The 72,089-nt window shown below is 33.3% G+C and overlaps 3 protein-coding genes and 1 pseudogene across 5 annotated transcripts; 2 read left to right on the plus strand and 2 right to left on the minus strand.

The window, feature by feature from the left end:
• Window positions 1-17,057: 17,057 nt before the first annotated feature.
• On the minus strand, window positions 17,058-19,044 carry LOC107891714 (F-box protein SKP2A-like; annotated as a pseudogene).
• Window positions 19,045-23,262: 4,218 nt separating this feature from the next.
• LOC107891713 (nuclear poly(A) polymerase 4) lies at window positions 23,263-28,105 on the plus strand. Of its 3 annotated transcripts, none has more exons than XM_041100465.1 (12): window positions 23,263-23,755; window positions 23,872-23,949; window positions 24,121-24,228; window positions 24,453-24,515; window positions 24,600-24,761; window positions 25,287-25,400; window positions 25,519-25,581; window positions 25,665-25,994; window positions 26,082-26,246; window positions 26,365-27,129; window positions 27,381-27,460; window positions 27,569-28,105. In XM_041100465.1, the coding sequence occupies exons 1-12, from the start codon at window positions 23,621-23,623 to the stop codon at window positions 27,591-27,593; spliced, it is 2,088 nt and encodes a 695-aa protein (XP_040956399.1). In that variant the 5' UTR covers window positions 23,263-23,620; the 3' UTR covers window positions 27,594-28,105. The 3 variants fall into 3 exon arrangements, with proteins under 3 accessions (XP_040956399.1, XP_040956400.1, XP_040956398.1); XM_041100466.1 differs by having other exon boundaries at window positions 27,589-28,105; XM_041100464.1 differs by having other exon boundaries at window positions 27,381-28,105.
• A 7,938-nt stretch (window positions 28,106-36,043) lies between these two features.
• LOC107891712 (hexokinase-1) lies at window positions 36,044-41,342 on the plus strand. Its single transcript, XM_016816579.2, has 9 exons — window positions 36,044-36,635; window positions 37,756-37,906; window positions 37,992-38,174; window positions 38,980-39,054; window positions 39,186-39,341; window positions 39,581-39,679; window positions 39,774-39,901; window positions 40,112-40,193; window positions 40,726-41,342. The coding sequence occupies exons 1-9, from the start codon at window positions 36,364-36,366 to the stop codon at window positions 41,068-41,070; spliced, it is 1,491 nt and encodes a 496-aa protein (XP_016672068.1). The 5' UTR covers window positions 36,044-36,363; the 3' UTR covers window positions 41,071-41,342.
• Window positions 41,343-41,953: 611 nt separating this feature from the next.
• LOC107891711 (protein PAF1 homolog) lies at window positions 41,954-48,427 on the minus strand. The gene is made up of 12 exons (XM_016816578.2): window positions 46,223-48,427; window positions 45,599-45,667; window positions 45,212-45,319; window positions 44,940-45,120; window positions 44,776-44,852; window positions 44,547-44,666; window positions 43,565-43,670; window positions 43,063-43,149; window positions 42,876-42,944; window positions 42,713-42,784; window positions 42,477-42,620; window positions 41,954-42,381 (listed from the first exon to the last, which is right to left on the minus strand). Exons 1-12 carry the CDS (start codon window positions 47,047-47,049, stop codon window positions 42,238-42,240), a joined length of 2,004 nt encoding a protein of 667 aa, XP_016672067.2. The 5' UTR covers window positions 47,050-48,427; the 3' UTR covers window positions 41,954-42,237.
• Between the last annotated feature and the right edge of the window lie 23,662 nt (window positions 48,428-72,089).

The following is a 72,089-nucleotide window of genomic DNA, read 5'->3' on the forward strand; positions in this document are numbered from 1 at the left end:
GAGACAAAAAATCCGAGTCTGAAAAATATTTTAATATTATTTTCTGTGTTAAATATGTGTGAAATTATATGTGTGAAAGTTTCGTGAAATAATTTTATTATTTGTGTGCTTAATTTGAGAAAATGACTTAATCGCGTAAAGTAAAAATTTGAGGGTTAAATATGAAAGTGCTTAATTGTTGTTGTCTTTATAAAATGGAGGTTTTATGTGACAATTAGGCCATTTTAATGTTAGTGGGTGGCAATGGTCAAAATTAGCCTTATGTTATAAATATTTATTACTAAAAGGTTAATTTTGTAACTTAGTTAATAAATTAAGTTATAATAAAATAAAACATAAAAGAGGGCTATTTTCATCTTTGTTGGCCGAATGGAGAAAAGAAAGAAACCATCCATGTTTTCTTTAGGTTTCGGCATTATCTAGCTTGATTCAAGGTATGTTTTACTTTAGTTTTTGATAATTTTTATGTTTTTGAGATTGTTGCTTCGTGTTCTTTAAAACTCATGCCTTAATTTTGTGAATTGATGGTGATTTTGAAATGTGCGATTGATGAATTTTTGAGATTTTTGTTGTTTGATGATGAAATATTAAATTTATGTGTTAAATTATCATGTTTTGTCTTTGGATTTTTGATGAATTTGAGTAAATTGGACTAAATTGTGAAAATAAATTTTTGAGGGTCTAAAATGTGAAATAAATGAAATGTATGGACTTAGATGAGCTAGAGTGATATTCGGCCAAGCATGGGTATTATGAAATTTTGTGTATTTTGTGTTTTATGCAATAGGGACTAAAGTTTATAAGCAAATAGACGTTGTTAATTTTAATTAAATGTGAATTATATGTGCTGAAGTGAATATGTGAATAAATATATGTATTAGCCGAATGTGTACAAGCTTGGCAGCTATGTTTATGAATTCGTTTCGACTGAGTTACAACGTCCGAAAGCCCCGTATAAGCCTTAGGAATAGTTAGAATACATATGTCATGACATAGGATTTCGATACGTGTTTTCGTGTAAGACTACGTCTGGGACGTTGGCATCGACTTGTGTTTACGTGTAAGACCATGTCTGGGACATTGGCATCGTATTTGATTTGTGTAAGACCCTGTCTGGGACAGTGGCATCGATATGTGATTACATGTAAGACCACGTCTGGGACGTTGGCATTGTACGAGTCTTCTAACTATCCGAGTATCCTTTTTAATTCCGAATGGTTCAACGGGCAAAGATAAGTTGTGTACGAATGTATAAATTAGGCTAAGTGACCAAGTATGTGATAGTTGATTACCTATTTGAAAATAAGGTAAGTTGTATACTTGAATTGATGATATGAAGTTATATGAAAAATGAATTATGTGATTGCATATTTGAATATATATGTATTCGACCTTTGATGTATATGTGCATTAAGGAAAGTGATAATTGGTTATATTAATGTTCAATTGATTATTCGGTAAAAAGGGAAGTTATTACAAATTATATAAGTTTTGATATATAAGTTGATAAATTGAATTATATCCAAAATTATAATGGTTTATTACTAATTTTCTAGCTTAATTTACGTAAATGATTAAATGTTTATTTGCTTATGACTTACTAAACTTTAATAGCTTACTGTGTGTAATTGCTTTCAATTTTATAGATTTGGAAGTTGGTTAAGAGCACGGGGATCGTCAGAGAAGTCTATCACACTATCGACTGTTTTCGGTATTTTACTAAGTTTGAATTTAAACTTATGGCATGTATAGTCTAGTTAATATGTTTGATTTTTGGGTTGTAAATATGAGTCATGCGAAAATGGCTTATTTATTTTGTTAAGCATGGTTTTTATGCTTTTGATCAAGTGATAGATATGTTGATTTTGGTATTTTGGCTATGGCATATTTATTTATGTGAATTATGTTTGATATGTTTTGTTAAGAAGGTGGTAAATAATTCGGCATAGGTGAGCTTAGTTAAAGCATATAACTGAAGTGAGTTTGGTATATATGTTATGGTGTTTTAGTCATGTGCTTCGGTAATGAGGTAAATGATATTCAAGCTTAATTAATATTGGTTATGTGTTATATATATATAATATGTGTGATATGTTTGGTTTTGGTCTTGGTGTTTCGGCTATGGTTTATTTATAAGTAAATATATGTGAATCTTGTTTGATATGCTTTGTTAAGGTATTGTTATGTAATTTAGTAATTAAGTGAACTCGGTTATGGCATATAGGTGAAATGCTAAGTAAATCATAGATGAAATGACAGTTAAATTTGGTTTGTAAGAGTATATTTGCATTAATAAATTGATTTGAAAGAAACTAGTAATGTGCATATGTATGTACGGTTATAAGGTATGGAAGAATATGTGTATATTTGGTCATGACCTAGACCTGTTTTGGAAGTGTGTTTTATGCTATAAATTGGTGTATGGATATAGGTTTGGAAAATGTGAATTGATATGTATGATTTTATTATTTGAATCAATATGGTTTGATTAGGAAATGACATATTTTGACTTATGATTTAATGGCTAAATCTTGTACAATTTATGAGGTTATTTATGGATGTCAAATTGTTATGAAATAAATTAGGAATGTGGAGCATTTAATAAAGTTACGATTTGCTTATGCAAGTGGACTTAATATTCGATTTTATATTTGTAAAATTATATGAATTGTATGGATTTTTTGATATGGCTAAAATGGTGTATTCATATGCGCAAACTTGTAATAGATAAATATGCATGTTTTTGGTATTTTAAATGATATATATATAAATGATTTTAAAGTAGGCTTAAAATTTATGAATAAGATACATACAAATTCGGGTAAGGATAGTTAAGTGAGTAATACAAGTTTGAATTTAGCTTTTATAAATTTATTGGATTAGTCGATTAAAGGATAAGTTGATTTGTATTGAGCGTGTATAGTTTATGATTGAATGATTTCATTGAAATGGTCATATGTGTATAATATAATGACATCAAAGGTATGTACGGCCATAATATAATGTTACTAATGTTGTATATGTGATTGGACATTAAGTTGTATACATATTGATTTCATTATGTACATATACAGAAGTTATGAAATGTAATGTTTGATATTTAGATAGTGAAATTATGTACAAACATATTTTCTGTATATGAAAAGTAAAGATATATGGTTGAATATGATTTAATTATGAAAATATCATTAATACGATGGATTTAGGGAAATCGAATATTGAAAGTATTATATAACTTAATATGACTCTGATGTATACAAGTTTGGTTCGAATTTGTTAATTATAGAATATGTTCGATTGAGCTTTGATGTATGTTTAAATTGAATTAGTTTGAATTTTGAAATGTTTTTATTTGTGATACATGCTTAGTAAGGTATGATTCATTTGAATTGTAATTATCATTTATATATTTGAATTTAAAATAAGTGAATTGAGGATATTCAAGTTTGATAATGTTATAAATGTATCGTTATTCTTTGGTGTATGAAAGGTGATAAATGACTGTGCTAAACTGTGTCTTATTCGGTAATACCTCGTAACCCTAATCCGGTGACGGATACGAGTTATGGGTGTTACATTACCGACCCTACGATAGACCCATAGTCGATCAGAATGACCAGTGTGACTCTAGAGAAAATTTTAGAATCTTGGGCCCACACGCCCAAATTGGCCTTACTCGTGTGGCTCACACGGCCTGACCCAAAACCCACACGCCTGAAAATCAACATGACACGCTCCCACAATCAGTTTTAATTCTCAATTAAACCAAACCAACAATACCGAAAATGGTGCAATTTAAGTGTTCAACACTTACCCACTTCCCTAAACGATTCCAACTACGATTCCACAGGGGGAGACCCTTATTCTTCACAATCACTACTGCCAAAACCCAAAAATCAAACTAACGAAAAACAATATCGACAAAGATTATCATTAACCGCTGCCTCTAAAATGAGGAATAACTCACCACCTTCACTTACCCAAACACACGAAGAGACCAAAGGTTCGTATCACAGTGATTTTGAAACAAAAGATTTTGACAGAACAAAGGAAAAGAAATAAAAAACTTTTGATAGGGAAAAAAACACAGAGAACGTTAGAGACCTCAGGGCAAGCTAATACCTTACCACTCAAACCAGCAGGCTCATTTTGATATGGGTTTACAAAGAATATTACCTAAGCCTACCCAGCAGGGATAATGCTAGGATAAAAAATAATAGAATTTTCCAAAAGTGGGACTTGAACCCAAGACCTCACACACACACCCAGAACACTTAGCTACTAAAACAGATACACATTTGTGTCAAATTTCACAAAAATAGGATTAAATTAATCGAGTGTTACATACACTGTCAATCGATAACTTGTTATTACCTTTTGAACCTCGAAACTAACTTTTGGCTAGAACAAGGTAGGGTTTCCATTATCAATGACACGATTAGAATGGTTTTAATCCCATATTAGTGGTGGTACTCTTAACCAAATCCCTTGACAAACCTTCTGTCAATAGATCTGCTAAATTATCAATTGATTTAACATAGGTAACAATTATCACACCGTCCCTAATCAATTGTCTCAAACTTATATGTCTAGACTTTCCATTGTACACCTTATTGTATACTCGAGATATGGTGGATTCACTATCACAATATACAGAAATGGTGAACCTATGTTATGGCCATAACTTTATATCTAGCAAGAGATCTCTTAGCCATTCCACTTCCTTACCAGTAGCCGCTAAGGCTATAAATTCAGCCTCCATAGTTGAATGAGATATGCAAGTTTGTTTCTTAGAGGCCCAACTAATGGCTCCATCTCCAATCGTAAAAATCCATCATGATGTAGACTTATTGTCACTTAGACTTGTAATCTAACTTGCATCCAAGTAACCTTCTAGTACCGCGAGATAACCACTATAGAATAATCCCAATTTTTTTGTTTTCTTAAGATAGCCAAAAATCCTACAAATTAGCCAAAAATCCTACAAATTCCTTTCCAATGATCAGTATTAGGACAATTTGTATATCTCGTCAATTTGTACACAGCAAATGTGATATTGGGTCTAGTGTAATGCATTACATACATTAGACTTCCAATTGCACTAGCGTACTCAAGTTGCACTATAGCTATGCCATTATTCTTACTTAACTTAAAGTTTGAATTATATGGAGTGTTCAAATCCTTGATATTCAAGTGTTTGAAATTTTCCAATACTTTCTCAATATAGTGAGATTGGCTTAGTGCAAAACCCTTTTCATACTTTTTCACATTTATACCTAGAATTGTATCTACTTCGTTGAGATCCTTCATCTTATTCGAGGCTAGATACTTTTTGGTCTCACAAACACCTTCCATGTTTGTATAAAAAAATCAACAAATCATCTACATAGAGACAAATACTTACACCATATCTATTGGTGAATTTAGAGTAAATACATTTATTTGCACCATTATGTAAAAAACCATATGACAATATAACCGAGTCAAATGTCTCATGCCATTGTTTAGGCGATTGTTTTAAACCATATAATGACTTGATCAACTTATACACCTTATGTTCATTCCCAGAAAGCATAAAGCCTTCTAGTTGCTCCATGTAGACTTCTTCTTCGAGATCACCATTCAAAAAAAACCGTCTTAACATCCATTTAATGTACATGTAACTTATGGATAGATGCAAGTGCTATAAGAATTCAAATGGAGGTCATCCTAGCCACTGGTGCATAAGTGTCAAAATAATCTAGGCTTTCATTTTGCCTAAATCCTTTAGCCACCAACCTAGCTTTAAAAGTTGAACCTCCTATTGGAGTATTCTTCCTTTTAAACACCCATTTACACCTGATAGGCTTTGATCCTTGAGGAAGATCAACTAGAATCCAAGTATTGTTGGATAATATTGAATCCATTTAATCATTAATCGCCTATTTCTAAAATGTTGCATCCCTAGAAGTCATGGCTTCACCATAGAATTATGGATCACCATCCACATTAAACATTATGGGGATCTTTCTAATTACGGATTCTCTATTTTCCTCAACAAGGAATGCTAGAGATTGCGAGGAAATAAAATCAGGACCAAAGTCTTTTACTTTTCTCACTCTTTGACTTTTCCTCGGCTCTATATCCTTATTGTCACAAAGACTTCTTTTGGTTTGATCACTTGAGATCATTAGTTGATATTCTTTTTCTAAATTTGTTGAATTATTGAAAACCTTATTTTCAATGAATACATCTTTTTTTTTCAATTATCGTATTTCACACTAAATCAAGAACGCAATAAGCTTTTGAGTGTTGGGCATATCCAACGAATGCACCATCGACAACTCTTGGACTTAACTTTGTTCTCCTTTGGGCGAGAACTCTATAGTAAGCCAAACACCTCTACACTTTGAAATAATCTAAGTTTCGCATCCGACCCTTCCATAACTCATATGAAGATATTTTAAATTTTCTCGATGGTATTCTATTAAGAATATAACACGCAGTCAATAATGCTTCACCCCATAGATTATATAGAAGTTTAGCATTTAACAACATTGAGTTAACCATATCTACTAAAGTATAGTTCTTTCTTTTCACCAAACCATTTTGTTGCAGAGTATAAAGCGCGGAACACTCATGTACCACACCTTGGTCCTCACAAAATATATTAAATTCATTTGAAAAATATTCACCACTTCTATCGCTACAAAGCACTTTGATTTTCTTACTAAACAAATTCTCAACCTCATTTTTAAAACGTTTAAACATATCAAATGCCTCGTCTTTACTTCTTATGAGATACACATAAGTAAATCTACAGAAGTCATCTATAAAAGTGATAAAATATCGTTTTCCACCTCTTGTTAGAGTTCTATTTAATTCACAAACATCCGAATGAATTAAATCTAACACTTATTAGGAAACGACTTCTTGGTAATTTTTGATTGAATACAAATTTCACATTTATCCATAAACTCATCATTACTTAAACTTATATAACCATTCTTTTGCATATATTGTAAAGTTTTAAAATTAAAATGTGCTAGACGTGCATGCCACAAAGGATGAGATTCAACAATATAAGCAGAAGAATTAACTTTATTCATATCAATGCTCAACTTAAACATACCCTCGTTTCAATATCCTTTTCCTACATACATATCACCCTTAAGCAAGACAAACTTATCGGATTCTAAGATAATCATGAACCTCTTGTTACATAGAATACTCACTGACAGTAAATTATTTCTCACATCGGGAACATGCAACACATTGGCCAAAGTCAATTTCTTCCCAGATGTGAAGTTAAGTTCCATCTTCCCTTGGCCGAGCACCTTAACCAATTGATAGTTGTCGATAAGCACTTCATGGTTTGCCACTAGTTCATAACTCTTGAATTGTTGTCAGTCATTACACACATGGATAGTAGAGCCACCAATTACAAGATTTATTAGTCATGGCTATGTTGAGTTTAGTAATCATACCAATCCCCAAACTCTTGATCCCTTCCGTAACCATGGCCACTAAGTCCATGTCCTCCACCATATTGGCTTTGTAAGCTGTGGCATCTTGTTTCTTTTTAAGAAGTCTGCAATCCTTAATATAGTGTCATTTCTTATTGCAATTATAATAATTGCGAGATTTTTTCTTCTTGTCTTGCACGTCCTTAGTCTCAGATGTGGCCTTTCGCTTACCATTTCGAGAGTCATTAAACTCGCTCACATTGTTCACTTTAGAACTTTGGGGAAGATACATCGCATCACACTTCTGAGTTTCCTCTTCAATACGCAAATACCTAAGTATTTTCTTCACAGTGAAGTCCTCTACCATATACAGAAGTTTCTTCCAATAATTGTTCCAAGACAAGGGCGATTTTCAGATAATATCCCCGACTTGTAACAATTATGGAATAACAACTTTCTAGTCACGAAGCCTACTTACAAATACTTATAATTCATGGACTTGATCCATGATCGTGATACTATCGAGCATTTTGAATTTGAAATACTTCTTCATTAAAAATCTTGTCGCTTGGTATTGTATTTCTCTTCAAGAGCTTTCTATAATTCCACCAAGGATTGCATCGACATGTAGAGATTATACAATCGATCAAACAAGGTGTTGAACATGTTTCCTTGACATGTGAAATTGTCTTTTTCACGCTTCTTCTTGAGTTCGACCAGTTTCACAATTTTTTCGGGGTTTTCATTAGGGGCGGGATACTCTACGGGTTGTAGGTTTGGATCCAAAACGTACGTCACATTTAAGACAATAAGAAGGAACAACATATTGTCCTTCCAATGATTAAAGTTTGAACCATCAAATCAATCAAGTTTCACAAACTCTTGGTTCATCATTTTGAATGTAGTGGTAGCCTCCGTTGCCATCTCTAAATTAGTTCTCTTTGATTGTTGAATAATTTGAGTGGAGACGATAGAACTAGAGATTTATATGGAAATAAATAGTAAATTTCGAGGCGCGGGTGACGCTTTTCAAAGAGAACTATTTGCCACTGCACAAAGTTGTTAGAGGTTAAGACAAAGGTCCTCCTAGAATACAACGAAGTTTTTAATTTCATTTGATTAGCAAAATCAAAGAACTCCCTAACTCTTATTCTAATTTTTGAAATTGAATTGTTTGTAATGTAATTTGTGAGCACCATAGTCCCTCTATTGATATACATGTACGGGCTCAATTTTACCTAGGCCTTGAACTCAAAACACAAAATAATAAACAAAATTAAAACAAAATCCATGGCCCAAATAAAAACACAACAGAGGCCCAAAATGGCAAAACCCTAGCCCAATTCAGCACCACGACCAGCAGCCTCAGTGTGCCGTACATCTCCTCGTGCCTTCACAGCGCACTCGACGCCCGAAGCACGACCGGTTTTGCACCAAAATGGTCTGGGTTGTCCTTCCAACGCCCGTTGACCTTGCCCAAAACCTGCAAATGTGACAAAATGATAGAAGAAAGCAGGGACAGAAGAGCAGTAGAATACAGTAAAAAAAGAAAAAAAACAACGTAATCGGCTATAAAAGCCGAACCTAATGTAATTCAAAGGAGGTTTTTTTTTTCCTCTGAAATATTTATGAACAAGAAAACAGAAATCAAAAGGTTTAGATTTATCCATTTACACTCCTTTTTAATCTTTTTTTTTGTGTTCATTATTTACATGCAAAAGTAGAAACGGAAAGAAAAGGGGATCATCGGACAAAAGCAAATCTAAAAATCTAAGAAAATGGGCTGATTCCAATTCTTTTTCTATTCGTTTTTTTATTTTTTATTTTTATTTTTATTTTTTTTCTGTTGTTTTCATTACTCTTTTCAAACAAAGAAACTAGGAAAAGAACGAAAAACAAAAGGGAGAGTACCTTCCGGTTTCGAAAGCCCGTCGCCGGAGATCTTCTCGGTGTTGGAATCGGACCGAAGAGGGTACGAAAAATCCCTCCTTTTTTTGGCTTATTGGGTCTAAAGGACATTTTTTAAGGATCGAGAATGGGGCTTTAAAACCCGACTTTTGAGTGACTCCGGCCACCGTCCACGGCGAGACCGGTGACGGTCTCTCGCCGGATTCTGGGCAGCTTTCGGAGAAGGCAGAGAGGAGGAGGGAGAGCCTTCTGAAATTTTTGTAAAAAATAAAGGGGAAGTGTTTTTTTTTGGGTATTTTTTCTATTTATAGGGTATCAAAACGGTACCGTTTTGGGAGGGTTCAGAAGAGTCCCAAAACGACGTCGTTTCGGGGCCATCCGACCGACCCGACCCAGACCGTCTAGGATTCGCGTGTTTCTGCGGTGAGGGGATATTTGTGCGCGAGATCCTTCCTCTTTTGCGCCCAGTGCAATCTGGTCCCTTTTTTGTTTTTTAATTTAGCCGTAACTTTACTTTTGTTCCATTTTAGTCCCGCTCAAAGTGAGGCGTTTTGGAGGGAGGGATATTTACTGTTCTGGTCCCCCACCCTTTGCGCGCGTCACAATTTGATCATTTTCTTTGTTTCCAATTTCGATTTCAGCCTTAAGGTTTCGCTTAGTTTCAATTTAATCCTCTGCTGGATATTTTAGTTATTTATCGTTAAATTGATCATTTTAATATATTATTATTAGTATTATTGCTTGTTATTGTTAGTTTTATTTTCTTTCCATTTATGTATTCATTATCTTATTATTCCATGAGTTAACATTATTTCATTTGTTTATTTTATATGTATATATAATTTTGATCATTTATTATTTATTTCAAGTTTTTTTTTATACTTTCAAACTTTTCTTATTATTATCATTACTATTATTATTATTATTATCATATTAATCTTTATATTTGTTTATCGTTTTCATATATTATTTTATTTTATTATGTGCCATTATTTAAACTCTTTTATTATATATTATATTCCATAATATATTAATCTATGATTTTATATTACTTCAATACTGTCTATATCTATATAAATTGTAATAAACTTTTATTCCAATACACGTTCCTGATATACATATACTTATATCTTTTATATTACTTTATAATTTGTACACGCCCATATCTACATACATGTTACTTCCGTAAATATATATACATCTATATATATTCTTTACATTTTAAGATATACCCTTTTTTTTGCATACATAGTTTTTATGTCTTGTATATACATACATACATATTTTTATAGATTTTATAATTGATATACGCATATATATATCCACATACATATTTTATACTTCATAATTTTAACACGCATATAAATATGTGCTTCATATTCCTATGAATTTTATTTTATTTGTTTATTTACTTTTATTTTAAAAGAATATTGCAATTTTATTTGTTTATACTTGCTATTTTGCAATTGTCTCTTTTATCTATTCATTTTGATTACTCGTATTATTTCATTATCGCATTCAATATCACTTTCTATACATATTAACCTCGTGTTTTATTTCTACCGTTAATTTATTTCGATGCATAAGTTTCGACTTTCAAATAAGCAACATTTCGTGTTTAGATTCAAGAAGATTGTACCCTAACTTACTGGGTTTCGATTTTCACGATAAATCTAAATGCACGAATCTTTTTAAACTCAAATTTTAAATGACCTCGAGATTAAAAAAATCACGTCCTAACTTACTGGTCGTGATCTCATTTTTAAATTCGAGATGGCTAAAATATCTTTTAAATAAGCATTTTTCATTCGCGTATCGGGAATTTGAGATATCGTATTCTAACTTACTGGATAAGATTCTCTTTCTCGATTAACGTGAAATATACTTCTTTTTCCAAAAATTTTCATTTTAATACAAGGATTGTATTTTTAATTCTTTCAAGTTCTCAATTTTCGACATCAAGACACTAGATAATCAACTAGGTACCAATTTCTGGGCGTTACGAGGGTGCTAATCCTTCCTCGTACGTAACCGACTCCCGAACCTGTTTTCTAGATTTCATAGACCAAAATCGTTGTTTTAATAAAATCAAATTATTTATTAAAAACAACCTCTTTCCAAGGTGACCCAATTACACCTCAAAAAGGATTGGTGGCGACTCCCTTTTTCATTTTCAAAACCCAAGTCGACCCTGTTTTTCAATCAAAAAATGGTGTCAACAATACACTCAATGAATACAATTTTTAAGAGCCACAACCTTTCATTTTAGACATACTTCTTGAAAGAAACATGTTCCATGGAAATGTATTCATTGGATGATAAATCATCAGTTTTAATTTGGAATAGTGCTTATGAAAAATTAATTAAGATGATAAATCATCACTTTTAATTTGAATAGTGCACATGAATAATTAATTTGCAATCTATAATTTCCAACAAAAAAAGCTAGAAGAATTGTTTTGAGTGAAAATGAATAAAAAAATTTAGAGTGACAAAGTATAATTTTATCATTATATTAACTTATGATTTCCTAAAAGTTAAAGGGATTATATAAAGAATTTTCCATTTGAGTGGGGATAAAGGCCACTTCTTGAGTTCTTTTCATTTAACTTGATAGATGTAGAAATTTAATTTCTCGATTTGTGAAGGATTATTTGTGAAGGATTATTTTAGTGTATTTTTTAAAATTTTAGTGCAAATAAAGTTATCAAAGTATCCTACAGTTGGGTTAAACACTATGGATTCTCTAACATGAAGGCAACTAAGTGGGCTTTGCAAATATCATCACCACTTTTGACCTTAGACAATAATTGGATTCGCCTAAGACCTGATGGTGTCATTAAAGAGGGTATTGGTTTTGCTGCAGTTGCGGGTGTTATGAGGGATCAGAATGAAATATGGACCCTAGGCTACAACAGGTATTTGGGCTTTTGCCCTGTTATGGAATTTGAACTGTGGGACATCTTGGATGGATTAACGCTTCTTTTAGAGCGGAATTATGACAGCGTGTTGATTCAAATTGATAGCTTGGAGGCAGTTCTAGCTATCTAAAACCGGGCTCCTAATGAGTTAGTCTCAACTCTGGTTAGGAGAATTCTCCAAAATTTGGCCAAGTAAGACATTGGGACATTTAACATATTCCTAGGGAGGAGAATGAAGAGGCCAATGGAATCACAAAACTAGTTCAAGAGAGGAGAGAAAATCTTCAAGTGTTTGACGTTTCCTGTTGAGGAACTAATTGTATTTGATTGTAATTTTTTTTCAAGTTCTTGTCTTTTCACCAAAAAAAAATTGTAAAGAAGATTAAACATTAGTTTCCATGTATATAAAATCAGTGGTGAAAGTGTTTATTCCTTTCAGTCATTAAATTAAATGTTAAAAAATGGTAATTTTTATATTTAAAATGAATAGAATTGATTGATTGAATATAATTTTTATGGCTTGATATTTAATTATTAATTTAATGTTAAATAAATAATTAATAAAAAATTAAGTTATGAAACATTTAATATTTCAAAAGATAAATAGTAATTTTTTTTTCAAAAAGTAAGAGTTTATCAATTGAATAATGATAATAAAGTCAAATTTTGACAATAAAAAAGAAAGTATGAATAGCGAAAGTTCAATAAAGATTAGATTGAAAATTTATGAAAAAGAGCTAAAGTGCAAATTTACTATTCTAGAAAAAAGGGAAAAAAATTAAGGAATATTTTTGTATGAATATGACATGGATATGAATTGATAGATAGAGTCGAAAAATTGAGATGTGGACTAGATTCGAAAGTGGTGAAAAGTATAAGGACTATACAATTTTACCATTTTACAAAAAAAACTTAATTGCAATTATACCATAAATAAATAATATCTACATAAGTAATTATTACTTAGGAATCATAAGTATGTCATGTGTCAAACAAATGAGTGATGGAAAAGGGTAAAATATCTATTTAACCCTTATGTCTTAAATATGTCAAAATGTTTTAAAGGGCAATTTGGTTATTTTGTCATTAAATATTAATTTTCAATTTTAAATTTAAAAGATGTGATACTTTTATGAGGAAAATTATAACCATTACATTAAAATCATGTGATTAAATGTGAACCCTTGATAAAAATTAATTAAATATTAAACAAAGATAAACAAAGAAAATTCTAGAAATAGAAGAGAAATAATTCTCTTCTATAAATACCCTAATACAGGGTGCATGGAAAAAAGGAGAGAATGAGAAGAGAGGAAAAAGAAATTACATTTAATACAATTTGATCATTTTCTTGTTCAAGCATATTACTAACAAAAAAAATTCTTTGAAATTAAAGTGAGATATCAAATCTAATTCTAATTCAAGAGTGTCCGTTCATATCAAACTAACCATGAAGGCTTGAAAATGAAGATGGAAGTGAGAGAAATCATGGGTAAGTTTTTTAAATTATTATGTTATATTTACTAATTGTATAATTTGATGTGAAATTGTAAGAATTAAGTTTGCAAAATTATTTTCTATATTTAAGTGATGAAAGTATTATGTTTACATATGAAGTAAATGGTGAATGATATTATAAATAATTCGATGAATGGTTTTATGTGAATAGTTGAAAGTAAGAAGGTGTGGGTGATTTTACCATGAATATTTAAAATTGAAAATAGTTATTTTGAATGATGAAATTATGTATTTATTATGTCGAAAGTGACATATTTATTTTGTACATTGTTTGAAGGAGCCCCCTGCACCTCAATACCTTCCACATCTCTTGCTTCGTGGTACTATATTTGTACATACCACTAACAACCAATTTATCCACTACCTTTTCATATTCTGGGTTTCCCCCTTTGAACTCGACGCCACGGTGGTGGGCCTATCTTCCACAACAATGAACCTGTTTCCCATGACTGATCCTTAGTAGAACTCCTTCCCTTTGAAACTCCTGATCTTTAGTTCCTAGACATGGTTAAATCCTTACAACAACAACAACAAATGAAATAAGGAGAAAAAAATGTCTACAGAAACTTTGATGATGAACACAAGAAAGCCTTTGACTCTAATAACCAAAGAAGAACCTCAGACAATTGAAAATACATAGGAAAAACCTTGAAAATCGAATATAGCAAAAAAGGTTTCAAAGACAACCAAATCTAAGATTTATAGATTTTCTCAAAGGTCTTCACAAACACACCAATGGCATTTGACCACATGCACCGTGTCAAACACCCTTCATCATTTCCATTACCCCCTAAGTGAAGTCGGATGAAACTTGGCATTTATGGCAAACTTTCTAGAAGAATTAAAACAATTTTTCATCTTTCTCGACGAAAATGAACATTTTTTCCATCTCAAAACATGTGAGCAAAGAAATGTCTCACGAAAGGTCACTTTGTAACCTACCATTCAAGTTAGGGGGAGATTGTTAACCCCTCCTCAACCTATACATGTGTCAGCAGAAAAGATGGCTTTGACCTCCTAATTGATTTCGCCCAATGTTGTGACCTAACTAGCCGTTCGCCTTGGCTAAAGAAGTATAGACCTTTCGGTAGCATACCATCCGACCAAAATGATCCCTCAACTAATCCTACTGCTCTTAGAAATAGGGTAAGTTCTACTTTTTAGGAATAGATACTCCTCAAGTGTGAATGAACCTCCAATGATAAGTGGTCCCCACTAGAGAATAACAACAACCTTGTACTGCTTAAACCACTATGTCCACACCTGATACATGCACTGATGTGGTGAAAGTTATTAAATTTCATTCATTGAAGGTGTCAATTTTCAAGTTTGGAAAACTAGTCAACTTGTGACAACTTTTTGGATGGAATCCATGCATTTTTGGGTTAATATGTCTTCATGGTGTTCTAAGATCTAACTAGCCAACTTGTGATGACTTTTTGGATAGAATTCAGACATTTCTGGGTTAACATGTCTTCATGTTGTTCTAAGATCTACATCTTATCTTCGAAATGCACTTTGAATCACTTAATTTCAAGTTCGGAAACTCAAGTTATAATCGTTTTAGTGAAAACTGTGTGAGCAGAATTTTTAGATAGGATTATTACAAAAATTACAAGTTTCAGGCTTTTAATTCAAGTTTAAATCCTATTGGGTTCGATTTTTAGGCTTAATTTTTATATATAAGTCCAATATTGTATTTATTAGGTATTATTATTTTATTAGTTATTTATTCCGAATTTTGGATTTATTTAAGTATTTCAAGTTATTTAGGAGTTTTATATTTCTTAGTCAACAAGAACGTTTGGTTTAAAACTACTTGTTTAGATTAATTAGAGTTTTATTTGGATGTACTTAGCTAACTTATATAAAGGTCTCTTTATTTTTCATTAGAGACACAATTGTTTTCTACTCTAGGAGTTAGTTTCTTTATGTAAATTTCTTTCTTGTGATTATTAGAAGTAGTTTTCTTCTCGATTTTCTTTATGGAGTTGTGGGAATTCACTCTTATCCTTCAACTCACTAAGGATAATTTCTTGGAGGGTTGATTAGAGCCGTTCATTGAGTTTGTTGGGAGTTATATCTCAAAGGGTTCAATTTGACACTTATCCATCTATCAATCGGTTTATTCGATCCATCTTCTACTTTTATGTTATTTTTTCATTTTTTTCATTTATTGTTTTGAATATTTCTTAAATTTCTTATTTTAGTTATTTATGTTTTTGTTGTTTTCCTAAATTTATTTGGTGTTTTTTTTTCATGTCAAATTCAAATCTTTATTTATCGAGTCAAATAATTTGAATACGATCTTGGTTCACTATTTTTTATCAACACCTCACGTACACCATGTTTGTATGCTCACAATAATACCACGTCACACTACAGGACAAAAAGATCTCTCTTATAAATACCCTTTCAAAAATAGAAAAGAGATTAACCCCTTAAGCCCCGAATCCGTTCCTCTTTTCCATTCTCAACTCTTGGTCTCTCCAGATGAACTAACCCTTTAACCTCTTGTCTCTCTCTCCTTATCTCCACCTTATCTCTTCTTACTTCTTCCCTTGTTTAACAATTTTATTTCATTTTCATCCGTCCATTATTTCTACTTTTCAATTTCTTAGGGCCAGTTATTTATTGTTTTTGAGAAGTGCTTTTGAGAAATTTGAGTGTTTGGTATTGCTGTCAAAAAGTGCTTTTGAAGAATAAAATGTCCATTTTAGACATGATATTATAAAGTAACAAATATGTATTTAAATAATGTTCAAATTAGTTAATATTATGATATTTTAGCAAAAATATAAAAAAATAATTTATTATGACTTATTGTTAATATTTTAATATATAATATTAATTTTAAATATTTATAAGTAATTAATATTAATTATTTATAAAATTTAATTAGAATATATAAACTATATTTAAATATTTAAATATAAAAATTAAATATTTGTAATTAGATATTGACACAATTGTATTATTATAAAAATTATTTTTTATTTTTAATTAATGCTTTTAACATATTTGTATTATTTTATTTTAAAATGTATTTGAATATATAACTCATATTATTTTAAAATAAACACTTCATAAAAATAGTTATAAATTATTTTATTTATTACTTAAATAAAGTGAAGATTCCATATAAATTTGTTTAAATGTTGTGATTCTCGTATTCAATTTCATCTAAATTTCAATGCATTATTTTCAATCAGTGTCCGTCAACAGAAATAAAAGAAATTGATTTGCAGTTCATGCATTTATCATGTGTTTTAACTAATTTTATATTTACGATTGAGAAAGTACCAAATTCATCATTAAGACCATAAGCAATGTGAAAACGGCAAAGTTTGGCTTCCGAAAGAGAAACATTGCATACTTCACAACTCAACAGACCAGATCACAACGCCTGAAGATTTCTAAGACCTTGTAGTACATTTACTTACAATATCAACATTAGATTTAACGTCCCCTTTCAATGAGCTGTATGGAGAATACTGTTTAGTGTGCGTTGTGATTGGACCGCACAAGCGCAATGCACGTACGTTAAGTTCAAGCAGCCGCTCATGACGAGGGAATGCCTTCCAGAGCAGGTGTGAAGAGCGGGGAACGTGTCACATAATGCTGAACAGCTGAAGGAGTCAGTGCAGTATACTGGCTTATATTCAGACTTCTAAGACCTTCCTCATCATATCTACCCATCATCGGCTGCCAAATTGAAGCCTTGTTCTTCACTCGGCTGTGAGCCAGTGAGTACATTGCCCTGTCTGTGATATTCCGGCAATAGTACAGACCAAGCGACCTCAAATAGAGACATCCACTCGCCAAAGCAATCACGCTATCATTTGCAATACAATGTAAAAGCTAATCAGTCCTCATCTTTAAAGCATGCAATGTTTGCCTTCCGTTCTTGAAAGTGAAAATGGTAAACAAGCTTAGTTATTCAAAGACTGAACATCAACCTGCTTCAGAAGCTAGAAATGACGCTAAAATTTTCTTGATATTGTAGTCCACTCTCATGCAAACTTCACATATGTTTTAAACTGGATTATAGGGAAGCCAATTTAAAGTCAATAAATAGATGGTATCCACATTCGAGAATACGAATGCATATTTTTAAATTGTGTCTGCCGACAACCATTAGCACTAGGTGCTGCCAGACTTCACTAGATATACGTGGAAGCAAAATGCCATGTCAAATTTCAAAAGGGGATGAATTAGGCTAGAGTGTTGGAATTTGGAACTGAAACAATATGTTGAATTTCAATGTCAAAGCAGTAAGTTATACTACATTGCAAATACCGAATATGAACCCAATGAAAGCAATACCTGTTATGCGGACACAGCCACACAAGTCAAGGCATCTGAGATCAGGGCATCCATATGCTAGACTCGTAACTCTTAGATCACCAACGTTGTCACACCATCCTAGATTTAAAGAGTGCAACATATTGCAGTTCTGTCCAATAGCCTATACCAATATTTCTGACTCAAGTAAGTCAATTTTCTAATCAGCAAGTAAATAATAGTATTGTTCATACCTGCAATGCGCAGTCAGTTGCAGCTTTAACGCATCCACAGAGATTTAATATTTTTAGTTTTCGACAAAATTTAGTCAAATATTCAAGACCTTCATCACTGAATGATGTGCAGCCACTGATGTTAAGTTTTGTAAGATTACGACAACCATGGGACAAAGCATACAATGAGCGATCACCAAGCTTGAAACTTTTGCTGAGGTCCAGATCCTACAGATCATGACAGAATTTATCAATCGTCTCAACAACAGTGTCCTCAAGATGCGGATTTTCTTGGCGTAGCACGAGAGTTAGCAATTTGGTAAATTTAGGAGTAAGGGATAGAACCAAGTTGTTCATGTTCTTCCAGCACCTGCAGCAAGATACCACACAACCCAATTTTAGCGAGGAAGTAAACTACCACAAATAAAATGACAAATCTAAATGCAGCCAAGCATAATATGAAAAAGTTTCCAACCAATAAGGTAGATATAAGATATTTCAACATCTCCACATCAAACAAGCTTTAACCATTACTACTAAGATTAAATTTTAAGCAAGTTAATAAGCATCAGGGGGGACAAAAATACTACCATAACCACCAATATACATTGATAAATATATTTAAGAATTGATAAACCCGACTAGGAGAGTGTTTTCAAAGTCATGCATTATTTTATCCTACCTATCAGAAACTAACGTACTAGGTGCTACAAACTTGGAGAACACTGAATACATCTTCCTAAATCAACCAAATACTTTCTTCAAGATTCATAAAAGGGAACAATGGCAAATATATTATTTGTAAACTCGTATCATTTATGAAGGTTCAAAAATCAAAAGCATAGCCAATTGAATGGTACTTCAACAAAAAATCATGCAAGTTTGCTGGTTAATTATAGTTAAAACAGAAAGTGACACGGGCAATTGTAAAGGCAATAATCAAGGGCTAACTGAAAATGGAACTTTATGAGGTTAACCCAGACATCTCAAGATGGGTAGGAAATGCAGGTTCAATCAAAGGGAATTACATCTTAAAGAAAAAGAAGATGAAGCTTCGCTAGTCATAATTTCAGACAAAGAAAACGCAAAAACTAAATCAAATCGGAAAAACACGATCTTAATCTTAGACATAAATTATGCAACAAATCGCTGAAAACATTGAAGAGCTAGGCATGTCACGTTTGCATCTAAAAATATCCAACTCTAAGAGCTCAAATAATTGAAATCAATGAGCCGACCAAGAAAGGTCAACGAATAAAGAAGATGAGGAAAAAAATGAAAGAAACATTTAAAGCGATAAAAATCATGAGCCAAAACAATCAATGAAATGAAATGAATTCTCAAAAAAAAAAAGATAAAGCAGTTTCGTAAATTCATAAATAGGATGCAAAAAGGTTTTACATATTTAGGTTAGACTATAGCCTTTCCAGCAGAACTGGGGAGCACAGGTTTTACAAATTGGGGAGCATCAAAAACAACTATGTATTTAAACAAACCAACATACCTTCTCCTGGGTATCTTTTAAGCTCTTAAGCACTGGAGGGTTGCCTCAAAGCAGTAGCAGCTATCCTGAATGAGAAATCAAATTTCTGTTCTTTTCAGCCAAAAGCACGTTTGTGGGAGAAGACAATTCCAAAGAACCAGCAGAGGAGGGGAAAGAAAGTTTGTTGGAGAAGACGACATGTTAATTTGGTCAATTTTCAGCCAAAAACATTTTAAGCTGAAGAAAAAGAGAAATTTATAGCTTTTCATCTGGAGAGAAGTCCTTTTCTAATGGTGAAATTTTCTGAAGAAAATAAGGCTATTCTTCATTCCTTTGAAGGGAAAAGGACTTTTTTAGCCAAAAGTCCTTCTAAAACGTGCAGAAGAATGGGGCCTTAATCTACCTCATTTCCCTTAGTATTATTTTACGTGGAAACCTTTATGCTTTATTACATTATAATTTCATTTTTCTATTTAAATTTTTTTATCATCATCTTGAAATCATTACAAACTTCTGCTCTAATTTCACATCAATATTTAATTCCAAGGTATGAGGTTTTAAGCATCACAAACTTCTTGGTTCTTGGACAGTTGGACTAATGTCCTTTTCAATTTTTACCACATATTTCTTCTAATTTGAAGCTAAATGCCTCATTGGACGTAAAACTTGCTGCTAAAATATTTTATATTAAAAATTATAAATTGAATTAAACCAAATAATTTTCATAATTTGAAGTAAATCGGTATTCACAAATATAGAAAACAATTATAAATGGATGAAATATATTTAAATTATTTCCCCTTTTAAAATTTTCTCATTTTCCCACAAATTTTAAATGTTAATAGTAAACCTTAAATATGCTATTTGTTTTTAAATTAATTTTAAATGACAAGTTATTATAATTACATAAATTAAAGCAATTATCAAATCAAATATTTTGATTATATAATTATCTTTTATAACGATCACGATTAAAAATTTAATTGTTTTAATCTTTACATTATTTTTAAAATGTCGGAAATCTTCTCTTTTTTTTTATTTCTTAAAATTATCTTTTAATCTTCAAAAGATGTAGTCATAATCTATCAATTTCCAAATTGCATTCCAAATATTTAAAAATCAAATAACTTTTGATTGAGTCTTAGTTTGATGAGTAATATTGTCAATAAAGAGGATGTGAGTTTAGATGCGTTAAAGCGCATTATCCTCGGGAGAGACTATAGATAATTCTAAACATTGTGTAAAAAAAAGAGATATGATCAGAACCTGTAATAAAATTATTTAAAAAAAAACCAAATAACTATATTTCTTATATTCTTTTGAAATAAACATTTACTCCAAAATCTTTTTGTTGTGTGATGCTTTTTAAATACATTTCATACCATTTCAAACCATATTTGAATCCATTTTGTAATCTATTAGCCAAGTTCATACATCAACTTTTTAAACCAAAAGTTTATATAAACATAGTTTTGTATTAAATTTGACTCAACCTAGGTACATGCAATCCTTAACACCAAAACAAAAATTATACAAACTTTGTTGATTCGAGGGTTGCTTCTGAGATGTTGGATCAATTGCTCGAACTACTGGGACTTTGCTATACGTGTGCACCGAGAAAATAAACCGCATGCTGAGCAAATACACTCAATGATAATTCTATGATTCAAGACAAATAATGAAAGCTTAAACATATACACACATTTCATTTAAACCTATTCCCATATCATTCGTGCTATCATTTCCATATATATTTGCATTAGACAAAATTTGCATCTATTCATATCATAGCTACCATTATCTCGTAACATACCCAAAATTCATTTCATGCTTCATAACATCACATAAGCATCCAAAATATACCATATATGTTATTCATCAATTAAGGTACCATTTCTCTCTTTTATAACATACCAATTGATATTACTACATCAACATTTATATATATTCAAATTCGTACATGCTCTTTACCTATTTCTAAGCCTATTGGCTCTCTCGTTCGCATTTGGCCCTTAGGGCTTGTTTTCGCATATTATCACATATTGTATCTTAATTTCATTTAACATTTCATATATCGTTTAATCACTTCATGTGTTTATAACCTTATTAACGAAACCCAGACTTGAAACGAATACGTGAATTTGTCACCTCGAGTTGCCCGGTAACGATGACGCTATACATATACATATTACCACCCCAGATTGCCCGACAATAATGGTTTTCTCAATCTGATTAATCTGTCACCACGGATTGCTAGAAACAACGACTCATTGTATACAATCTACCACCTCGGGTTTCCAAACAATTATGATTTTCAATCAATAATCTAACCCTATGACATGCCAACTAAATTCGACTCAGCTCAAACAACTAATAGGGTAACCAAATTTTCGATTCATTAAATTCAAATCATATTTAATCATATTCAAATAATCCATAAAATCATTAAATCATCATGAAAGCAACATATTTCAACTCAATTTCATACCAATTATCACATATCAATCAATTCATACAAATTTCTATTATATTCAATTTAGTCCTTGTCTCGATATTGAATCTAAACCGTAGCAATTCAATTCAATAATCCAATGACAATTATTGGTTATATTTTTTATTAATAATTGAATTAAAAATTAAAAATTGATATTTTTAAATTTTAAATAACAAAAATTAATTTTCAATTAAAAAAATGTGGACGGAGATATGGTATTTAATTAATTTCACCGCCCTATCAGCTTTTATTTTTAATTACTATAAAATGTTTAAAAATAAAATCTATATTACTTAATTATTTTTAAAATTAATTAACATGATTGAAACATTAAAGAAATAATTGTAAAACTATTTAAAAAGATGATTATATTTTAAAATGAGCTTTTGCATGTAAAATAAAATTATAAATAAGGTTAAAATATTATTAAATGATATTAAATTAAAAATATATAAATTATATATAAATGTTGTATTATAAAAAATATAAAAAAATTATAAAATGATTTAAGTTGAAACATGACATAGCTAATTAAATTTTAGAATTCTACTTTTATGTTAGCATTATTACAAGATTTGAATAGTTTGAATAAAAAATTGGCGTAAATACTCTTTAGGTCCCTGATAATTTTGAAAATAAGTAAATTAATCTCTCTCTCAACAAAAATTACAAAAAAAAATCAAAATAATTTTTAAAATTCAAAATATTTAAAAAAAATTTAAAATTTATATTTTTAAGAAAAATTCTAAAAATATATAAAAAATTTAAAATTTTAAAAAAAATTAAAATAATAATTTGAAGACGATTGAAATTTAAAAACTATAAAAGATATTATAATTGTATTAAAATATAAAAATAAATATACAACTTATCCAGAATACAAGAAGTAAGTAGAAATCGAGTAGGGTATAGACTCCTTTACGAGTTAGAAATATATTATATATTATATATTATATATTATACACATATATAAGATAAAAGATATTTAAACCAATTAATCTACCCATTTTTATTATTTCTTCTTAGGTTTACAAATTCTCCCCGAAAAATCATCCCTTCCATCGTTGCCGACCTCTCTCAATTTTCTCCTTTTTTTTTTCATTCTCCTTTTGTTTTTTTTTCTTGGCTTCAATTTTGCCTTTTGAGAAACTTTCCCTTTTTTTTTCCTTCAAAATTTTCCCTTTCTTTCCCATAATTTCCTTGTGGTTTTTGCGTCTTCTTTGATTTACTCGATCGAAGAAATTTTCTTTTTGGGCAACGATTGGTTTCTGCTTTGAGTCGGAAATTCTAGGGTTTTCATTTTTTGGCGGTAAACGGTTATCTATTGATCAGAGATGGTGAGTTCAGAGGGATTATGTGGTTCGCAGCCGCCGATAGCAGCGCCAGTGACGCAGTATGGTGTGACAGAGCCGATTTCCATGGCGGGCCCCACCGCAGCCGACATACAAAGAAGTCGTGATTTGGAAAAGGTATATGTAGGGAAATATCTGTCTTTTTTTTGGGGGGGGGGTTGGGGGTATTGTTTATTTTATTTATTTATCCATTCATGTTCTTTTGTTTGTTTTGTATGGAAATTTGTTTACAGTTTTTGGTGCAAGCTGGGCTATATGAGAGTAAAGAGGAAGCATCAAAGAGAGAAGAAGTTCTTGGTCAAATTCAAGAGGTAATTGCCTGCAATATTTTTCTCCCTCTAGAGATAGTGTTAGTGCTATGTTACCTACAATTAGATTGTTTAAGTAATGGGAAGCTATTATTGTTACTTTGGTTTGAAATATGTTGAACTTTTTGTTCAATGTAGCCTAGTTTTGGTGATATCTCTCTTCACTGTGTTCAGATTGTGACAAATTGGGTTAAGCAACTTACTCGTTTGAGGGGTTACACTGATCAGATGGTTGAGGATGCAAAGGCAGTCATTTTTACTTTTGGTTCTTATCGACTTGGGGTGAGTGTCTTATGTTTTTCTTTCTTGTTGTATGGCGCTTATGGTATTCACACTTGAATAACTATGCTGGCTATAACATAACTTCAATGTTGACTGATGGAGTTGAAAGCTTGCTGATGTTACTAGGAACTTCTTTTTATTGTTTTTTGTTACACATTTATGATATGTTTCCCTGTAATTATGTTCTGTGTGAAGATATATTGGTTAAGTTTTATTGTGTGTAGGTTCATGGACCTGGATCTGACATAGACGCTCTATGTGTGGGACCATCTTATGTGAGCCGAGAGGTAAATACTTAATCCATTAGTGACTCTTTGAATGATTTGCAAACACGAATAATTTATTCACCCCTTGATTGGTGTCTTAACCAGGAAGATTTCTTCTTTGTACTGCACAACATCCTGGCAGAAAGGGAAGAAGTTACAGAGTTACAACCAGTTCCGGATGCTCATGTCCCTGTATTGAGATTCAAGTTTAGTGGAATACCAATTGATCTTCTTTATGCAAGCATCTCTCATTTGGTTGTCCCTCATGTGAGTCTGAACCACCTTTTACTTTAAAAATTCTATTTGAAATAAGCACCTGTTTATGCTACTGTACATTAATTTCTAGTGTCTTGTTGTTGGATATTGCTCATCAGTGCTTGCTCAATTTTAAGAATTGTATTGAAGGTTATGAATGTGCTACACTTCTCTCCATATCCCATCTTTATTTTGTCTTCAAGCATCTAAAGTTGTGCCCTTTCTCTCTTTGTTGGTGTTCGTATCTGCCTATGTTCACCTCCCTTCAGTCCTTCACATTGCTTCTTTTAAGAAGTCTGCTAATATGACTTAATATGTTTCATGTGTTAGAATATACCATTTTTTCCCACTCTTATTTGTTTGATTGTTTTTCCTTTCTAAGAATTATGTAGTCAAAATGTGTTCTAGGTAGTTATTTTGCTTCTCACTCCCGTCTAGTTGTTTGAGCTTCTATGCTTTGTGATGAACAAGTAGGTGAAGACTATCTTGATTTTTATGTGGTTAGCATATATTTGATAAATGCTTGCTTGGGGCCAGGATCTGGACATCTCGGACATTTCAGTACTGTACAATGTTGATGAGCCTACTGTTCGAAGTCTTAATGGCTGCAGGGTTGCAGATCAAATTCTGAAACTGGTGCCGAATGTTGAGGTGAAGTGCTGCTAATCAAATACTTGATCTTCAAAATTTAGTTTATTTTCCTGTCTTATATTATAATTGTTGATGGTCTATATCATCTACTAAGCTGCATGTTCTTTTAATGTTGTAGCATTTTCGCACAACACTCCGATGTCTGAAGTTTTGGGCTAAAAGGCGTGGTGTTTATTCCAATGTAAGTCTTCTTCTCCTTCATACTCTTCTAATTTTATTCAGTCTATTGTCTCTATTTATTTTAACATAAATCTCCATTTTCAGGTGACTGGATTTCTCGGGGGTGTTAACTGGGCGCTTCTTGTAGCTCGAATTTGCCAACTTTATCCTAATGCAGCTCCAAGTATGCTTGTTTCACGATTTTTTAGGGTCTTTACCCAGTGGCGATGGCCAAACCCAGTTATGCTTTGTGCAATTGAAGAAGATAGACTCGGATTTTCTGTTTGGGATCCTCGTAAAAACCCTCGTGATAGGACTCATCATATGCCAATTATCACACCTGCCTATCCATGCATGAATTCTAGTTATAATGTGTCTACAAGTACGCTTCGAGTCATGATGGAGCAGTTCCAATATGGTAACAACGTGTGTGAGGTGAGATAATGGAGAACCAATTCCTCTTTACTGATAATTTTGGCCAAACAATTATACTGATCCTTATCCTTTCAAATTCAAATCCAGAATATTGAGCTGAATAAAGCAAAGTGGAGTGCTTTGTTTGAGCCTTACTTGTTCTTCCAAAGCTACACCAACTATCTGCAGGTGGACATTCTTGCAGCTGATGCTGATGACTTACGTTCTTGGAAAGGCTGGGTGGAATCCCGTCTGAGGCAGCTGACTTTGATGGTAATTTTTGTGCCTTTATAGCATGGTTTTTAAATTTTGTGATCCTTCATGAAACAAAGACATCATTGTTGATGTTTCTGTTTTTATCTCATCTGTATTTTATGTGTATTGTTCACAGATTGAGCGAGACACTTATGGAAAGTTGCAGTGCCATCCTTATGCTCAGGATTATGTAGATGCCTCCAAGCCATGTGCCCATTGTGCATTTTTTATGGGTTTACAAAGGAAACATGGAGAAATAGTTCAAGAAGGTCAACAGTTTGATATTCGTGGGTCAGTTGATGAGTTCCGCCATTCAATAAGTATGTACATGTTTTGGAAGCCTGGGATGGAAATCTATGTATCCCATGTCCGTAGAAAGCAGCTTCCGGCTTATGTTTACCCAGATGGCTGTAAACGTTCTCGGAATCTACACCTTACTCCCCAGCAGCCTTCTTACAAAATATCTCGCAACAATGGTGTTGCATATCAAGCTGAATCTGGTGAGAAATGCCTTAAAAGGAAGAAGGATCCCGATGGAGAAAATAGTGAGCAAAGTAGGCTGGATAAACGGAGGAGTCCTGATAGGAATCAATCAGTTTCTCCCGAGATTGTTAGTCGCAAGCTTGGCAGCGCTTGCACAGGTTGTTCTACATCAGATCTAGATGAAATGAATAGATTAGCTGAAGCCAATACATCATCAAATTCGAGTGGTATCAGCTCTTGTTCACATGAGGATATTGGGAATGAATCTACAGCAGGTAGTAGTGAAGGGAGCAATGTAGGTGACAATAACCCATCGTCTTCTCAGAGTGATTCCAGTGACGAACTAAAATCTTCTGTGGAGGACGAACATGCTGATCAGAACAAAGTGTTCCAAGATGGATTGCCGAAAGATTTAGAGGTTTTGGATTGAAGTTCCATAAATTTCCTTAATGAAAATTATGTTTTTTCTGCTCCATAATTTTTATGTTTGTTGCCATAGTAGTATATAAACTTCAAGTTGGGCACTACATGATCCTCGAGATGAACGACTCTTACTAGTTCAAGCTTCAAATAACCTATTGTCTCCCTCCTCGTGCTATATTTTGATCCGTTGAGTCAACTTCTTTACCTAAGCTATATGTTTTTGTTTGTTGTTTTTCTGTTGTGAAGCCAAAAACTGTGGTTGGCGTGGTTCTTAAGTCCATGAACGGAGTTGTTGATTCAGAATCTGTGCAGAATCCTGTGATAAGGTTTGTATTCGAAATCTTAATAGACTTCTTTTTTTGTGTTCCATGTGCAATGTTTTTCTTTATACTGCTTTCTTTTGGTGTTTCTTTTGTTGTTGCTTTGTATAACAGGTTGAGTTTGGCATCAACAGCATGATGCAAGGATCTCGAGTTTAGATCGGTGTGTCATCTATGCAACCATTGTTGATCCGACAAGAAAAAAAACCCGACAGAGAAAGCCAGCAGTTTGGTAAGTAGTATTTTAGGTACCGGCGTTTGTTTCTTACTTTTAGGCACACGTCCCTTGGCAGAACCTGAAGATCTTTTGGGATATGGGTACCTTTTTTTTCCTTGTCTGCACAGCTTTTTTCACTTGACATTTGTTTTCACAAAAAAAAAAAGGAGAAAAAAAGGGAAAAAAATCAATGATCATTTAAAAGAAAAAAAAGAGGTTTTGATCTAGTTTTTTTACTTTCTTTTATGGAAGAAAAGGTTGCAGGGTTTTAGAGGAAAGGTTGAGATGTGTAAATTGTATAAAAAAAGGTGTAGGTGAGGTTGAAGGGTGAAGGTCTAGTTTTTAGTTTGGGTAGAGAGGTGATTGTTCTTGCTGCCATGTATTGTAATAAACCATATTTTTTTAATATAATATTATAACATTGTTAGATGGGATTTTGGATTGTATGGAAGGTTATTATTATTACTAACATTTGTACATAATGTGAATACGAAATTCCATCATGGATAAATGGCAAAACTAATTCAATTTGGTTATATGGTTAACACTGGTTATCACAAGACATGAATCGAAATATTTGAACTTAATAATTTACAAACTCTCGTGGTTGGCTTATTTATTAGAAATTTTGGATGGATCAAAGATATTAACTAAAAAGTAATGTATTTGAACTTTGTTGTTAAAATAATAATACTAAATTAGCTAATTTGAATTAAACTTGGTACTTAATACATGTATTTCCATTGAAGTAGAATCATTTCTTGGTTTTATTATTTAATGTTTAATAATAGTAGTGATTTTGATTGCAGAGGATGGAAAAAGTGGGTAGGATTTTGTTAGTGCTACTACTTCGAATCAATAAAACGAAGTAGCCTATTTTCTTCTTCTCATGTTAAGGTGAACTTATTGTATTTGTGTCTTAAATTTTAGGAAAATCAATTTCCATAAGAAAACTACTTGTACTTATTTCAATCCCATTTTTAATTTTTATAATATTAAATTCTAATCATTACAAATATTTCATTACTAACCTGTTATTGGATATATTTTAAAAAATAAATATAATTGGATATAAACTTGCTCAAATTGAGAGAGTTTGGGAAAAAGATAAAATCTGAATTGCATTTTTATTCTAATAATATTATTATTCAAAGCAATGTCTTATTATTTAAATTATTTCTTACTTTACGTATTAATATATTAAGAATAACAATATATTGAATAGATAGTCTTCCCATAATATATTCATATTGAATCACATTTTATTATAATTTAGACTATTCAAGTCTATAAATAAATAATATAATTTTATCTTAAATTATTTCTTACTAGTTTTAGGTAAATTTTTTCTTACTTAAAACATATGAAAATATTATCATATTAAAACTAACAATTTTAATAGATAAAGTTTGATCAATATTAATTACATGTTATATCATCTTGAATTATGTTGGGTTAAATTCGGGTTATGCAATGAACACGAATGAGAACTGAAGAAATTGGACACAAATATTTACGTAAAAAAAAATCTCTTCAAAGAAGACAAAAAAATCACAGATAAATAAAATTTCACTAAAAACCAAAAAGGGGTACAAGATGGAGAAACAAAGAAACCCCAAACTTGAGTTACAAAATTTTCTCAAAATTCCCACGAACTCTCTTAATTTTGTTGTTGTTATTCTAACTCTCTAGGAATGCTAAAAGCCCTATTCATAGGCTAAAATTCGTGACTAATCTGATTAGAATATCCTAGAGCTATTAGAGTTTAATTGAAAAAAGATAACAGAGTTTAATTATGAGAAGAAATCCAATTTAGTGGGTAACACGTTGCCTTGTCGGGATGTCATTCATTGCGTCGTCGAGATGTGGTTAATCTTCTTGTTGAGACATCGACTCTTCCTCACCCCCACATCAACCTTATTTCGTCCGAAATGTAAGGCACACTCCATAAATTACAATAAATTGTTTATTTATACACTAAGAAAATATTTTATATATAATTAACCATGTATATTTAAATAAAAATTACTTACATTAATGAAATTTAATTTAATTAAATTATTTAATCGTAACAAATGCATATGTAACATATGTGATATAAGAAACTAGTTGTATAAAAAATAAACATTATCTCTCACTCTACCTCTAACCTTTGTCTCCAACCTAAATTTATTTAAAAATTTAACCACTCAAAAAAAAATTACTTAATCCCCATTTATGTTGAAATATTACATATTTTTTAATAAAACACATATTATAGAAAATCTAATTAGAAAATCTAAAATAGTTAAAATGTTGTAAAATCATATAAAATTTTAAACTTTCAATTAAAATATATAAAATTAATTATAAAAATTAAAAGATGAGTACATTGATAATTTTTCAGGCGAAGCAGTACGAGTTTTATCTAAACTCAATCTCGACTTAATCTCGAAATTTTTAATTAAAAGAGCACATCTTTGTTATATATACATATATATATATATTTTTTAAGCTTCATACCTTCATTCAAGGTAGTTAGTATTATATCAATGGACATACCGATCTTCTATTGATATTGGTATGCATCAGTACCAATCTGTTTCGGTATACCATTTCATATTTATTTTTATTTTTATTTATGTATATAAAAATTATTTACAAAAATTAAATAATGAGATTAAATAAATTTGAAATATAACATATTCATCAATAATAAAACTTTTAGTTGAAGTTGCAAATAAAAGATTTTAAATGGGAGAATTAGGAAAGTATGTCATTTTAAGATAAAAATTAAGATTTTAAGCGGTTTTTCTCAAAATTTAGGGAAATAAGCCATTTTTTTAAACGCACTTTCAATCTCTATGTTGCCACCTCAGCTAAAAATGTCTCCTGCAGGAGGCGTTTTTGTCCCAATGGTAAGTTCCCAAAGGTCAATTTTTGTTTTGAAACGGCTACTTTTTCTCAATATATACCCTACGTATTCTCTCTCTCTCTCTCTCTCTCTCTCTCTTTTCCACTCAATCCTATTATCTCAATTCTCTCAACTATTTTATTCTCAATTTTTTCATTCGATTTTTCTCAAATTCTTCTTGTCTCAATTTTCTATTTTGTAATTTTTTGATTTTATTTTATTTTCATAATTTTAAAAATGTTAATGCCTCTAATTCATTTGGATCACAAACACATTTCCGATGTCCAATTACAAATGGTAAGAAGATATTGTTACATTCTTTCTTTTAAATAATATAATTATTAAGTTATTAATATTATTAATATGTTTAAATTTTTTATGTTTATATAAGTAAACCAAAGATCGGATTATCGAGACATATATACACAATTTAAGCGCAATGGCACCATGTGTTATTGAACACTTGGAAGAGGCAGGATTCTTGCACGTGTCTCGTATGCTCGGGGAGACTAAATTGGAGCCTACACTTATTAGTGCTTTGTTGGAAAGATAGAGGCCGGAGACATACATATTTTATTTTCTATGTAGTGAGTGTGCAATTACACTCGAGGATGTAGTATTACAACTCGATTTATCGGTTGATAAGTCAGCTGTTACGAGGGTAGTGTGCGTTGGAGATTGGAATGCAATTTAACATGAACTATTAGGCAATGTGTCGGACAAGTTTTGTGGTAGTTGAATAGAAATGAAATGGTTAGAAGATAATTTATGAAAATAATATAAAGCGTATGAATTACCTTTAACAACTCTACAGAAGTAGCAAGTTTATTAGGGTTGCATAATAGAAAAAATATAAGCCATTTACAAAATTAAACCACACGAGTTTTTTTTGTGCTTCTTATCAAACAACAATTGATTAATACAAATGAGGTCCATAGAAATGCCAATGGCCAAATTAATATAACAATTTCAATTTTTAAATTTACAAAAATGTTTCCAACCAAAATAATTCAAGAATTAAAAATGAAAGTGATTAAACTTGAAATTTTATAATAGAATCAACCCAAAAATCAATTTAGACATTCCTCAAAATTTTCTTTAGAACATGCATGTATTAATATTGAAAAATTTCAAATTGTATAACCAAATTAAGAAGAGACATTAGAGGAACATAATCTATATTTGAACTAAATCAAATATGAACAATAATAAAATTCATTAGTTTACCAATACAATTTTGCCTACAAAATATATTTTAGTCAAATATTTTATTTAATTATAGGACCTATTATAGCGACATAAATAAGTCAATCAATATTCATTTTCATGAAAAAATAATATACTTAAAAAAACAAACAGTCCATAGAATCAAAACTTAAAAAGGAATACCATCTCAAATATTTAAATCATATACCAAGTCAATTTGATATTTAAAAGAATGAATTTGGAGGTTTGAAGAGTTATATGTGTTGGGAATTGACCCAATTGAGCAACGAATAAGTTTAAAAAATAGCGGAAAAAATTGAGAAATTGAACACACAAATTTAACATGAAAAAAATCCTCCAAAAAGGATAAAAAGAAAACCTAGAGTAAAGATAATTTTACTATAATGACAAAAGAACGAATAGTACAAAAGATGGAGATAAAAACTAAACTCCGATACTCGAAAATAAATAACCCTTAAAACGTAAACACAAAATTCTCCAAAAGTGTTATGAATTCTAATCTTTAATGGGTGTATTTTTTAAGGTTGTGAAAGAGACTATTTATAAGCTAAATTCTTAGGTCAAATAGTAATAAAATAATCTAGACTAATTAGAGTTCGATTGAAACAAATAAACAGAATTTAACTGGGAGATTATCTCTTGAATTTGACTGAAATATGAGGCATACTCAACAAATCTCCACATTGACTCGTATTTTTACAACGCCATCTTTGCCAAAGCCTATTACGGGCCTATCTTGAACTATGTAGGGAGTTAATTGAGTTGAATCTGTGCTTAGAAGTTGGAAGACTTCAAGCCTTCGACTTGTGCACTGCCAAATCAAAACTAATACGGGTTTGATTTTCACGAACATAGTGCTCTAACTTTTCAAAACTTGCATCCAAAAGAGAATATCTCTTCAACGAAATAGTCATACCTTTTCCCCTCTTATGACCAAGTTACTTCCACTCCAAACGAGTTGACTTCAACTTTGTAGCGAATGAGAGACATTCGATTTTACCGGTCACTGTATAACCTTCCAAAATATAAAGACTATTGGTCCTTTTACCTTTTAACAAAACGAGAGCCCCACTAGACACTTTAATGCCGCTCGACTCGATATTGATTCTGCAACCTTTCGAGTCTAAAATACTCAAGAAGATAAGATTCTTTAGTAAATCAAGTACATACCTATCATCTAAGAGTGTCCTAATCGTCCCATTGTGCATCCTAATTTTAACAGTACCAATATCGATTACCTTACTGGATGAATCGTTTCCTATGTGCACACCTCCACCTTCAACCGAACGGTATGTGGAGAACCATTCTCTGTTGAGACACATATAGAAAGAACATCTCGAATCTAGGATTCACTCGGATGTAAGCTTGGAGCTATTGCTCGTTGACACTAACAGGAAATCATCACTGCTTTCGTCGGTCAAATTAGCACCAGCTACATTTTCCTCGTTACTCTTAGCAGTCTTTTTATTTCGCAGTTTATAACATCTGCTTTGACGTAACCTGACTTCTTACAATAGCGACACCTTTTGTCTCACTTCTTTGATGCTACCAAAACGGAAACTTGTCTATCTACCTTACTATCCGAACCAAACTCATTGTCGAGTTTGTATTTACTCAACAAATGACCCTTCACATCCTCGAATGAGAGTTTGTCTCTGCCATAAATCATAGTCTCTCTGAAAGACTTGTATGAAGAGGGTAAAGAGTACAATAATAGCATAGCGTGATCTTCATCGTCAATCTTAACCTCAACATTCTTTAAATCATTCAAAAAAGAAATAAATTGACTAATGTGATCTCTAAGAAGCTCACATTCATTTATGCGAAACATAAATAGACGTTGTTTCAACACTAAACAGTTAGCCAGAGACTTAGTCGCATAAAGAGTTTCTAACTTTTTCCAGAAGGCGGATGAGGTTTTCTCCATCAATACCTCCTGCAATACCCTATTCGCGAGGCACAACTGGATTATTAACAAGGCCTTTTCATCAAGTTCTTCCAATTCTATCTTATCTATATTTTCAGGTTTTTTTCCCGATAACGACTTTTTTCAAGTCAGTCTGAACTAAAATTGTCATCATCCGAACTTGCCACAGATTGAAATTTGTGACACCATCGAACTTCTCAATGTCAAACCTTGTTGTTGTCATCTCTGAACAGGTTGATTTACGAAAATTGAAATAGCTCTGATATCATTTGTTGGGAATCAACCCGATTAAGCAACGAACAAGTTTAAAAAATAGCGGAAGAAATTCATAAATTGAACACACAAATTTAACGTGGAAAAACCTTTTCAAAGAGGATAAAAAACCACGAGTAAATATAATTTTACCATAATGGCAAAGGAACGAAGAGTATAAAAGATGGAGATAAAAACTAAACCCCAAAACCTAAAAATAAATAATCCTTAAAACGTAAACACAAAATTCTCCAAAAGTGTTATGAGTTCTAATATTTAATGAGTGTATTTTTTAAGGTTGTAAAAAAGCCTATTTATAGGCTAAATTCATAGGACAAATAATAATAAAATAACCTAGACTAATCAGAGTTCAACTGAAATAAATAAACAAAGTTTAACTGGAAGTTTATCTCTCAAATTTGACTGAAATATGAGACATACTCAACAATATGAGCATCAATTTATCAATAGATTTATAACAATTAAAAATTATTTATATTAAAAAACACTACCATAAATATAATAAATATTTTATTTTTTAAATATAATTTTAAAATTTTATATTTTAGGTAATGAGTTTAATTGTTTTTGGGTTAGTGATTATAAATATAAATATATATAATTATTATTTAACATATGTAAATAATATAATATTTTTATTAGATAATATATATACGGGTCAGGTCGGGTTGGATTTAGGTAAAAAAATCTAGCCCAAGACCCGACCCATATAAAAACTAGCCTTAAATTTTATCTAAGCCCATTTTTCGGGTAGATCTTCGGGCTTGGGCGGGTGACCTGATCCATGAGCAGGTCTACTATATATATAACAATATACAATTTAACAAATCTAAAATAAATAATAAATAATAAATATTTTTGGTACAAATAAATAATATAAAATAAATCTAAATCTAAAATATGTTTTAAAATTATCTTTACCGGTACCGATTGGTACACCATATTATGATTGATAAAGGTGAAATTAACTAGTACGTATTGGTACAGCCGAAACCAATCGAAATTTGCAGCATAACGAAATCTGAAATTTGTTATTTCGGTTTACTCTTGAAATGAAGCGTTCCGCCCGATACAAGTAGTATTGGAACGGTATCGACTACAAATGTCACTTGTACAGAAATAATATAATTACAAGTAGAAATGACAAATTTAATTAAATCCAGTGTAAAATCTATTCAATACAATGCATTGTGAATGAAAAACCTAACAAAAGCTAAACTAATGTAAAAAAATTCGGATAAAATCCACGACACAAAATGAGAAAAAAAAACTCCACAAATTACGATCAGAGTCATACCCGAATAAATCCAAATTTTATTCTTAGAAAATCTAATCTAAATCATTGAATTTCTATCATTGCCTTCTCTCTCTATATATCTACACGCACACAAATGTATGAATTTCATTGGTGAAGTTAAGTTTTGGGTTTAATCACTTTTAGGGCCTGAACTTTTCTTTTTATCAAAGTTAGGCCCTAAACTTAAAAATTTTCTTACATTGAGGCCTGGACTTTTTCTTTATCCAAATTAGTCTTTAAACTTGAAATTATTCTCACATTGGGCTTGAAATCTTTTTGTTTGAGTTAGTCCTTGATATTTCGTTAAACAAATGAGAACAATTGTCAAGTTCAATGACTAACTTAGATAAAAAAAGTTTAAACTCTAATGTGTGAATAGCTGCCAAGTTCAAGTCCCAATATGAAAAGAATTACCAAGTTTAAGTCTCAATGTGAGAATAATTATCAAGTTTAGACCCGATATGAGAATAATTGTCAAGTTCAATGACTAACTTTAATAAAAAAAAGTTCAAATCCCAATGCGAAAATAATTAAGTAGAACAATTATCAATTTTAAAGATTAATTTAGAAAAAAATTCAAATTTTGATATGAGAGTTATTACCAAATTTAGGCAACTAATAGTGATTTAACCTTCCAACTTAGAATTATTGCCAAATTTAGGCACCTAATAGTAATTTAACCTTCAAACTTTAAAGTGAGCTAAGTGGACCATCATAGAAAGACTATAAAAACCTTTGCAAACAAAAACTAACCCAAAAGAACACTTACCAAGAGCTTGACACCAAGTCCCTTATATTGTGCTCTCTCCCTCTCTCTTTCATCTCTCCATTCTCCAAAACAAAGCAAGATCCTTGCTTTCTGTTTACTTTTGATTTGTTTATTTTTAACTTTCTTTTTCTTCTCACAAAGCTCTAATCTTAAGATTCAACCACCATTCATTATTCAAATCTCGTAACTCCAAACTCCCATTTGTGATTAGATCACACACAAAAAAGGGTTCCTTTTATTTTTGCAAGATCTTTTCTTTTTTTAGGGGACCACAGGAAAAAAATCCCTTTTTTTTTTGGTGAGAAAATGGGGAAGGTGACAGTTTGTGTGGCGGTGGTATGTGGGGTGGCGGTGACAGCGGCAGCAGCGGTGGTGATTCATCGGAAAATGAAGAAGTCAGGGAAGTGGGTCAAAGCAATGGAGATAGTGAAAGAGTTTGAAGAAAGCTGTAGGACTCCGATTTCTAAGCTGAAACAAGTGGCTGATGCCATGACTGTTGAGATGCATGCTGGCCTTGCCTCTGAAGGTGGCAGTAAACTCAAGATGCTCATCACCTATGTCGACAGTTTGCCTACTGGGTATTTCAATGTTATTCCCTTTGTTTTAAAGCATATATATATTATGTATTTACAATTTACTTGATCCGAAATGTTTGGCTTTTGATTTGATGTTTTGTCGCTTATGTCTAAGATTAATTAAAAGATCAATGCCCATTCATGTATTGCTAATGTAAGTGTTTGTGCAGTGCAAAAACCAAACCATTATGTTTGTTTGGATTTGTATGTTGATGTTTTCTTTAAAAGATCAATGCTTATTCATATTTGCTAATACTGCGTTTTTGCAATGTAAAAACCAGATCACCATGTATTAATCTCAATATTTGTTTGGATTTTATGTTAATGTTTCGTCACTTATGTCCAAGATTCATTAAAAGATCAATGTCCATTCATGTATTGCTAATATAAGTGTCTGTGCAGTATAAAAACCAATCTACCATCTCAACATATTTGTTTGGATTTTATGTTGGTTTTTTTGTCACTTATGTCTGTGATTCATTACAAGATCAATGTTTATTCATACATTGCTAATATAAGCGTCCTTGCAGTGTAAAAACCAAACCACCGTGCATTAATCTCAATATATTTGTTTTGATTTTTATGTTGATGTTTTATTAATTATGTCTAAGATTCACTAAAAGATCAATTTTTATTCAAATATTTCTAGTATAAGTGTCTGTGCAGTGTAAAAAACCAAGCCATCATGTATTTATCTCAATATGTTTGTTTGGATTTTTATGTTGATAGTTTTGTCAGTTATGTCTAACATTCATTAAAAGAGATCAATGCTCATTCATATTTGCTAATATTGCGTTTTCGCAATGTAAAAAGCAGAACACCATGTAATAATCTCAATGTGTTTGGATTTTATGTTGATGTTTTTATCATTTATGTCTAACATTCATACAAAGATCAATGTTCATTCATATGTGTTTTGTCTTGAATGCCTTTCGTTGATGTATGTACGCATTTTGGATTGGCGACAACATAGGTGAATTTTTGGTTTAACATATCTTTGGAATGGTTAACAATGATCTCCACATCGACTAGTTTTTGCTTATTGGTTCATATATGTATAGGTTGTCCATTAGAGATTCTAGTTGATTACAATTTAATCTTTTTTTCTCTTTTCTGGTTTTAGGGATGAGAAGGGATTATTTTATGCATTAGACCTTGGTGGCACTAACTTCCGTGTATTACGAGTGCTATTGGGGGGGAAAGATGGTGGTATCCTCAAACAACAATTCAAGGAGGTCTCAATTCCTCCGAATAAGATGACAGGGAGTTCAGCTGTAAGTGCTTTTGCTTCTCAAGAAATGACTGGAAAAAGGTCAAGCCATAAGATCTCTAATGTCTAACAGGTGATTTTTATTTCAGGCACTATTCGACTACATTGCTGCAGAACTCGCTAAATTTGTAGCTCAAGAAGAAGATGATTTTAAATCAACTTCTGGTAGGCCGAGGGAGCTTGGTTTTACCTTCTCATTCCCCGTGATGCAAACATCCATTGCTTCGGGAACCCTACTTAGGTGGACGAAAGGCTTCTCCATAGATGAAACAGTCAGTGATAATGGCTCACCCTTTGTTTTCATGCTTATTATGAATTCCGTAGACTTGTTCATAGGTCGGGTTATCCGCTCAAGCCTAAAGGCTTGGCCAAAATTTGAAGGGTTTTGACAAAAATATTAGGCCCGAAAAACGAGCTTAGGCAAAAAAAAATTAGGTCCCGTTTAAAATATGGATCAGGCTCGAGCTCGAACACTCAAGGCCCAAGTCTAGCCCGGCCGGTTTTCTATGTTTATAATATATTTTGTTATGTTATTTTTATATATATGGGATAATTTATAACACATAAAAACTAAATCTCTAGTAATATATATTATTATAGTGTAAACATTAAATAAATGTTAAAATGCCTATATATATAAATTTAATAAATAAAAAAACAAAATATGAAATTAAAAATAATATAAATATTTTTTAAAAAATTAAAAAAAAATATGGATGGGCTTAAATTGGGCTTGGGTTAGTTATTTACAAATAAAGGTGGGTTTGAGCAAAATATTAACCCATATATCGGGTTAGGTTGTGCTTGGACAAACATAAAGTGTATTAATATCAAACTTAAGGGTGGCTCATGAATACCTGTATGCATTAGTTCCCCCTAAAGTTGATTTAACTAAGGCAATAATTTATTTAAAAGAAGTTTTCAAATATTTTATTTTTGAAGAAATATATATATATATATGCCAGAACGCATTGCTGCTCTTCGGGTTCTTTGTTATTATTAATGCAACTTGTCATATCATTTGCTCTTTTGTCCCCAACGTTTATCTCCTTACTGTTCTCGGTACCAAATTAACAGGTTGGCCAAGACGTGGTAGCAGAATTGACTAAAGCCTTGGAAAGACAAGGCCTTGAAATGCGGGTCTCGGCTTTGGTAAGCTTATGTTATGGACTTCTTTTGTCAACAGTTTATGATATACTTCAATTGACCTTCGAACTTGATACGGTATAATTATCTTGCTTTTCATTATATTGTTATTCTTATTGAACCGATTTTGAAACCAGGTCAATGACACCGTCGGAACGCTAGCTGGAGGCAAGTATGCCAACAATGATGTTGTTGTTGCTGTGATCCTTGGTACCGGATCAAATGCGGCATACGTGGAACGTGCACAAGCAATTCCGAAATGGCATGGTCTACTTCCCAAGTCAGGAGAGATGGTTAGCTCTCTTTTAATTGCTATTAGTAAACTATGTTACTTGGAGTCAGCTGTGAGTGTCGGACACTACTATGTGTCCAACATGGTGTATTCATCTTCTTTTAAGTTTTCTTGCATTTGGAGAATCCTTAGAGGATCGTATTCTATACTTGTGTCCAATCATGTGTCGGATATGGGTGTCGGACTCGATAAAGATATCCGTGTACGTTTGAAATAGAACTATTTAATATTTTGCTGTAGGTTATCAATATGGAGTGGGGTAACTTTAGGTCATCACATCTTCCATTAACGGAGTATGACCAAGCACTCGATGCAGAGAGTTTAAACCCTGGTGAACAAGTAAGTGCACAGTGTTGTACTGTGCGGTACCTTTAGCTTTGCCTTATTGTCTCTTTAACATATATTTAGCTTATATTCTTTTGTTTTGTCACAGATTTACGAGAAGGTAATATCTGGTATGTATTTGGGAGAAATTTTTCGCAGAGTTCTGTGTAGGATGGCTAAGGAAGCATTTTTTGGTGACATCGTTCCACCAAAACTCAAAGAGCCATTCATATTGGGGTAATAAATTTTCTAAGCTCAGGGTATTTCCTTTTCTTTTTTTTCTTTTGTAAATTCACTAGCCTTGTATTTCTTGTCCATGGCACAGTGAACATTCGGTTCTTCTCATTATATTTTTAAATTTTCTCGGTTATTTTTTTCCTGCACCTTTCTATTGTTTTCTTCGAGCCCTGCAGAAAAGTAAAATTTTGAGCTTTGTTCACAATCCAGGACGCCTGTTATGTCCGCAATGCATCATGACACTTCACCTGATCTCAAAGTGGTAGCGAATAACTTGAAAGACATTCTCGAGGTATACTTTGATCTTGTAAATCTTAGTTCTTTTTCCGTCATTATTATTTTCTTGCCGAATTTCTTGTTTTTCCTTCACATTCTCTTCGTGGATTTTTGTCTATGTTATTTGGAATTGCATTTAAATTTCGATATGGGTATTTTTAAAACTTCCCATTCATTTCGAATATTTGGAGTCCTTGGAGGATCATGTCCATATACTGGTCTCGGACAAAGAAAGATGAAGAATCAGATTAACATAGTTGTTTCATGATTTTGGTTAAACCGAAATCACTTTGAAGTTGATTTTACAACAGGACCTTTCATTTCCTACAAAAATCAATGGCCCGAAAGCTTCTTTGCAACTTATGTTACTCTGACTCTTTTAACTCTCTCCAAAATATTTATTTCTAGTACTCGGAATTGACATTTAGATATAGGTATTGGATTACGACCCTGGGAAAAAAATTGAGTATATCTGGGTTATAAACATATTTGTATCCGACACATTTGAATCTTTGGAATGGGAACTGAGTCATTGTTTTCTATTTCAGATATCAAATACCTCTCTGAAGATGAGAACAGTAATTGTTCAGCTTTGTGACATTGTCGCAACACGCGGTGCTCGTCTTTCGGCTGCCGGGCTACTTGGCATTCTGAAGAAAATGGGAAGAGACACGATCAAGGAAGGGGAGAAACAAAAGACGGTAATAGCTATGGACGGTGGACTATACGAACATTACGAGGAATACCGTAACAGCTTAGAGAACTGCCTAAAGGAATTGCTTGGAGAAGAAGTATTCAAAACCATCAAAATCGAGCATTCGAATGATGGTTCCGGAATCGGAGCTGCACTTCTTGCTGCTTCGCATTCACAGTATCTCGAAGACGAGTCCTGAAAGAGTTATATGTGAGAAAATGAATGCGCCAGTTTTTTATCAGCAAAATTTATTTATTTTTAACCTGGGGGATTAGCATTTTTTTTCTTCATATTTTCCGGGAAATTCTAATAAAATTCTTAAATAATTGAAAAATAGGTTGGATTAAATGTATAAAAGCAGGAGATGGAAGCCTGTGACGTTGTTCATTAATTCTTTTTCAATCTTTGTGGTGATTGCCAGTGTTGACTGATTAGCCATGAAAATAAGATTGCTAACCCTTTTCTTTCTCACATTCCTATAATTTGTTTTTACGGTTGGGTTGGGTTGGTTTGAAATTTCAAAGCCAAGTAACTGACAAATAGTGAACCCATAAATGAAAAAACTGCACAAACTGAAATCCACAAACATGAGTATGCTTATCTCAAAAATTTTTCGAGAATTTTATATATTTAAAAAAAAATGGGATGAATATAGAATTCAAGTTTTCAAAAGATCATAGCAACAATTTAAACTCTAAAAAGTAAAATTCTTAAAAATAAAAATACAAAGACCTAGCAAACTCTACTTGACATATTAGTTGGTAACGTTAAGACGTCTCTAGACCCAGCTGATATTTTAAACGCAAAATTCAAGTGCTAGAACCGGCGTTATTTGAAACGAAATGATCGGTGCTCGATATACTCAGTAGGGAATAGAGATTACGCGATAAAAAACTTAAAAAATTATAATTTTTATAACTATTTATTCAATCATTGTTGTACAAACAGTCTAACCAATTACCAATTTAACCACAAAGTTCAACACCTTTAAACACAATTGTCATCCCTCCAACCACCACCTTTAAACACAATTAATACCACCGAAAATGGCAAGGCGGCAAAACGCAAGGTTTCTGGGAAAATACATTCAAAACAGCACATTTTTAACTTACATTTATCAAAGTATCTTTATACAACAAATTACTCATTCCAACTATTGCATCCAAGAAAAAAACCCTAAATTTCACCTGGAATTTAACTCAAAGACCCAAAAATAAAAACATGTTCTGAGAACACAAATATGGGGATATCTCATTGTATTTGATTTATTTGGTTGTGGCTTTTAAGATAATAACTCAAGGTCAGTTTAGTGCACAAGCCTCAAAAACTTCTAAACAAAGCTTACCGTCATTTTCAGATGCATACATCAATCAGACAAATCATCTTCAGCTCCACTATATTGGTCAATATCTTGGTGTCGTGAAAGCTTGTGTGGTCTTCCAAGGCCATCTTCTGCATCTAGCCTTGCCATCTTTGAGCTAGAAATACCACCCCTTGAGTTGGAATAAACCTGATTGCAGAACAGCAAAAATATGTGTATGTACAAGAATTAAAGATCAGTATAATCATGGTGCAAACTCTGACATTGGTTTTCTATGAACGTACCTCTGGCTCATGGAGTTCTATTGCTGCAACTGTTGGTCTTCTCCTCACAGTAATTCTAGCAGGTACAGGAAAATGTTCAATCTCATCACCTGATCTTCCCTCTCTGGCCCTCTTTTTTCTTAAATTAAGCTTCGTGGGAAGAGGCTGCAAGAGAAGTGTGTTAATGTCGGCGTAATTGGAAGAATTTCCGCCAAAAAGTGGATTGACAAAGAGGTAAATTTTGTTCAAGTATGTACCACATAGCGAGCTTCTCCTTCATCGAACGAAACAAGGTATGTCGTTGGGTCATTTGCATCGTCGCCACGTACCTGTAAAGGGACCAGAAAGATTCTTTTTGAGCATGTAAAAGTGCTAGCTCCAGCTTGTGCAATGTAACATAACAAATTTCAGGTTACGTACATCCCAATGGTATTCTCGAACCCAAGAATATGTGATGTCTTCGTGTTCGTCATACATATCCTTTGATAGCTGCCACCATTCAAAATGACAATTGAAATGACAAAATAATTCACTTAAAATCAACATATTGAAAGTTGAGCCAGCATGCAGTTTTATATATAATATGTGGAATGTCAGGCATATCTACCTCACCAAGAGACGGCACCATGTATGCTAAAAATTTCTCAGGATTAGCAGGATCTGAGCTCGATGCCTGATAACTTTTCATAATGGCCTGCAATTATTGAAAAAGAGAACCAAAACCACTATCAAATGAACTAATATATATGAAAAGCTAATGCCTAAAATAAAATTGAAGAGTAAACTATGATCATCCTCTGAATAAAAGTTCCAGTGGTGCTATCAACTATTTGTGATATTCTCATTGATGACATTAGGGTGCTGTAAGTCGAGAGTGCACTATTAACATCAACAAAAAGCACAAAAATGGGTGATTAACATGTATTAAAGAAATCCTTGGGCAAGCTAAAAGCCCCGATCACAGGATTTCTACTTACCAGGAAGCCAAGATACCAATCAACTATAATAATCCTAGTGCAATGTTAATATCAGGATATTAACTAATTTTATAAGCAGAATACACAATCAATGTGCCAGCATGCATGCCATAAAACCACTTCTTAACTCACCCTCGATTCATGTTCATCACGTACAGAGCCATGCAGCTTGCTGAAGATTTCTGAGTCAGCTGTAGGAGCATTATCAAATGCCACCATAACGAACTGGTCATCGTACCTGGTACAACCAGGTCACAGGCAAAAAATATGAGTATGCTGCAATATAGCATGATAACTAATTATTGGATTCTAAAAGTTCTATAATCTAATCAAACCATCAAATCTTTAAAAATTCCTATTTCACAATTCAAGTAGAGACCATAGATCATCAATTTCACACTCCCGAATCCCACTTTACAAATGCATATTCAAATACACATTTGTATAGTACTTACCGTGCTGTTTTGTTGCATTTTGAAAGGCAAAGCGAGATATAATAATATACAAGTTTATAGAGAAGACAAACTAGTCAATATGTATGCCTAAAAACAAATGTTAGGTTCAAGTTGGAAAAGAGGTTTGAGAATGGAAGTGAGGATGATAACAGGCAGCTTCAACACTAGAGGCTTTTCTTTGGTCTTTATCTCAAATTTTCGTCTTGTTTTCACAATTAAAGGACAATCCAAAGCAGTATGGCAAAGCCTATCCTAAATCCTAAGCCTACCTAATATGATAGGTGTGAAGGATCACACAGCTAAAAGACGTTAGATTCACCTATCTAATACAGGCTTGCCATCGATATTCTTGTTTGTGTTTAGATTACTAATTAATTTTCTTTCCAGAAGGGAACCTCGTAAAGTATATCTCTGTCACATTATGTTGATTCTTCCGCTAGAAACAAAATGAGACTACACAAGAACAGATATATCAACAAACCATAACATAACAACCGACAACAATTCCTCGACGGAGCAACCTTCATTCTATTTATCAACTGAGACATAGTAACAATGAATTAATTAAGTGGAATATGCACAATCAAGATTTTCTTCATGCATGAGAACCTGGAAAGAAAGTAAACATAAAAATGTAAAAGCACTAACTAATTCCATACCGTTCAAAATCGGGTAAGAGGGGCATAACTTCAACAGGCTCCAAGTTTTTATTGGTTGCATGGACAGGACGTAATTTGGATGCCTCAAATGATGCCTCAATTTCTTTGATTTGCCTTTCCCTAATAAAAATGTCAATGTTTTGTTGTCAACATGATTTAGTAAATGGAAGTAGAGAAGTCTCATAAGTCTGCTTCTAATAAAAATTCCAAAAACGGAGGTATAACAAACCTGTTGTTAAGGTTCACCAAAAGATTGCGGCCTCCCTTAAGTTCTCGCAGTTCTTTTGCTTGCTTTTCAGTCAAAGACTGCAAGCAAAAATGTATTTAGTTTCGAAAAGATTCCAACAATAATTGTCAAGAACACCAAATACGAAAAAGTTAGTTAGCAATTACCTGCTTTGTTGATTCCATACTAAGTGGAGATATGTACTGTGTTTTAACCAGCCAAGAAACACCTTTGTCAGTGGGTCTTTCTTTTCGTCTTATACCATCTCTTTTTACAGGGGTTATAGCAGCATCATCACGCAAGAGCTCCTCATCCTCTGGGGCAAGAGGCAGTCTAATACTAGGAGGACTAGATAAACAAACAATAGAGAGAGAATAAAAAAAGTGGCATAAAAGAGCAAAGTATTAAGAACAAAGTTCAAGCAGCTGAAATGTGATACTTGTATACACTGAGGTCAAGCAGGTCCAGTGGTATCCCAAGATCTGGCTCAACAAAAAGCTTAGGCTTGTACATTTTCTCCAGAGAAGTGATGGTATATTTTGTAAATCTGTGAGGAAGAAGAATATATTAACCAGGGATTAACTATGACATCTAGCCCAAAAACTAAAAGCAGCTTTTAAGTTTAAAATTTCAAAGGTCTAATATTTTTTTATCTATAAACAAAGTAAGAATAACCACAGATGTAAAACTAACATCACTAATGGGAGAAAGAAAAGAAAAAGGTAAATGCATTCAATCAGACAACCAACAAAAATATTGGACCTTGGTTTTTAGAAAGATAAGATACATCCTCATCTTTCTTAAAAGCAAAACTACGAGTTCTTACCGATCTTTATCTTTCTTCAAAGACATGAGTTTGGGCTGTGCACTAGGATCTGGAAGTTCATTCCGGAATCTACAGAATATAAGTATTTATCATTATTGGAAGTAAACAATATAGATAATCAAAAGGAACACTTCCCTACATGAAAAAGAAGTAAAATATGGCAAAATTGCAGCAAATAACGATAAAGTACAGTTCTCAGGCAAAAAGTATTACTACACATCTAAAAGCAAGGAACATTGGAGAGACACATTTGAAGGAAACTCGCTTCTCAATGTTCACAAAACCAAATCAGAAATTTAGCAACAATATGCATGGGTTATATGATGTGAAGGAGCAAGAATTGATAATTTTCAACTTAAGGTCCATCAACCTACTTGTTCCAGCAACCCCCTACTCTGTCATCATAAATGATTTTCATCCCCAAATCAGAACCACAAAAAAATGGGAAAAAAAGTTCCTTTGGGCGAAGCTGACAACACCATTCACCTTAATCAGGTAAAAATTGTTAAGACAATATAGTAAATATGAAATCTCAATAATTTTAATATCTAAACATGATGTAACGTAAGAACCAAAAGGAAATTGCAAAACAGAAAAAAAAAACTTGCATTTCCATATACTCACTTCAACTTGCACAAGAATGTAGTCGGCTTCTTTAGCCTGTTCTCAATCCTCTCGCCACTCAGAAACAGTGTAGCTCTCTTATCTCCCATCCGTGACCCTACAATTGAACCATGCGCTTTCCCAGAAGTCATCATCTGGGTCTTCTGGGACTCCTTCATTTGCTGCCTTTGTTTCTCCTCTTGCCTTTGCTTCTCAAACTCCCTCTTCTTCCTCAACCTTCTCTCTTCCTCGGTCTCCACCCTTCCTGGAGGTCCATTTGGCTTCTTCACAGGAGGCACCATCGGCTTCTGCTCTCTACCTCCACCCCCATGATTGGAATGCCCATGTTCACGCCTTCCAGAACCTGAATAGTCCCTATTCCCTCCTTTACTGCGCTCATTCAACCCCGTTTTCCCAACATTCTCCTTTGGAGGAGGTGGTGGAGGAGGAGAACTCGGAGGAGGTGGTGGTGGAGGGATTGAAGAACCCGGAGAAGCCGGAGGAGGCGGTGGGGGAGGTGGCTGCATTGCTTGACTACCATACCGTGATGAATACTGTGAAGGTGGATAGTACATTGGTGGCTGTGAATTGATCGTATTTTGTGGCATTGAAGGCAAAGGAGGAGGTGGGGGAGGTGGATAAGAAGAATCTGGAGGCGGTGGTGGAGGAGGATAAGAATATTGCTGTTGTGGAGGTCTAGGAGGGTAACCGTAATTCGAATTTGGATTCATGTGATTGTAATTTTGACCATACTGCTGTTGCTGTTGTTGTTGGGGTGGAAGAGGGTTTTGATTCTGCGGTGGTGGAGGGAATGATTGTGGAGGAGGAAATGGCCTATACGAAGCCATCTTCTTGCTCTTTTACTTATTTTTTCTATCACAGTATCAAAAACAGAGATAAAACAGAATGAACAAAAAAAGGGTTCAAATTTTGACTCCTGTGTTCTTTTTTTCCAAGTTTTCCAACAGAAACTGAGCCAAATTGTCCAAAAACGGAGATAAAACCAAAAAAAAAAGGTTGAGATTTCAAATTCCGGGTTTCAATTTCTCTACTTGTAAGACCTGATCCCAATTTCTAAAATTCAGCTGAAGTAGGTAAACCCTAGCAAAATCAACCGCCAAAATTTTGAATTTTACCGGACAAACAAAAGAAAGTAAAGAAATAAACCGTTGAAGAAGCTAAATAGAGCAAGGATTCAAGTTCCCAATCCCAGAAACCCTAAGAAATAGATAGAAAGTGAGAACTCGAATCTAACCTGTAAAATACTTGAATCCAAAAACCAGCTCCAGATACATTAACAAAAAAATAAAAATAAAATCCAAAATTATAGTTTTCAAAAGATTTAAGACAGATTCAGAACGGGTAAGTAGGAATCTTTTAGGGCGAAATCAAGAAGAATGTAGAGAAACCCTAACAAATTATCATAAAAAAAAAACTTGAAAGTGAAATTGGGGAGGAATTGAAAAACCCTAGAATGAATGGAATATAAAGATAGGATAAAATTAAAGAAAGTGCATTGACATAATTAGTATATTATAAAGCGATTATTACAGGAAAAAAAAAGAGCGAGTGACCGGAAAAAAGCCTGTCGGAGGAAGGGGGAGTTGTAGTTACAGCTCGGTTTTATTGCGGTAGTCTTCCGATAAATTAATTTTTAATTTAAGTCTTCTCGCTTATAATATTTTGAGTAAATTACTCTTAAATGATAATAAGCTATTAATAAATTTATATTTTAGTCACTCAATTTTAAATATTATATATAAAAAGAAAAAGAAAAAAAATCCTCTAAGAGAACCTTTTAGAGTCATATGCCAAGGAGCTAACCTTAAGCTACATCGATGACGGTTGGAGTTTCTGAAACCCTTCAACCATCAGGGCCTCCTCGATCATCGTCACACCATTATTGTATTTACTCTTTTGATTTCTTCCCTTTCAAAGACACCTCCCATTCTTTTGCATTAACTTATTCTATCTTTACCATTTTATATCCTTCTTTCTTTGTTTCCTTTCATTACCCCTTTTACTCAACCTTTCATCTTCTTCCCCCTTAATCATTATTACCCCATATTTACTAATTGTCGTTCTAGCTTCTCGAGATCCTTTCCCCCTTTGATATTGGGTTGTCGTTATCCTTCTCTCTCCATTAACTTTCTAGGACTCAGAATCATTTTAAACGCCAGAAAATTGGCAAGCATGGTCATCTTTCAGCAAATTCACTCATTTTCTCTGTCACTCACTCTCCTCCTCCCCAATTTTCACTATTGCTAACATTTTTCCACCAAAAACCTTTTTTTTCACCCCTACCACCTCCAAAATGAGCAAGAGCCCCATTCGTGACTATAGTTGGTCGAAGAGTTCTATTTTGGAGTCCTCATCCAATAACGATTGTAACGCCCCAAAATATTAAATTTTTGTTTTGATGAATTTTGTCATTGGTTGGTACTTGCTTTAGTGGTTAAGTGGCGTCAGTGCGGGTAGAAGTCTTTGGTTTGAATTTTTGCAGGGGTGTGGGGTGATTTTATTTTGTTTGTCTTAGATCAGCTGTCAAGTTGGTGGTGTTGGTGTGGGTTTTAAACTCTTAAAAGATGGTTGGTTATCAGAGGATTTCATTTTTATCATATTCTTTTACTTTTTTAAAAATAACCCCAACAAAAATCTATTTCCCACTTTTTGTTGCACGTTTAATTATCTATTCTTTTTCTGTTTTTTTCTATTTTTTCTCTCTTTATTTTTCTTTCTCTTTTGCTTTTTGTTCTCTAGCTGTTACGTTCTTGCTATTCCAATCTGTGATCAATTTCGTTGTTCTATTTACTCCTTTTTGAATCAAAGTTCTTTGTACTATTGGTTTCGCTCAAGGGGGTAAGTGTTTATATTAAGTTTGATAAGGGATTTATGAATGTTTTGTTTTCACTCAGTGGCAAGAATTATTGATTATGGAATCTGCTGTTTTAGGTGGGAATCTCGAGTTTAACGATCCTCCAGCGAATTGATTCGTGTAGGAATGGACTATTCGTATTAGGTAAGTTGTGGAATGGTGTTGGAGAATGTTAAGGTTTTGCCAAGTATTACTTTGGTTGTTTTAACGATTGTTTTAATTAGGAGTTTTTGCTAATTAAGTCATTTTGAATATTGATTATAGGTTCTGATCACTTCATGATTGCTTTCGTCTCAAAATCGGTTAAGGTGTGTACCGAAAACATGAAAAAAATAGTAGTCGACGAAAGCCAAAAAAGTTCACTGGCGATGCTACGCGGCCCTGTGTGACACATAGTCGTGTGACAAACCGTGTGCTGCTATTTGGGTCGTGTGGACCACACGGGCGTGTGTGAGGTCGTGGGGCCACATGAGCATGTGGGCCCAAAAATCTAAAATTTTTCCTAGGGTCGTATATGTTGTTTCGATCGATTATGGGCTTTCCGCTTGGTCGGTATGTGATTAAATGTGCGGTAAAATATAAAATTTGGCCAACTAATTGCATGAATTCTGATATTTGTTCGTATAACTAAAACGTCACATGTTGGTTAAACCTTGTATCTGTTATGCTATGTGTTTATACTGTAAGCATGTTTGATATATGTTGTATTTTGTATTTGCATCTAGGATGGAGTATAGTAATATGTAGAGGAAATGTTTCTGTAAAATGGCGATAGTTCACCTAATGATCCGACAGCTCAGCTGTAATTATTTTGTTAAATGTCTTAATGACACTAAGTGGATTGTAGGGTTGGATGGGTGAGTTACACCCATATGGTGTGTTGGGATAAACGGAGTTGGTGTGTAGCGATTAGGGGTAGGATTATATTTCTGTATCTGCTTTGTTATAAATCTGCTTCTAATAAATCTGTCTAATATGCATTTAACTATTTTAAGTTATTCGTTATGCACTGGGTTTCAAAAACTCACTATTTGTTTTATTGATATTTTCAGGTAATCTTCAGACTTAGGCGGGTCGGTGCAAACGGGAGCTCGGTTAATGTCATAATCTATTTAAATTGATTTAATTAAATTATGGTATTTTGGTCTATAAATTTTTGGACTCTCTAGACTTTTTGGACTATTTAGTTTTTAAAATTTATTTCTGTATTTTGCTTAATACTGCTCAAATGTTTTAGTCGACAAAATCCGTATCACTACAAAATTAAAGGCTTTCAAACAACGAACTGTGTTTTTGAAATATTTCTTTTTAAGGAGTCTTCCACTGCGAAAATTCTAAGTTCTAGAAAATATAAACAAAACAATGTTTTTTTTAGTAAATAAAATGATAAGAAATGATTTTGAATAAAAATCGAGGTTTTGAAAGTTTATGACGATTTTCCATTTACTCAACAAAACCAAATTTTCAATCATATTAAGTAACAACTCCAGACTTGGCCATAACGTCCAGGCCGGGTTTAGGGTGTTACATTTAGTGGTATTAGAGCTAGGTTGCAAAACTCGAGCTATGAAATTTATGGTTCAAAATTTTTGTGAATATTATTTTATGAGTAAAGTATATTTTTGCATTAATTTGAAAAAATAAATCTGTGAAATACCGAGTCTCCGGCGCCGATCCTGTAAGTAGTTTTGACTTAGTTAAACTCTTAGTTAAGAAACTCTGAAACCATTAGAACTATTCTGAAATAGTTAAACTGAAAAGAAACACTATAAACTCTTCTGATAATATTTTGAGCATAAAATGTCCGTTAATAAAACATTAGAACTGATACATAAAACTCTGTAATGTAGATAAACAAGCTATAAGTGCACACGAAACTCGTGGTCGTGGTACTCGTGGGCGCAATAGGTGTCGTAGAGGGGCTCGTGCTGAGTCGTTCTCTATGGGTAGTATGTCCAATTTCGGATATGAGTGAGACACCGGCTACACCCTCTGTTGAGACCATGTCTCAAAGTCACTCGGCTGGGGACAACACACTGTCTTAAGCCATACTAAGAGTTTTGGAGAGGGTCGTTGGGCCCCATTTTGGTTTTGAGAGCCGTGGGTCAGTAACTGAACGACTTCAATTTAACAGTGTTGAACTATTTATAGGTGTCACTAAAGTCGTCCCTACTATGGCCGAATATTGGTTGGAGGTCACACAGAGGATTATGAATGACATCGACTGCACCCTTGAGTAGAAACTGAACGGTGCAGTATCTCTACTTCACGATGTGGAATATCAGTGGTGGTTAACGGTTGATGAGGGTATTCAGCCTGATCAGATTACTTAGGATCATTTTAAGAGCACCTTCCAGAGTAAATATGTGGAGGCGAGTTATGTGGATGCTCGTAGACGCGAGTTTATGAGCCTTACCCAGGGAGATATGACTGTGGTCGAATATGAAGCTAAATTTATGAGGTTGAGCGGATATGCTCGTGGGTAGGTATCAACTGAATATAAAAAGTGCATTCACTTCGAGGATGGATTGAGGGATAATTTAAGGATTCTGATAGCTCTGCAGATGGAGCGGGTATTTGCCGTCTTTGTGGACAAGGCAAAAATTACTGAGGAGGTTAAACGCATTGAGCGTGAAAATAGGGAACGTGATAGAGGTAAGAATAAGAGGTATTTAGAGCCTTCTAGTTCTGTTTAGATGTCTAAGAAACGGGCCAGATCTAATAGCCCTCTAAGGGTTGAGGTTCTAGTTACGCCTACAATGGCTCAGTCGTGTAGGGATTGTGGTAGACGTCATCCGGGCGAATGTTGGAAGAGGTTAAGAGCTTATTTACGATGTGGGTCGATGGAGTATCGTATCAGAGATTGTCCACAGCATTCTGATCAGATACAAGCTCCAACTCTGGGATTTGTTCAGCTTCAGCGAGTAGTTCAATAGCCGCTTAGGGCCGCGGTCTAGCTAGGGGCGATAATGGTTTAGGGAGGGATTAGAGAGCACCAAGCAGATGTACTAATTAGACTGAGGCGAAGCAGCCTACATTAGTATATGCTGCTAGATGTCGTGAGGACAGAGACATCGTAGTTTTTATCGCCGGTACATTTTTTATTCATATTGCTCCATATTTTGCATTGATATATATAAGACCAACACACTATTATATAGCTAATTATGTTTATGTAAATTTGGGGATTCTTATTGAGAGCACTTCTGAAGAGTTTACTGTACTTAGTTCGTTGGGTCAATCAGTTCAGGTTAATAGACTGTATAGGAATGTATCGTTGGAGATACAAGGGGTTGTGTTTTCGGCTAATCTGATGGAGCTACCATTTGGGGAATTTGATCTAATTTTGGGAATAGACTGGCTCGTGGAACATCGAGTTAATTTAAATTGTACAGCTAAAAGGGTAGTTCTAAAATCTGAGAATAATGTGGAAGTAATTATGATCGATGAGCATCGGCATTACTTATCCAATGTGATCTTCGCTCTTGTGGCTGAAAGTTGGTTCGTAAGGGGTGTAAGGCATTTCTAGCCTACTTGTGTGATTCTACTTCTGTGGGTTATTCTGTTGAAAACATTTAGATTATTAAAGAATTTTCGGATATCTTTCCTGCAGAGTTACTAGGTTTGCCTCCAGATCGGGAGGTCAAGTTCAGTATCGAACTTCTACCAGGTACAGCTTCGGTATCCATTGCTCTTTACCGCATGGCACCAAAAGAGCTTATGGAATTAAAAATAAAACTTCAAGAACTCCTCGATCGAGGATTCATCCATCCTAGTGTATCTCTATTGGGGCACCAGTTCTATTCATGAAGAAAAAAGATGGTACTATGAGAATGTGTATCGATTACAGTTAGTTGAATAAGTTAACAGTAAAGAATAAATACCCACTTCCGAGGATCGATGACTTATTCGACCAGTTTCGTAGGGCTTCTATGTTTTCTAAGATAGATAATCGTTCTTGGTATCATCAGATTAAAGTTAAGGAGGTTGATGTTCATAAGACTACTTTTAGGACTCATTATGGGCACTACGAGTTCCTAGTCATGCCTTTTGGTTTGAGGAATTCTCCAGCTACATTTATGGACCTTATAATTTGGGTTTTCCAGCCGTATTTAGATCAGTTCATTGTAGTCTTCATTGATGATATTCTGGTATACTCTAAGACTGAGGATGATCATTATGACCATTTTAGAGTAGTTCTTTAGATACTCCGTGAGAAACAACTCTACACTAAATTGAGCAAGCGTGAGTTTTGCTTAGGAAAGTCACTTTTTTGGGTAATGTGGTTTCTGCTGAGGAGATTTGAGTTAATCCTAAGAAAATTGAGGTTGTTCTTAAGAGGAAACAACTTAAAATGTTTCTGAGATTCGCAGTTTCCTTAGGCTAGCGGTTTACTATCGAAGATTTGTCAACGGGATCTCACTTATCGCAACTCTTTTGACTAAGTTGTTACAAAAGAACGCCCCATTTATCTGGATTAATGAATAACAATCAAGCTTTGAGAAGCTCAAATCTGTTTTGACTTAAGCTTTTGTTTTGATACAGATTGAATCCAATAAGGAATTCGTGATTTACAGTAATGAGTCACACGTTGGTTTGGGTTGTGTTCTGATGCAATATGGTAAAGTAGTGGCTTATGCATCCCAAAAACTTAAGTCACACGAAGGTAACTATCCTACGCATGATCTTAAGTTTGCTACGGTTGTCTTTGCCCTAAAAATCTGGAGGCACTATCTGTATGGTGAGAGGTGTATCATTTACACCAATCACAAAAGCCTCAAGTATCTCCTTACTCAGAAGGAGTTAAACCTTAGGCAACGTAAATGGATTGAATTGCTTAAGGATTACAACTGTACTATTGAGTATCATCCTGGCAAGACCAATGTGGTGGCCGATACTCTTAGTCGTAGAGCAATGTCTGATTTGAGAATGATGTTTGCTCGCCTAAGTTTGTTTGATGATGGGGGTCTGCTAACAATGTTGCAAGTTAAGCCGAATTAGATTGAGCAGATTCAAGTTAAACAGTTGGGGGATGATTCTTTGGTTCTGCGTGTTCGTCAGGTTGAGGAAGGAAGTACTACTGATTTTGGGCTAAATAGTGATAGGGTTCTATGTTTTCGAGGACGAGTCTGTGTAACTAATGATTCTGATTTGAGGCAATCCATTCTGAGGGAAATGCATAGTAACCCTTATGTTATGCATCTTGGCAGAAATAATGTAACACCCCATTACCCGTGTCAGACGCCCGGGCCGTGTACGAGGCATTACGGAACTTTAACAAAATTAATTTTTTTCATATTTTATTTTAAAGTCCCGTTTTGCATTTAAACATTTACATACTTGCATTAAAATTTATCAACACAACATTGAAATTTCATACACGTGGAATTTAATCCATATTAGTCCATATCGATGACTTATACAAAATAAACTATTATATAGTATATACAGAACAATTTATGACACATAACAAAATGACCAAGTTCTTTATACATGTCATAATTCCAAAATAATATTTTTGACTAAAATACCCAAAAGGAAGTTGATAGTGTGACTGGATCTCTGACAACCTCTGATTTCCGAGCTGGCTTAGTAAAACTATAAAACAAGGGAAAAGAGAAAGGGGTAAGCATATAGCTTAGTAAGTAAGTATGTAATTAATAAACAAGTTTCTAGCATATTTCCATAAATAATATAATCATAATCACGCATAAATTCTTTCTTTATTCAAGTTCCAGCAAGTTGTTTATTCGCGTCATAGTCACTAAATTATTTTTATCCAGAGCTACAAAACTCAAAATTAAGATCCGTAAATTTTCTTTGAAACTAGACTCATATATATTATTACCATAAAATTTTCATAATTTTTGGTTTAGCCAATTAGTATATCTTATTCTTTAAAGTTCCCCTATTTCACTGCTCGACAACTCTGACCCCTCTTCACTAAAAATTAATTATCTCTTTGTAAAGAATTAAAATGATGTTCCCATTTGTTTCTATTGAAAATAGACTCATTTAGAAATTTAAGCATGTAAATTAAAAACCATAATTATTTTTGTACAATTTTTAGTGATTTTCCAAAGTCAGAATAGGGGATTTCGAAATCATTCTGACCCTGTCTCAGTAAAATTCCAATATCTCAGAATATATAATTGTTTTGTCTATTCCTTCTCTTTTATATGAAAATAGACTCATTAATATTTAATTCCATATCTCATTCAACCACTACCTCAATTCTTATAATTTTTGGTGATTTTTCAAACTAACATCACTATCACTGCCCAAATCTGTTTTGTTTCAATTTCACTCATTCATATAACACTATAACAATTTATTCAACATTCAATAACAATTTAATTTGTAGGCACAGTACAAGACTTTATCACTCCAGTTACTCCTTTGCAATTTATTACATTTCAATCACATATTCATATTTGTTTGCAATTACTCATATCTCGTTGAACATGTCGAAATAATAACGAATATTCGGTGGTTTGCACATAGTACTACCAATGTGACCATTGTCATCCAATACACGTAGTAGCCTACACATAGTACTACACACGTGATCAAGCTTTCTGGTTCACGTAGTAGCCTACACATAGTACTACACACGTGACCAAGGCCATCAGGTACACATAGTAGCCTGCACATAGTACTACACATGTGACCATTATCTATCGATACACATAGTAGCCTTTACTTAGTACTACACACGTGTTCATAGGTACTTTATTCAAGCCTTTCCTATTTTGACGGTCCAACAGGGATTCTCACTTTTTAATATTTTACAATTTATCCGAAATAAAATCACAATTTCCAATATTTCAGTCCAATACCATAACAAATTTAATAATTCGATTCGAACTACTTCAATTTTTACTCGACAATCATATATCCACAATTCAAGCTAATTTTGTTCAATTCAACTATCAATACTAAATTTCTAATTGTTAAATAACTATTTCATATTCAATCATTTCACATATATTATAACAAAATATCAAAAATAATTATAAACAATGTATTATTTACATACAACTTACCTCGGTGCAAAATGTAGTGATTTTGCAATTTAATCTGAAATCTTTTCCTTTCCCCGGTTAAGATTGATTCCACGTTCTTCTTGATTATGAGGCTTGGAAGCTTGAAAACCCTAACTATGACTTCCCCCTTTGTAAAATTCTGCCTTTGCTTAAAGATGGGCAAAAATGGGCTTTTAATTTTGTTTTTAATTCATTTTAATAACTAAATGACCAAAATGCCCTTAATAAAAATCTTTAGAAACATGCCTAACCATGTCCATTTTTGTCTACCAACTTAACCAATGGTCTAATTATCATATAAGGACCTCCAATTTAAAATTTCATAACAATTGGACACCTCTAACATATAGAACTCAACTTTTGCACTTTTTACAATTTAGTCCTTTTGACTAAATTGAGTGCCCAAATGTCAAAATTTTCGAATGAAATTTTCACAAAATATTTTCGTGAAATTGTAGACCATAAAAATATAATGATAATAAAATTTTTCTTCGTCGAATTTGTGGTCTCGAAACCACTGTTCCAACTAGGCCCTAAATCGGGCTGTTACAAATAAGATGTATCGGGAACTTCATGAGTTGTGCTGGTGGCCTAGTTTGAAGCAGGAGGTGACGAATTTCTTCTCTCATTGTATGACATGTTAACAGGTTAAGGCTAAGCACCAGTTGCCTCCAGGTTTGTTTCAACTCGTTAAGATTCCCGTATAGAAATGAGAGCAGGTAACTATGGACTTTGTTAGTGGGTTGCCCTTAACACCTACTAAGAAGGATTCTGTGTGGGACATCGTGGATTGATTGATTAAGTTTGCCCATTTTATTCCTGTTAGGACAGATTACTCTCTTCAGAAGCTGGCCGAGTTATATGTTTCTAAGATTGTGAGACTGCATGGGGTTCCAGTCTCGATTATTTATGATAGGGATCCTCGCTTCACTTATTAGTTTTTGAGGAAGCTTCATGAGGCTCTAGGTTCGAAGGTAGACTTTAGTATTGTGTTCCATCCTCAGATAGATAGTCAATCTGATAGGGTGATTCAGATATTAGAGGACATACTTTAGAGTTGTGTGATTGATTTCTGAGGTAGTTAGGAGGAGTTTCTATCGTTAGCTGAGTTCGCCTACAATAAAAATTTCCAGTCTAGTATTCAGATGACACCTTACAAGGATCTGTATGATTGTAAGTGTCGTATTCCATTGTGTTAGACTGAGTTGGGTGAACGACAAGTTTTGGGTCATGATTTGATTTCCAAGACTGAGGATAAGGTTAGGCTGATTCAAGATTGTCTTAAGGAAGCTTCTATCATATATAAGTCTTACTTAGATCTAAAAATAAGGTACATTGTAACACCCCTAACCCGTATCCATCACCAGAACAGGGTTACAGAATATTACCAAAATTTATAGAACAAATAAATAGATATTTCATATCATATAGCGTTCATATCATAAACCAATCGAAATTAAGTATAATGTCCCTTATGTGATCCCTCGAGGCCCAAAATACGCATTAGAAACAAGTCGGGACTAAATTGGGTACTCAAAGAATTTTTTGGAAAACATTAAAATTTTTTCAAATGTACAGAGGACACATACCCGTGTGGCTAGGCTGTGTGGCTTACACGGTCAAGAGACACACCCGTGTCTCAGGCCGTATGGGTGCTCGAAATAGGGGCACATGGCTGTGTCCCAACCCGTGCCCAAATTTGTGAGCTTTTTGACTTGGGTCACACGGCCAAGCCAAACGCCCGTGTGCTAGGTCGTGAGAGCATTCTGTTTTGCAAATTAAAAGATACAGGGGACACACGACCGTGTCATCTGGCCGTGTATCACACACGGTTGAGACACGCACCCGTGTCTCTGCCTGTGTGGACAAAAATAGGCTATTTTCCTAGCCATATTTCTTACCCAATTTGTCATCAACCTAAATCAACATTTTTGGACATCAACAAGCCACAACAAAGCAATCAAAACAAGCCAAGATCATGTCCTTAGGCACCTCAAATGACAATTTAAAGACATGTCAACCAAATATTCATATTTATCTAGATAACAAAATGTATATATATGCATGATGAAACTCACACTTCAAACATGATAAAACTACTTATATACACATCAAAATATGTCTATCACAAGCCATTCAAATGACTAGTTCCAACAAAACATTTATATGCCATCAATGGCCAAATTAACCTATACATGCCATTATAACCATAATTAATTTACTAAATATATTGAAAAGGCCGATGGATAGTGTGAAGTTGCTCCAACCAGCTTCCAACCAAAATGAGATTCTGAATTACTATAAAACATAGAAAATAACACAGAGTAAGTATTTAATGCTTAGTAAGTTCGTATAACACGGAAATTAACTTATCATTCAATTGCATTTAAGGTAAGCATACAAAATATATCCAAATCATTTTGGCCAAAAGCCTAAACACATATCCTCAACATATTAGTCATGTGAAAATTATGTAATATTCAACAATCATGGATGAACACAATCACTAATCAAGTTCCACATTCATGTATCATCGATTTCATGCTTCATTGTATCATGTATTTACATTTCCATGTATTTCATGTATACACCGATAATAGTTCATACTGAACTCATTTTGTCTCATAACAGAACATTGCTTGTTGAACCATTTAAAATATCGTTGGATACACGGGTTGTACACACTAAGTGTACAAAACTGTAATCCGTCAATTTATATACATATGTACTCATACGAGTATGTAAACGGGAAGCTCTTGTGAGCCATTTATCGGGAAGATCAAGAGAGCCAAATATCTGGAAGCTCGTGAGAGCCAAATATCAGGATGCTCATAAGAGATAAACAACGGGAAGCTCGTGAGAGCTGTGGTGTATTCGCAACACATGTAGGACAACAACCAATCGAGAAACCCTTAATGACATGTCATTTGTATCTTTCGAACTTCTAAGGTTCAAACGAGACTCAGTACTCATCGGATATGTAACACCCCTTACCCGAGACCATCTCCGGAATCGAGTACGAGATGTCATCCAATTTAACTTACCGATTCGGAGCATAAAAATTTGCTTTTAAAATTAAATTCACTGTTCATAACAACACTGTCCACCTGCGCAACTGTCACTAATTTAATTATAACTTGAGTTACGAAACTCAAAATTTAAATCTGTAAATTTTTTGTGAAACTAGACTCATATTCCTACTTACCATAAAATTTTCAGAATTTTTGACTTATCACATTAGTACAGTTTATTCATTAAACTATCCCCTGTTTCACAGCTCGACAGATCTGACCTCTTGGCGCTAAAAATCAAATATATAATTGTACAGAATTCATATAAGGTTACCATTAATTTATTTTGAAAATAGACTCACTAAGGAATCTAAACATATAAATTATGACCTATAATTATTTCTGTACAATTTATAATGATTTTCTAAAGTTAGAACAGGGGACTTCAAAAACCATTCTGACCCTGTCTCACTAAAATTTAAATATCTCAAAATATAAAATTCCTTTGCCTACACCGTTTCTTTCATGTAAAAATATACTTGATAAGCTTTAATTCTATATATCATTCACCCTCTAATTCCATTTCTACTATTTATGGTGATTTTTCACATTCACGTCACTGCTGCTGTCAAAGAAACTGCTTCTTTGAATTAGTTACCATTTAAACATACATAACTCCAAAACATATTCTTTAATAACTACTTCAATAGCTAACATTAGCCATATCATTTGGACATGCTCAAAATGATTAAGACTCTATACATGCCATAGTTTAAACATTTTGAAAAGCACATAATACCGAGATGGTTATGATAGTGTGATACGAGCTCCGACGGTCCACTATTCGATCAAGTTCAAATCACTATAAAACAAAAGAAAGAAAGAGATGTGTAAGCTATAAATAGCTTAGTAAGTTACATGTAAACAATAATTACTCAATTAATAATTAACACTTTTAACATATAACTAATCAAAACATTTCTTAGCAATTTCAATCACTTACACATACACAATCTTACCAATTCACTTGCATATACATTTTCACACTTAACATTTCATATTCACTTTAATTCATTATTAATCCCGTTGAACACTTGGAATATACACGGATACGTAGAGATTTAGCACATAAGTGCCACATTGATATGTAGCCGAAGCTACCACTGATATGTAGCCATAGCTACCACTGAAATGTAGCCGAAGCTACCACTGATCAATAACACTGGAAATGTCCACGGGCCTGCTCACACAAGCTGTCAGGTGTCTGCAACACATGCTAGATCACCCAGCACCCGGGACTCACTGTAACACTGTAACACTGTAACACTGGTCTCTAGTGACATGTCACTTGTATCCAATTCTATTCCTAAGTTCAACCGGGAATTTACACTTAACACTTTATTTTCAACACTTTATCACTTGAATAATTCATGAACAACTTTCCTTCCACATTCAATATTAATTCACATATCAAATATAATTCACAATTTATACAAATATAACTATTATTTACATATAACTTACCTCGGATGCAAAACGACTATTTTTGTAATTTAGTCGATAACTTTCTCTTTCCCCGATCACTTGCACTATTTCTTCTTTCTTGATCTATATTAACACAATTTAATACATTTTATCAATATTCCATTCAAATACAATTCATACACAACATTTTGACACATTTACATTTTTCCCCATAACTTTTCAAAAATTCCACTTTTGTCCCTAAGCTCGTAAAAATAAAATTCTCTAAATTCTTAAATTTCAAACTTCACTAAATCATATTTCATGCTCATAACGGGCCTCAATTTCACAAAATCACAACTTTATGCACACTTTACCATCTTTCACAATTTAGCCCTTTTTCAACATTTTTCATTGAAATTCATCTAGTAAAACTTGTAATTAACACTTCAAACATTCATTATCTAACATCACTAATCAATTTACAATTATATCATGAATGGGTCAATTTTTAAACTTTAATTTCATTTAAATTAAATAGTAGAAACATGAAATTCAAGCTTCAATAAGCATAAAAATATGAAAATAATTAAAAACGGGGCAAGAAATCACTTACAATTGAGCTTAGGAAAATCAAAATCCTTAACTATGGTAACCTGAAACTTTCGGCAGCAAGCTTCTGATTTTTTTGAAGAAGATGGGCACTTATTTTCTCTTTATTTTGTCTTTTACCCAATTTGGACAAAAATGCCCTTGACCCATTACTTAGATATTTTTCTAGAAATACCCTTTTGTGTCCATAACACTAATTTATGGACTAATTGCCACATAAACACTTCCAATTTCATGCAATAATTCAATTAAGTCATTTAATCACTAATTAGACACACTTTGCATTTTTCTCAATTTAGTCCTAAAAATTTAATTAAGCACTAAAGCATTAAAATTTCCTATCCATATTTTCACACAATATTTCAATCAATCAGTAACTAATAAAAATTTATAAAATTAAACTATTTCACTTCGGATTTGTGGTTACAAAACCACTATTCCGATTAGGCCCTATTTCGGGCTATCACAATTCTCCCCCCTTAGGGATTTTCGTCCCCGAAAATCTTACTAGTGAATAAGTTGGGATACTGTTTCCTCATAGCCTCCTCGGTTTCCCATGTTGCCTCTTCCACCCCATGTCGTTGCCATAACACTTTCACTAAAGCAATTTCTTTGTTTCTCAACTGTTTCACTTCTCGTGCCAAGATTCGAATCGGTTCTTCTTCGTATGTCATATCCGATCGAATTTCCACTTCAGTCGGTGAAATCACTTGTGATGGGTCCGATCGATATCGCCTCAACATAGAAACATGAAACACATTATGAATTCTTTCCAATTCCGGTGGTAAAGACAATCGATAAGCCACTGGACCAATTCTTTCTATCACTTCATACGGACCAATAAATCTTGGACTTAATTTGCCTTTACGGCCAAATCTCAAAATTTTCTTCCATGGAGACACTTTCAAAAATACTTTATCTCCCACTTGAAACTCAATCTCTTTTCTTTTCAAGTCCGCATACGACTTCTGTCGATCCGATGCAGCTTTCAAACAATCACGGATTATCTTCACTTTTTCTTCGGTTTCTTTTACCAAATCGACTCCATGTAACTGATTTTCATTAAGTTCAGTCCAATATAATGGAGTCCGACACTTTCGTCCATACAACGCTTCATAAGGTGCCATTTTTATGCTTGACTGATAACTATTATTATAAGCAAATTCCACCAAAGGTAAATATCTTTCCCAATTACCTTCAAATTCCAATACACAACATCTCAACATGTCTTCGAGTATTTGAATTACTCTTTCAGACTGTCCATCGGTTTGGGGATGGAATGCTGTACTAAAATTCAATTTAGTACCCAATGCCTCTTGTAATTTCTTCCAAAACCTTGAAGTAAATCGTGGATCTCTATCAGATATAATAGACATAGGTACACCATGTAATCGGACTATCTCAGCAATATACAATTCAGCTAACTTGTCAAGTGAAAAACTCATTCGCACAGGAATGAAATGAGCCGACTTAGTCAATCGATCAACTATAACCCAAATTGAGTCTTTCTTTTTCGGTGACAATGGCAATCCAGAAACAAAATCCATAGTAATTCTATCCCATTTCCACTCGGGCACCATAATAGGTTGAAGTAATCCTGAAGGTACTTGGTGTTCAGCTTTTACTTGCTGGCACACTAAACACTTTGTCACATACTCGGAGATATCCCGTTTCATACCCGACCACCAATAAAATTTCTTCAAATCATTGTACATTTTTACACTACCGGGGTGAACTGCCAAATGACTATCATGTGCTTCTTGCAAAATTTTCTGAATTAAATCAGCATTTTTCGGAACACATATTCTATCACGAAACATTAAACATCCATCTGAATCAATCCGAAAATCAGAATTATTGTCCACTACACACTGAGTCTTTCTTCTTTGCAATTCATTATCCACTTTCTGAGCCTCACAAATTTCTTGAAGAAACAATGGTCTAGCTTTTAACTCTGCAAACAATGATCCATCTTCAGTCAATGTTAATCTCGTATTCAAAGCTCTCAAAGCAAAGAGAGACTTTCTGCTCAAAGCATCAGCAACTATATTAGCTTTTCCCGGATGATAATCTATCACAAGTTCATAATCTTTCAACAATTCCAACCATCTTCTTTGCCGCAAATTCAGATCTTTTTGTGTCATAACATATTTCAAACTTTTATGATCTGTAAAAACACGACATTTCTCACCATATAAATAATGACGCCAAATCTTCAAAGCAAAGACAATAGCAGCCAACTCTAAATCATGGGTAGGATAATTTCGTTCATGCGGTTTCAATTGTCGAGAAGCATACGCTATCACCTTTCCTTCTTGCATCAATACACATCCAAGCCCATTTAGTGACGCGTCACTATAAACAACAAATTCCTTTCCTGACTCAGGTTGCACTAACACTGGTGCCTCAGTTAAACACTTCTTTAATTTCTCAAAACTTTGTTGACACTCCTCGGTCCATTCGAACTTAACATCTTTTTGCAACAATTTTGTCATCGGTGAAGCTATCATCGAAAAACCTTCTACAAATCGACGATAATATCCGGCTAAGCCCAGAAAACTCCTAACTTCAGATACATTTCTTGGAGGCTTCCACTCAACTATTGCCGATATCTTATTCGGATCCACTCGAATGCCATCTCCCGAGACAATATGCCCCAAAAATCCAACTTCACTAAGCCAAAATTCACTTTTGCTAAATTTAGCAAACAATTTCTTTTCTCGCAGCGTTTGTAGTACAATTCTTAAATGTTCAGCATGCTCGGCTTCACTTCGGGAATAAATAAGAATATCATCTATAAATACCACAACAAATTTATCCAAATAGGGCTGGAAAATTCGATTCATCAAATCCATAAAAATAGCTGGAGCATTAGTCAGACCAAAAGGCATTACAAGAAATTCATAGTGGCCATATCGGGTTCTGAAAGCAGTCTTTGGCACATCTGACTCTTTAACCCTCAATTGATAATATCCGGATCTCAAATCAATTTTGGAAAACACTGTGGCATCCTTTAACTGATCAAACAAGTCATCTATTCGGGGTAATGGATACTTATTCTTCACTGTCACTTTGTTAAGTTGACGATAATCAATACACAATCTCAATGTCCCATCCTTTTTCTTCACAAATAGCACGGGAGCACCCCACGGAGAGTAACTTGGTCTAACAAATCCTTTATCTGTCAGCTCTTGTAATTGCACTTTTAATTCTTTTAATTCAGTTGGTGCCATTCTGTAGGGAGCAATCGATATTGGAGCGGTACCTGGCATTACTTCAATACCAAACTCTACTTCTCTAATCGGAGGCAAACCTGGCAACTCTTCTGGGAACACATCTACATATTCACATACCACTGACACTGATTCGATCTTTATTTCAGACACTTTTGTGTTCAACACATAAGCAATATATGCTTCACAACCATTTTTCAAACATTTCTGAGCAAACATGGCAGAAATCACAATTGGCATCACATTTGACTTATCTGTTTCAACCCGAAGAACTGTACCACTACCACACTTCAACTCAAGAATTTTCTGACTGCAATCTATCTTGGCCTTATGTAATGTCAACCAATCCATTCCCAAAATAACATCAAATTCATCAAATGGCAACAACATTAAGTTGGCAGGGAAACACTGACCTTGTATAATCAAAGGACAATTTTTGCATATTTTATCAACTATCACATGCTTGCCTAAAGGATTCGACACTTTAACCACATACTCAGTCAATTCAACACACAAATTCTTATCAGACACTAAATTCATGCATACATACGAGTGAGTAGAACCAGGATCAATCAGTGCAAGAACATTAGTGTCGTAAAGAGAAAATATACCAGTGATCACATCAGGAGAAGATGCTTCCTCTCTAGCTCAGATGGCATAAGCTCTTGCTGGAGCTCCCACTTCAGATCTTACAGTCGTGTCTTTTGTTACGCCTCTACCACTAGTTCCAATCCCCACATTTCTCTGTGGTCTTCCTCTAGTAGTCACACTGCTCGATCTCACATTCTGAAACTTTTCTATCTCTTCTCTTTCCGGACAATCTTTCACAAAATGATCTTGAGATCCACATTTAAAACAAGCTCGGCTGATTAAATAACATTCCCCAAAATGTCGTTTTCCACAATGTTGACATTCCGGTCTAGTAGGTTTAACACTACCTGTACTTGCCATAGAAGTTGCCTGAGCTTTAGAACCTGAATATTGTCTTCCTCGATCTCTTTGAAAATTCACACTAGAAACATTCGATCGAGTATTCATTTCTTTAAACTTCTTCGCTTGAGACTGAAATGGCTTGCCCATTGATCTTTTTCTTTCATCTCTTGCTTCACTTTCCACCTTTCTTTTCTCTTTGCTCAATTCTTCAACCTTGATAGCTCTTTCAACTAGTACCACTAACTCTTTAATTTCAAGAATTCCCACTAGCAATCGGATATCCTCGTTTAATCCATCTTCAAACCTTTTACACAATGTAGCTTCATTAGATACACACTCTTGGGCATACTTGCTTAATTTGACAAATTCTCGCTCATATTCGGCTACCGTCATGCGCCCTTGTTTCAATTCAAGAAACTCTTTTCTCTTTTGATCAATGAAACGCTGACTCACATACTTCTTCCGGAATTCTTCTTGAAAGAAGTCCCATGTAACTTTCTCTTTAGGCACCACTGACACTAAAGTTTTCCACCAATTATAAGCCGAATCCCTCAGCAATGAGATAGCACATTTGAGACTTTCTTCTGGAGTACAAGATAATTCATCCAACACTCTGATAGTATTATCAAGCCAGAACTCTGCTCTTTCAGGATCATCATTTACATTAGCTCGGAACTCTTCGGCTCCATACTTTCGAATTTTGTCCACTGGAGGCTTTGACAATTTTAACACTTCAGTTTGTTGAGGAGCTATGGGAACAGCTTGAGGAATAGGAGGGGGCGGAGGAGGTTGAGCATTAGGATTAGTTCTAACAAACTCAGTGTACCAATTGTTCATCATTTGGAGAAAAGCTTCTCGAGCCTCATCTCCTTGACCCTGAGTCTCGAATCGACTTTCAACAGGCACATTACTTTGAGCATCATCAGCTGTATCTCGGTTAGAATCCATTACTATAAAAAAAACATTTTAAGATGTCAGGAGTCGTCACACTATCATTATTCAATTATGGCATGTATAGATAGTCTATTACACTCGCTACGTTAGTCCGAGAATCGACTAAACCGTAGCTCTGATACCACTAAATGTAACACCCCTTACCCGAGACCGTCTCCGGAATCGAGTACGAGATGTCATCCAATTTAACTTACCGATTCGGAGCATAAAAATTTGCTTTTAAAATTAAATCCACTGTTCATAACAACACTGTCCACCTGCGCAACTGTCACTAATTTAATTATAACTTGAGTTACGAAACTCAAAATTTAAATCTATAAATTTTCTGTGAAACTAGACTCATATTACTACTTACCATAAAATTTTCAGAATTTTTGACTTATCACATTAGTACAGTTTATTCATTAAACTATCCCCTGTTTCACAGCTCGACAGATCTGACCTCTTGGCGCTAAAAATCAAATATATAATTGTATAGAATTCATATAAGGTTACCATTAATTTATTTTGAAAATAGACTCACTAAGGAATCTAAACATATAAATTATGACCTATAATTATTTCTGTACAATTTATAATGATTTTCTAAAGTTAGAACAGGGGACTTCAAAAACCATTCTGACCCTGTCTCACTAAAATTTAAATATCTCAAAATATAAAATTCCTTTGCCTACACCGTTTCTTTCATGTAAAAATATACTTGATAAGCTTTAATTCTATATATCATTCACCCTCTAATTCCATTTCTACTATTTATGGTGATTTTTCACATTCACGTCACTGCTGCTGTCAAAGAAACTGCTTCTTTGAATTAGTTACCATTTAAACATACATAACTCCAAAACATATTCTTTAATAACTACTTCAATAGCTAACATTAGCCATATCATTTGGACATGCTCAAAATGATTAAGACTCTATACATGCCATAGTTTAAACATTTTGAAAAGCACATAATACCGAGATGGTTATGATAGTGTGATACGAGCTCCGACGGTCCACTATTCGATCAAGTTCAAATCACTATAAAACAAAAGAAAGAAAGAGATGTGTAAGCTATAAATAGCTTAGTAAGTTACATGTAAACAATAATTACTCAATTAATAATTAACACTTTTAACATATAACTAATCAAAACATTTCTTAGCAATTTCAATCACTTACACATACACAATCTTACCAATTCACTTGCATATACATTTTCACACTTAACATTTCATATTCACTTTAATTCATTATTAATCCCGTTGAACACTTGGAATATACACGGATACGTAGAGATTTAGCACATAAGTGCCACATTGATATGTAGCCGAAGCTACCACTGATATGTAGCCATAGCTACCACTGAAATGTAGCCGAAGCTACCACTGATCAATAACACTGGAAATGTCCACGGGCCTGCTCACACAAGCTGTCAGGTGTCTGCAACACATGCTAGATCACCCAGCACCCGGGACTCACTGTAACACTGTAACACTGTAACACTGGTCTCTAGTGACATGTCACTTGTATCCAATTCTATTCCTAAGTTCAACCGGGAATTTACACTTAACACTTTATTTTCAACACTTTATCACTTGAATAATTCATGAACAACTTTCCTTCCACATTCAATATTAATTCACATATCAAATATAATTCACAATTTATACAAATATAACTATTATTTACATATAACTTACCTCGGATGCAAAACGACTATTTTTGTAATTTAGTCGATAACTTTCTCTTTTCCCCGATCACTTGCACTATTTCTTCTTTCTTGATCTATATTAACACAATTTAATACATTTTATCAATATTCCATTCAAATACAATTCATACACAACATTTTGACACATTTACAATTTTCCCCATAACTTTTCAAAAATTCCACTTTTGTCCCTAAGCTCGTAAAAATAAAATTCTCTAAATTCTTAAATTTCAAACTTCACTAAATCATATTTCATGCTCATAACGGGCCTCAATTTCACAAAATCACAACTTTATGCACACTTTACCATCTTTCACAATTTAGCCCTTTTTCAACATTTTTCATTGAAATTCATCTAGTAAAACTTGTAATTAACACTTCAAACATTCATTATCTAACATCACTAATCAATTTACAATTATATCATGAATGGGTCAATTTTTAAACTTTAATTTCATTTAAATTAAATAGTAGAAACATGAAATTCAAGCTTCAATAAGCATAAAAATATGAAAATAATTAAAAACGGGGCAAGAAATCACTTACAATTGAGCTTAGGAAAATCAAAACCCTTAACTATGGTAACCTGAAACTTTCGGCAGCAAGCTTCTGATTTTTTTGAAGAAGATGGACACTTATTTTCTCTTTATTTTATCTTTTACCCAATTTGGACAAAAATGCCCTTGACCCATTACTTAGATATTTTTCTAGAAATACCCTTTTGTGTCCATAACACTAATTTATGGTCTAATTGCCACATAAACACTTCCAATTTCATGCAATAATTCAATTAAGTCATTTAATCACTAATTAGACACACTTTGCATTTTTCTCAATTTAGTCCTAAAAATTCAATTAAGCACTAAAGCATTAAAATTTCCTATCCATATTTTCACACAATATTTCAATCAATCAGTAACTAATAAAAATTTATAAAATTAAACTATTTCACTTCGGATTTGTGGTTACGAAACCACTATTCCGATTAGGCCCTATTTCGGGCTATCACAGGATATGTGATCAGTATTTTACATGACAAATACACATTTCACACACATAACAATATTCAATTCAAAACATACAAATATACAATTTAGTTACACAAACTTACCTCAACAAGTGTTCGTAGTTACAAAGGTTACTAATTCGATACTTTCTTTTTTTCCTCGATCTAACTCCGTATTAGGTCTATCCGGATCTATATGAATGAATATCCAGATCTATATGAATGAATTTAACTCGGTTTAATATAATTTATATTCAATTCAATCCAACACACATCTTTTGGAAAAATTTCTATTTTGCCCCTATACTTTTAATTAATTACGATTTTATCCCTAAGCTCGGAAAATGAAATTCATAATATTTAATCCTTATTTCAAGCCTAGCCGATTTTCATTAATATCAATAGCAGTCCATGAATTTCATACTCATCCATGACAAAACCCTAATACTTTAATAGTTTTGCAAATAAATCTCCAAGATAGTTAGATTGAGCTATTACGATCTAATAAACATAAAAATCATTAAAAATGGGACAAGAATACATACCTAATTAAGCCAAATAAGTTTGCTAGAACTCAACTTCCATGGCTAGGGTTTTCATTTTTTGTTTTAGGAAAGATGATGAAAAAGATATTAATTTAATTATTTATTTCATTTTTCATCATTATTTGATCATCTTTCCAAAATTAACCTTAATATTTTCTTCAATTTCCAATGATGAATAATCATCCTTATCTACTAACTACTCTAAATGATCTATTTGCCATATAAGGACCTCAAATTTTAAAATCCATAGCTATTTGATACTTTTAGCTACTGGAATTCAACTTTTTCCCTTTATGCAATTTGATCCTTTTTATCACATTAAACATGTAAGTAGTAAAATTTCTTAACAAAATTTTCATACGATATTTCTATCATACTGTAGAACATAAAATAATATTAAAATAAATTTTCTTCCAGCCTTGAATTTGTGGTCCCGAAACCATTGTTTCAGTTTCACTGAAAACGAGCTGTTACAACTCTCCCATTAAAGGAATTTCCATCCTCGAAAATCTTACCAATAAAGAGGTTTGAATATTGCTTTCTTATAGTTTCCTCAGGTTCCCATGTAGCTTCTTCTATTCCGTGTCGTTTCCAGAGAACTTTTACTAAAGCTATCTTTTTATTTCTCAATTCTTTCACTTCTCGTGGCAAGATCTTGGTTGGTTCTTCACTGTACGTCATATCAGGCTGAATTTCAACATCTGTTAGAAAAATAACATGTGAAAGATCTAATCGATACCGTTGTATCATAGACACATGAAAGACATTGTGAATATTTTCTAGTTCTGAAGGTAAAACTAAAATTGGTCCCGATTGTTCAATCATTTGATAATATGCAATAGGTCCAATTCTTTCAGTAATCTTATACGACTCGATAAATCGAGGGCTTAGCTTTCTTTTATGACCGAACTGAAGAACTTTTTTCCAGGGCAAAAATTTCAAAAATTCTTTATCACCAACTTGAAACTCTATTTCTTTATGTTTAAGATCCACATAAGATTTCTGACGATCTGAAGCTGCTTTCAAGCTATCTCGGATCATTTTCGCTTTTTCTTCAGTCTCACGAATCAAATCAACTCCATGTATCTTTTTCTCATTAAGCTCAGTCCAATACAATGGAGTTTGACATTTGTGACCATACAGAGCCTCACACGGTGCAATCCTTATGCCTGATTGATAACTATTATTATATGCAAATTCGACTAATGGTAAATATTTCTCCCAATTGCCTTCGAACTCTAAAATACAACACCGAAGCATATATTCAAGAATCTGAATCACACGCTCAGACTAACCATTAGTCTAAGGGTGAAATACGGTACTAAAATTTAATTGTGTACCTAGAGCTTCTTGTTACTTTTTCTAGAATCGTGATGTGAATCGCGAATCTCTATCTAAAATAATGGAGATTGGCACTCCATGTAGTTTGACAATCTCTGAAACATATAACTCAGCCAATCTATCAAGTGAGAAATTCGTACGTACTGAAAAAATGTACAGACTTTGTCAAACGATCGATGATAACCCAAATGACATCTTTCTTTTTCGAAGATAAGGGTAACTCTGATACAAAATCTATAACAACTTTACCCCATTTCCATTCCAGTATCATCATTTCCTATAACAGTCCTGAAGGTACTTGATGTTTAGCTTTTACTTACTGACATATTAAACATCTATATACAAAATTAGAAATATCACGTTTCATTCCTGGCCGCTAGTACACCCATTTCAAATCATTGTACATCTTATTACTTCCCGGATGAACAGACTGTTGGATCGTCGGCACCCCTACGGCGCAGCGGAAAAATAAAAATTCAGCGACCCTAACCACGGATCCATGTGTGAGGAACGAATCGGGGTGATAAAGGTTACGAAATTACCGAATGTTTATTCTGAGTAGACAACAACGCCTCAACAACGAGTAGTCTGATCTGCTATCGAACCAAGCTGCAATCTATCGTGACCCCGGCCTCTACGTAATCCACCTAGTTGATTATGAATGGAAGGAATCCCTAAAACAGTTTTGAAAAGAATTTTCTTTGACGGCTGCTAGACCCAAGCAAAGAAAAAATAGGATTCTTATATATCTTTTTTAGGGTTTCTAGAAATTAAAATAAATATAATAATATTTTAAACCGAAAATTATAATTACATTAATTATAATATAATTTCGATAAACCATATATTTATTTGAATTTATATACTAACCAAATTCATGTTCTCATAATGCGTACAACAACCTTGTCCATAATGTGTTCGATATTTGATTACCCAATTAAATTAATTCTATAATTAACTCTATAATTAATTTAATTCAAGCGACAACCAAACACAATACCAACTATGTTTTATTCCGTTCATTTCAACTATAGGGTGTGACCCTGTAGGTTCCTGTAACGTTAGCAGTAATACTAGAACGATTCCAATGTTACAAACAATGAGTGGCATCTAGCAATGCATCATTGCTACCTAAGTCACAAGAAATCATGATTCGATATAACCTTTTATGA

This window comes from Gossypium hirsutum, chromosome D09 (genome assembly GCF_007990345.1).
Source record: "Gossypium hirsutum isolate 1008001.06 chromosome D09, Gossypium_hirsutum_v2.1, whole genome shotgun sequence".
Classification (NCBI taxonomy): domain Eukaryota; kingdom Viridiplantae; phylum Streptophyta; class Magnoliopsida; order Malvales; family Malvaceae; genus Gossypium; species Gossypium hirsutum.

What these genes read in the sequence shown, in the direction of transcription:
- LOC107891713 (XM_041100464.1), top strand. Translation starts at nt 23,621, where the DNA reads ATGGTGAGTTCAGAGGGATTATGTGGTTCGCAGCCGCCGATAGCAGCG. An exon ending in CATCTTATGTGAGCCGAGAG is followed by an intron (nt 24,516 to 24,599) that starts GTAAATACTTAA and finishes TGTCTTAACCAG; the next exon opens with GAAGATTTCTTCTTTGTACT. An exon ending in AACTGGTGCCGAATGTTGAG is followed by an intron (nt 25,401 to 25,518) that starts GTGAAGTGCTGC and finishes TTAATGTTGTAG; the next exon opens with CATTTTCGCACAACACTCCG.
- LOC107891712 (XM_016816579.2), top strand. Translation starts at nt 36,364, where the DNA reads ATGGGGAAGGTGACAGTTTGTGTGGCGGTGGTATGTGGGGTGGCGGTG. An exon ending in AAATGCGGGTCTCGGCTTTG is followed by an intron (nt 39,055 to 39,185) that starts GTAAGCTTATGT and finishes TTTTGAAACCAG; the next exon opens with GTCAATGACACCGTCGGAAC. An exon ending in TTCCCAAGTCAGGAGAGATG is followed by an intron (nt 39,342 to 39,580) that starts GTTAGCTCTCTT and finishes ATTTTGCTGTAG; the next exon opens with GTTATCAATATGGAGTGGGG.
- LOC107891711 (XM_016816578.2), bottom strand. Translation starts at nt 47,049, where the DNA reads ATGGCTTCGTATAGGCCATTTCCTCCTCCACAATCATTCCCTCCACCA. An exon ending in CTCTTACCCGATTTTGAACG is followed by an intron (nt 43,671 to 44,546) that starts GTATGGAATTAG and finishes TGGTTGTACCAG; the next exon opens with GTACGATGACCAGTTCGTTA. An exon ending in TGGTGCCGTCTCTTGGTGAG is followed by an intron (nt 42,945 to 43,062) that starts GTAGATATGCCT and finishes GAATGGTGGCAG; the next exon opens with CTATCAAAGGATATGTATGA.